Source organism: Lissotriton helveticus, chromosome 1_2 (genome assembly GCF_964261635.1).
Source record: "Lissotriton helveticus chromosome 1_2, aLisHel1.1, whole genome shotgun sequence".
NCBI lineage: Eukaryota > Metazoa > Chordata > Amphibia > Caudata > Salamandridae > Lissotriton > Lissotriton helveticus.
Genome location: NC_136058.1, coordinates 424,045,606 through 424,117,694, shown reverse-complemented (window position 1 = coordinate 424,117,694; position 72,089 = coordinate 424,045,606).

Here is a 72,089-nt window from a genome sequence, read left to right as displayed (position 1 = left end):
GGACGGAAACAGGATACGGAATCCCGACCCTCCAGGACTCCCTGACCTGCCTCATGGTTGCCAAGGCAATATTTCTAAAAATATTGTTGTGCTACCGTAAGGCAGGTCATGGAGTCCTCGAGAGGCGGTATCCAGAGCAGACAAATCTGCTAAACAGGAGCTTTTTCCAATGGCAGGCCTCCGTTTCGAGAGGCCTGCCAATGGAAGAAAGGGCATGGCTTCACGCCATACTGATTTCCCTGCTCACAATATCTCTTCGCCTGCAGCAGCGCATGCGCTGCAATGCAGGCTTCGACCTAAAAACGCCAGGAACGGAGGGAATCTGATGAACGTACCGATCCAAACAGTGGCTCAGTGCAGGGGTCAGAATGGAAGAAAGACTGCAGTCTATGTATTGGGTTGCGAACACGAGATAGAATATCCCTGTGTGTACACTTGTAGTCTGAATACGGTTTGGTTGTGTGGCTAGTGGAAACATAGTAGCCATGAACACGTAATATTATAAAAAATAATAAAATGCACAAACAGAAGGGGGATGCTAACTAACCGATCGTAAAAAGAAAATCGTAGGCAATGTACATATGAGCAATCCCGTGTAGGGTAGAGTGAGCTTGAATCTCGAAGCTGAAGATATAAATATAAATACACCTGTGAAACATGCAAATGTGTAGAAATTGCCTGATTGGATATTAATAATATCTGGATGTCTAGTCCCTGACATACTCCACATAATGTGTAAACATTGTATCGACAACATGTCCAGCATTGTATCATAGTCCAGATGCTTGGGGTAAACTGTCACTATATCACCAGACATGGGGATTCCTAATACATATTGAGCATGTAAGTATACAAATGTACATGTACAATCAATGGCATTCGTGAATACAATTAAAACCTGTATGTATACATTTCACAAGGCATGATGAAATGGAACAAGATGAAATAATCCATTATGCATATCTGAACAAATATTAAACTTAGAAGGATGGCAGGTTCCATGTTACATGAAATCGTGCAATAACGAACAAAACCATACATCTGTTTACAAAATCATCTAGATGCAAACAATACCCCTTCTAAAAAACCCTTACAGCATTTGCATGAGTGGTGTAACCAAGGCATATTATGCGCAATCAAAGGTGTAAATCGTTAAACATGTACTACATATCGGCTTTAAAGAAAACAGCTATAGTCAACTCGTTCATTTAATCCTTTCGGGAATGTTGTACCCAAGCATTCTATCCAGTAAATCTCTCTCTGTAACAATCTGTTGTGGTTGTCTACACCCTCTAGACGTTGTACTACCTCAATAACCTGGCTGTGTATTTGCGAAATGCTGTGTTTAGCCTCATGCCAATGTATGGCTACACTGGAAATTGTGCTGTGTGTACGGATTGTACTTTTGTGTTCCGTTAGTCTTAGTTTGAATTTACGTTCTCTTCTGCCAACATACATTAAGCCGCAGGGGTATTTCAGGCAATATACAACATTAGTTGTGTTACAATCCGCCGAGTGACGCAGTTTTATTTGTTTACCTGAGTGAGGATGTGTTAGGTGTTGGCCGACAATCATGTTACTACAATGAATGCAATTGTGGCGTCGTCCCATGCCTTTGTGTTGTTCTTGAGATGTGAGTTTGGGTGGCGAGATAAGTTCTTGCACATTTTTGTCACGAGTATACCCAAAAGTTGGTTTGTCAAGAAACAGTCCCTTAAAATCCGGTTCTGCCTCCAATAGTTTCCATCTTTTTCTGATAATCTGTTGAGTTTGTTTGGAACTTGTGGAATATTTGGATACATATGTAGGGGTTTTAGATTTTGATGGTATACGTTTGACGAATAGTGATGAGCGAGTTCTCGCCACCACTCTGTCCAAATTCTCTTGTACAATTTTCTCTGGGTAACCCCTGTCAATAAACTATTGTTTGAATTCAAGTGATTTATTTGTCGTGGTCTCGGGGTTTGAACAGATCCTTTTTATTCTAATGAATTGAGAATATGGCAAATTGTGGATTAAACTTCGGAGATGAAAACTGGTGAAGTGTAGCAAACTGTTCCTGTCAGTGGGTTTAGTGTAAACTTCTGTTTGAAAACCCCTTTGATCCATGTCTCTTCTAACTAAAACGTCCAAGTAATTGATTTGAGTTTGACTTATTGTGTGGGTGAACTTGATACGGGGATCCCGAGAATTAAGTTGACTGATCAATGTTTCCAGCTTCTGCTGTGGCTCAGTCCTTAACACAAAAATGTTGTCTATGTATCGTGCGTTTTGTGCAATTTCAGCAGTCTAATCTGGATTGTGGAGTATATGGTCATTTTCATTTGATAACTTTATTTCGGTCACAGACCATAAAAGTGCAGATAAAATACATACAAGCACATAATATTAAGACAATAAATATTAAGCAAATCGTTGTTTTAAAAAGAGAATTAAACTATTAAGTTATCAGAAAACAGCAGTATAAAATATCATAATTTTTACAAATGGGTTATAAAACTTTGTCTTCTGCGCCACATGCTAAATAGATATCGAGATACGGCAAACACAATGGGGGATGGGTATCATATGTCAAAATCCGACATGCCTGAGTAAAATGTTGAAGCTTAAGACTCCTGCAAATTGGGATCAACCAACAATTCCTAATTGCTGAATATGCAGGGCAAAAAAACATTACATGAGCTACATTTTCACTTTTATAGTCGCATGCCGGACAGGCTTCTTTATTTGACTTTGACCATTTGCATATAAGTGACCTAATTGGTAGGGTGCCATGCCTTAACTGGAGATACAGCTTTTTTGCAAGCAGAGGTTGTATTACATCCATGAATTCCTCAAATTTAGATTCCACTTTTACTAGGAGGAACTCTGCCGACAGCCTACCTATGGTTGCAGACCTCTGTAACGCAAAAAAGTTCTGCCTTCGGATCTGAGTTTGCAGTTCCTTTTTTGATATCCCAGGACAATGCATCTCAGGTGTTTCCCAGAGTTACGGGAGACCTATCCGGGTACTTACAGCCCTAATGTGTTGCAGCCATGGGATCTTTCTGCTTTTGAGGGGGTTCCAAACCTCAGAGAATTCAGCTCTATAGGGGGCCAGTTCTGGGACTGACCATAACCTCTTCCAATATCTAATAGGTCTTGCAATTGTGATCTCCTCTATTGGCTCCAACCGAAGGTCTACTCTAAGAGGAATCAGTGGAGTGCTTGTTGGCAGTCCGACTAAGTTCCTCATAAAGCTTTGTTCCACCCTTCTGAGGTTAGGTATCTGTTTGTGCCCCCAAAGTTCGGCGCCATATATTGCCGCTGTTCTAGCCTGAAGACAATATATTTCCAAGGCCGGAGATGCCAGTTTGAAGGCTGACCCCTTGAGAACTTTACTAATGCCCCCCGCTACCTGCGATAGTTTGAGCGCCGACTTGGCAGTTTGGGTATTCCAATCAAAGCTCTCCGTCAGGGTAATACCCAGATATACAAAGGTCTTAACCCTCTCTAGGGGGTGCCATTTAAAACCGGGTTTTGGCGTGTCTGCTTCGGGGTGTTGAAAATCATGAACTTGGTTTTTTCCAAGTTTATTTCCAATCCCCGCAAAGCACAGAATGCTGCAAATCCATTGAGAGTTCTTTGAATGCCCGATGATGTTTTCGACAGCAACAGAGTGTCGTCTGCAAACATCAGAGCGGGCACTCTCCCAGTCACCAGTTTTGGGGCATCGCTGTCCACCACACCATTCAAATGGTCTACAAGACCATTGATATAGAGACTGAATAGTGTAGGGGCCAGGACGCACCCTTGGCGCACTCTTTTCTGGACAGGAAAGCGTTCCGTAAGGTCACCATGCCTCCCACACCTAACCTGTGCATAGTTGTCTGTGTGGAGTCTGGATAGTAAAGCCAATAGGTAGGGCGGGAGACCCAAGTCTGACAGCACCTTTCACAGCTTCTCCCGAGAGACCAAATCAAATGCGGCCCGCAGGTCCACAAAAACAAGGTAGAGGCTGCCACCCTCCACACTTGCTGTTTTCCAGTATAGGACCTGTAAGCGAAATATTTGGTCTAGGGTGGAGGTGCCGGCCCTAAAGCTGGTCTGAAATGTGGTCAGTATTTCGTTTTCTTCTATCCACCCAAGGATCCTATCAAGAACGATCCTCCCCATTGGCTTTTGTGATGTATCTATAAGACTAATGGGTCTGTAATTTTGATGGGGTAAGCGGGCAACCTTTTTTAAAAATAGTCACGATCTCGGCTCCCAACCAAGTTGCTGGCAATTCTGCTCCGAACAAAATCTCGTTAAATAAGACAGCCAAATAGGGTGCCCAAATTTTGGGCTGCTTACGAAACTAATCGCCAGGTAGTGTAGTGTAGTTCCTAGTTTCCCACTAGGCCCTGCGCATTGGAATAACATAAACAGTAGTATCGACGTGGAACTGCTTATATTCCAGGCCTCCACTGACTATGCTAAACTTAATTGGGTTGTGTTACCAACTAGCTCAGAGGTCACTGGAAACTTTCTTCTCTGCATAGGAAGTGATCAGCTTCCTTGGCACAGACAAGAAGGGATTCAGTTTTCCAACAACCGTGCAACATGACAACTTTGCTCCTCAGATCAAGAGTCGATCTCTAGGGTCGTGTGAAACAATAGACATGTATTTCACTCAGTCAGTCTAGTGCAGTTTACTTTCACAGATGTAGAGAATAGAGAGACGGGCGTGTATCAATAAAGGGTTAACATTTATTGAACAGCCTTTCTTCTCGTACAAGAGAAATGTATTGCCACAATTGCAATAATTGTTATTATAAAAAGTACGTACAGTAAGATAAGTATTGCGAAATAGAACTGTAAAAGCATTGATATGGTTTCTTAGCCATACAATGGTTTAAGAGTAATAAAACATATATACAGTCATATATACATTAGGCTAACATACTCAACTGGTGCTTCTAACTAAGCCTACCCCAGTGTGCCTGACCTAAGCCTAACACGTGAAATGGGGAGTAAGTAAGTAGCTTTAAGTTAAGTTGGTTTTGCCAAGGTTTGTTTCAAGAATTCTCATCTAAGGGTTTAGTCAACACCATACCTCTGAATAGAATGATGGAGGATTGGTATCTCCTTCAGGGGTCTCTCTCGATATCCCAGTCACCCGCGAGGGTAAACCGGAAGCGCCGGGACTGGATTTCTCTGCACGAGAAAGGCAGCGGCTCTCTTCAGCGCGTCGAGGAAGGAGGGGGGACAGCGTCCGCGGGCAGCTGGAATCTGCTGGATGTCTTCGCAGAGGACGGCTGTTCAGCTCCTTAAGCGTACTGCACCATAGGTCGCGCTTTAGCGGCGATAATGGTAATCAGCAGCTTCACCACCACAGGATAGCAGGCTGCAGCGACAGAGTGCTAGAGTTACCAACACAGGGTCATGCAGGCTGCTGGCATCAGCAACAGGCAACAAACTCACATTGCTTAAGGCAGCGTTGGTAATATTTATACCTGACAGGTGCCGGGTTTGACGCAAGTTTGCTGGACATAAGACGTCAATTAAAGATGTCACTAGGAAGTGACAGTTATCAGTTGCTCATTAGATTTCCATTACTAATCAAAACATAGCAAGCGGGGATTTCCAGGTTTGCTAAGTTTTTATCTTGTTGAAGAACTCGGAGTGTTATCTAGGAATATCAGATAGTGACTGCTGCTCTGTCATTGCACTAATTGGTCGCAAAGGAAGTAGCAGAGAGTCATGCTGGAATGTGGCTCTGTTCGTGTGAGGCCAGAGATGACTTTTCAGAAAATCGCACTTGAACGGTTATGCCAATATAGGGAATAAATGGATTTATAGCCGAATAGGGGCATAAGGTCATAGTATCGATCAGGAACCTAGATAAGCACGCAACACCCACTCCACGTTTTCATGTCCATCAAAATTACTAAAACTAAGCAATTAGATGCATGTGTAACATTGCCCACCCCAAAATACATAAATGCATTCGAAATAGGCGTACTTGTAATACATGGAATTTAGGTACTGTACGTTTTTTTAAAGCATAGTAATCATTCAAAAAGTTATTGCATATGAAATCAATGAACGATTATGCAAAAGGAATTACACATGAAGTATCTCTGACAGAAGAAATGCGAGATAAATCATCACATAAAAATGCATTGTAATAACATGTGTGCTAGAGGCTGGTGTTATGTTGTTATGTCTCTAGATGTGTTTAGAAATAGAAGTGTGAAGCTTCTGTTCTCTAAGAATAGTTTTTACGTTAAGCAAAGAATTGTTCGTGCCAAAAAAGGTCAATATTAGAAAAAATTGTCCAATTCAAAAAAAATAGATTTCCAAAGCTCCTGGCAGTTTTTGTTGATCAAAACTGAAGGCCGAATTCAGAGTTCATGGGAACACTGTGTGTCGGAAAAGCTTCTCAAAAGTTATTGTTTCTCTGTGGGTGAGAACATCGTATCAGACAGGCTCGCAAAGAATTGGTCTACAAATTCAGGTGATAGTTCAACCAAATTAGATAGCGCTGTAACTTGGCAGGTGTGAGAATGATTGCTGTCATCGAAGGCAGGACAAGCAATGCTCACAGAACGTTGTACCTGGATGATGTTGCTTTTGTCACTCGCTCCACTGTTACCACTTGGCTGTAGTACAGGAGTCTCCACGAATGCCGTCATCAGGATTGGTAGCCGCTGGGGACAACACAATGCGTGAGCCGTTATTGGACTGAGCAAAGTATCGACGTCCATTGGTACTGCTGATGGAACTGAAAGACAGATGTCCAACACGCATTCATCGCCGCAAAGCATACACCGTAGCACAGGTAAAATGCAATTTTGCCATATCGGTCTGAATGAAAGGAACCAGGTCATGTTTAGATCTCTCAGCCTGGCCAATCCGAGGACGTTAGTTATCCTGTCCCGGTAGCGCATTGCTAGGATTGTCTCTTCCATTCCCATGGGAGCTATGTCTGAGCCGAGGCTTGCCATAACGTAGCAGGAGGGTCAAAAATAGAATCCCTGCGACGAGTCCCAAAAATAGTGGTATGCCGCCAAAAATGGAGTGCACAAAATTAGGAAAGATTCCCAAAATTGCCTGGAAGGGTGTTAGCAGTCCCGTAAAGACTGTCTTAAATATGCCTGGGATGCTTGTTGCACTAGACATGTTAAGGAGTTGGCTGAACATTTCTACGAAATGCACGGGGCAATTTGTTGATAAAAGGTCATGGACTTCAGTAGCCGTCCTTGCGACTAGAAGATCATACGTCTCTTTAGATGACGTTATAGGCACTGTTGTCTGTAAAAGCACAGATTTCATTTTGCTTAATGTATCAATTCGTATAGAATAGAGATTCAGACGAGGCCAGAGGGGAGTCACTATGTCTGGAGGCCCGCTCGGGAACAATGCTTGCATACAACATTTGACCATGGACGTTACTTGTACTAGATAACTTTTCCCTGGCGCGAGGCCACAACACCTGTGATCCGTTCTAAGAATGTAACTCCCGTTCGCGAGTTGCATAAAGAAGGGCTCTATCTGAGTTGCAGGTGTGACTAGCTGGTGGCATGAAAGGTTGTTTGAATTTCCATCACATGCTCCGTGTAAATTAATACCCTGACACAAAAGTATACCGCTTAGTGAGTGTTTACAGTTGTCACCACTAAGAAATACATTTTTGTCGCTGTCACTATAGCAAGAATGAGTGTATGGTAATTTCCATATAGATTTAACATATCCTTTACCCAATTGTTCATATTGGCCAGCAGGTATGTATTCAAGGCATTTATGAAATCGGAAAGTTGTTATCGGAATTGTGATAATTCCGTGTATTATCCATTCAATGACAGGACTCTCTGACATTGTCAATGATAATCTCTCGAGTTTTTCGATGCTCAGGATTGTATAGTCTGCTCCTTTCTGTGCCAAACTGATCTGTTTATCAGTAAGGTTAAAACTGGAAAATAATGACGTTGTGTTGATTAAACGCCAAGGCACATAGCCTGAACGAAGATTTTGCAGCGTCTAGCCTAATTCTATAATAGAGCGTAATTGAGACTGGCCATGTTGTAACATTAGCAAATCTCTGTCTATCACATCAAAGGCAGAGGATACAATATTGTCCAACGAATATATTCTGGAAGACAGAGTCATTAACCCATTGTCTACCACAGAAAGTGATTTCTCCAAATTAATACGATCAATTTCTCGTATTTTTTCAGCAGTTTCAATTTGCTTTACTTTCCAAGCCTCGTTGTAAGCAGCATAGATGCTGGTCGCTATGAAACGCTTTTGACGCTGTTTGCGTGGTCCAAGAATGAAATCGCGCAAATCAGCACCATCTTTTAATAAAGACAAGTGTTGCTTAATTTCAGCCAGTGTGGATGTAGTTAGCCATTCTAGGCAGAGTTTCCCTACACTGTATGTTGTTATAATCCCTGGATGTTGTCTCTGGGAGTATCTTGAGTCTAATCTGGTCATTTTTAAACCCTGTGTTTTATTCAGGAACCTATCTTGACAGCTATTTGTGTCTGTAGGCCAGATTAACCACTTTTTCCAATCAGGATGTGTTCTGTTGAAATGTAAAATTTGTGACACGTCTAACTCAATATCTGCGGTTGTATTTTCAGCTATTGGCTTTGGTATAGACGGTGTTTTAAGGTCTTTGATCTTAGCTAGGCCAAGACAAGATGTTTGGTGTACAGTGTCATTTAAAAATAACATTTGTTCTGGTATCATGCAGGTTCTAAATAGTGCTTCAATGCCTTGCACCTGCCAATCTTTTGTACCCCAAATTGTTTTCGTTTCAATATTATTTTTCCAATAATCAAAACCAAATGTCATCATTTTGTCATAAAATGCTTCTGAATATATCAATTTAGAATTTGTCAGCATTGTTTTCATACCTGTTTTATCTAACAGTTTGTAATAAAACGTTTCTGCATCACTGGTGTTAAACCCTGAGAAGTATTTGAATTTCTCAAAAAATGCTTTAGAACTGCTTTTAGGTGGTGTAGAACAATGTTCCCATTGATTATACATAAAAACATTTCTAGGCTGTGCAGATTTATGCAAGTAATGATCCCCATAATGGGTGTAACAGAATAACTGCTCATAACTAGATGAACCTTGTAAATAATCATGATCTGTGAATCTAGCTGACATTACTAAATCAGACATCATGTCATTAATACTGTTAAAGTCCCAATCATCAGAGAATGTACTTGGTGTCACAAAGTCACTTAAGGAAACCTTTAGTTGATGAGGATACTTCAGGATTTCGACCGGACCATAGATCTCATAGTCTGTTTTCTCCCATACTACCCCACCAGGTATTGGAATTGCTGTGACATTTACTGTTGACAGTTCTCTTTTCTTCACGTGGGATGATCTGTGTGGTTTCAGGACTAGGTTGATGTTCTGACTTGCTGTGTCCATTCAATTGTAATGAACTTCCCTAAAATTAAAACTAAAATTAGGCAGAGTAGGAGTATGAATACCCCTGAAATAATCCAATGCTCAATCAACGGTGAATCCAGATATAATTCTTTGATTTGTTGAAGGAGTCCTGTAGTATTTTCTTTAGAATACTTTTTTGTTTCTGGCATCACTTCGGGGTCATTTAAATCTTCAGAGAAGTTGTCGAAGTTGATGAAATAACCAGAGGCAGTTCTGTCAATTGATGGGATTGTTCTTTCAATCTGTCCCTCGGTAGCACTTTCTGATGCCACATCAGTGTAGACTGGTGTTGTTTCTTGACGAACTGTTTCAATCTGTGTTTCAAGAGGCACGAGTTCCATGGCATTATTGCATGGTCCTTCATTGTGCACTGCAGGCTGATCGAATGTGATGAGTCTTTCAGTTTGAACCTCTTGGATTGTTGCAAGTTTGGGTATTCTGTTGTTTCTTGGGAGTCCACTGGGCCTACTGTTGATTATAGGCCACATGCTTGTGGTTTTACCAGATCGATAGACACGACTCTGTTCTCCTTTTTACCAGCAAGGGGCGGTAGCACAACTGATCTTGTTCCGGTGACTGCCAAGACAGGTACTGCTTTTCTGTAAGAAGGCCCAAATTCCTTCTTATCCGCGATCTTTTCTCTGACTAGATCCCCAATCTTTGGAATCCAGACAGGCCTTGCTGGGGCTGTTGCGGGTGGTGCCTCGTCAGTGGTACTTGGCTGTTGCTTTAACTTTATGTTGCTTAATGATTTTCTTGTTTCATTCAGTTCCTGTAAAACAGCCAAACGGTCTTTTACATCAAACTGCGTTGTTTCTTCTTGTACCACTGACATCTGACTATCGAGGTCCTGAACGCGCATTCTAATTCCGAACAATAGTTCGTATGGGCTGAAACCTTTTAGAGAATTTCTTGGCATGTTGTTAAGACTAGTCTGGACACTTATTAAATGTTTGACCCACCCAGCGCCTGAACCTAATACCTTCGCTGTTATAGATTGCTTTATGCCCCTGTTTTTTCTTTCTATCACACTATTCCCTTCCGGGGTATGACGGACAAGAATACCGCAACCCAATTCCCATGCTAGCCATGGCCTCCTTATAAGCTCGAGAGCTAAAAGCAGGACCCTGGTCAGAATGGAACGTGGTAATTGCGTATGTGCCGATAAAGACTCACAAATCTTTTATAACCGTTCTAGCGTCAGCCGAGCGCTGGAGGCCTCATTTTTTTAAGTGCTTTTCGTCTTAACTGTGTACACTGGGGCGCGCTTCTCATCTTTGAGTGCGCAGATAGATCGCGTTATGCAGTCTATCAGGATTTCTGAAACTATACTTGCCGGTTCTTCACTGCGATCTCTGTTGCAATCCGGACAGTTCTTTGCGAAGTCATGAATTCCTTCACTCATGTCCGGCCACCAGTACTCTGATTGCAATTCTTTCAGAGAGGCTTTGATTGTTTGGTGTCTCAGACCCAACCCCATGTGTGCTTCCAGTAAGAGGAAGCCCCTCCTGCTCCTGTTTGGAATTACTCTATCCCCCACTCCAGGGATTCGAGCAAAAGGAACGGAGTTTGCATCGATTATGTATGCATAATTGAGTGGATAGTTTACGGGTAGTGCTGCACAGTCGCCTTTTACGGTCGTTTTTACAGCCAACATGGTTTCCCCGTCTATATACTTATCTGTACGCTTTTTTGTGGCTACGGAAGCCGGTTTAGTTACTTCTGCTGTGGCTGTATTAGCCAATGAATTCCCTGCAACGTGAACGCCATCACGTTGAAGACTCTGTGCGTGAATCACGTGAGTCTTTTGTAGTTCTTTGTGTAAAAGAGCTACCTCGTTCCAGAGCAATTTATGCTTTATTGTGGCACCTGTGTCATCTTTGTAGTCGTTTTCGATCCAATTCTGCAGTTTATTGTTGTAAGAATTGACGCAAAAATGAGAATCGCACACTATAAGTGTGGGGAATTCGCGTTCTGCATTTTCGAGCGCCATCTTTAAACATCTGATTTCAGTTCTTTGAGCCGAACAGTACTTTACTGATTCAGTTTTTGTTATTTTCGGTCTGAATTTACCGCACAGCCAACGACCTTTAATGATCGCACATGCTGCATCGTAGGATTTTCTCTCTACGTTGAAATGCTGTACAAAGCTATCTGTATAGATTATACATGCGTATTGTGGGAGAGGCAGGATTTCGATTGGCAGAGGATATTCTTCTTCATATTCTAAATCATTCAGTTCTTCAAATTGCGGAGCGAAATAGTATTTCACGTCTTCCGCTCCTAGAGAATCTATGCATTGTATCCATTTCGGATCCAGGGAAACTGTAGGCAGGTTTACTGGGCTGAATAGCGCCTCGAAGGCGGATTCCGCTGTAAGGATATTAATCCGTTTGCCGTGTGCTAGTTCTCTTTCATTTGCTAATGCGATTTGCACTGCGTTCACAATTTTTTCTGTGGGACTGAATGTTTTTTCTGCTTGTGTGTACAAGTGAGATTTAATTGAAATAGGTACCTTTTCTCCCTCATTAGAGGTCAGGTACGTGAATCCGCATCTTCCTGGGATGACTCGGATTACAAGATCGATCGTGTTGTCACGTGTATCTAATTTTGTTTTTGCTAACATGTCTGTTTGCAGTGATCTCAAAATTTCTGTGTGTTTTTGAGTCCAATTGATTTGTTTTAAATCAGGTTTAATTAGTTCGTAGAGAGGTTTAACCCTCTCTGCGTAATTTAGTATGTAAGTTCTTCCGAAATTCAGAAAACCTAGTATGGATTGTAAATTCTTCAGCGTTTTTGGAGCTTGGAGTACAGCGCACTTCTCTAAGAAGTTGTCCGCTAGGCTTTTCCCTTCACTTGATAATTCGTACCCTAAGAATAGTACTGTCAGATGGGCAATTCGGGACTTTTTAAAGTTGAATTTGTAACCCTCTGCTGCGAACCCAAGTATAATGGTGTTCACTCTTTTCAAGTGAGTATCCAAGTCGTCGTCTGTGAGATAAATATCATCTACGTAAGACAATGCTTCATCATCATAGATTTGTAGTAACTCTGTTACCCTAGCTGAGAATAGTCCTGGGCTGTTCTTGAACCCCTGTGGGAGTCGACAGAATTTTTTCTGCGACCCAAATGCGGAGAAAGCGGTCAAATATCTGCTTTCTGGTGCAATGTTTTGACAAAAGAAACCATTAGAAATGTCTAATGTCGTTTTATATTTTTTCCTAACTATGTTATTCATTAGGGCTGCACTATGCGAGTTTTGTACTGCAAAAGTTTTGCAACATGTATTAAGATGTCTGTAGTCCAAAACTAGACGATATGAATTGTCTGGCTTGGAGACAGGAAACAAAGGATTGTTCATTTGAGAGGTGCATGTTTCAATCACCCCCTGGTACTCAAGTTGATCTAAGATCTCCCTGACCTGTTTTTTAGCTTCTTGCTTTATGGGATACTGCCGTTGGGCAGTTGGTTCACATTTCAATTGGATTTTGTGAGGCGTTGAATCCTCATCCCATCCTACATGATTTTTATACAATGCAGGTGCCTGGGCCACTGCCCATTTCCTTGCATAGGTATATTTTTTGTGAATCGGTATGTGATTCGAGAAGGCAGGCATAATCACTTCTTCGCCACGAGGGCACTCCCTGACAAACTCTGGGGCCAATCTTTTTCAGCTAACAGAATATCATAGCCTTTTGAGAACTTATCCCAAAATAGACCCTTAATTTTCCTAGTCTTATCACCCTCTATACGCAATGTTATTTCGTATATTTTATGGGGCTCGCTAAGTCTGGCGTCGGCAGTTTCAACCTGAATGTATTCATTCGTGTCCACTGTCTCCAGATGACTCATCAAGATCTTGCGCGCTATACTGATTTCTGCTGCACTGTCCAACATTGTCAATGCCCACTCCCCGTTTTTCAACTGTGTCCTCAGTATTCTCGGCATGGTTGATTACTCTAATACTGGCTACCTTCTTTTTCTGAAATTGAGATTTCTTATTTTGAGCAGGTTCCTTGTCTTTGGACTTGGTGTGCTCTCCTGGGTCTGACCGTCCTCTTCTTTCCGAATTCTGTGGAAAAGATCGAGAGGGACGTGTATCAATACTTTGATATCTATCAGGTTTTTCAGATTATCCCTATTTCTAAGGTTATATCTTTTCTCAGAGGGCTCCCGCTGGGGAGACTGGCGTTCTCGAGTCGGAGTTCTTTCCCTCCGTCGAGGAGACCTTCCTCTGGACTGGAAAACTTTTTCCTTGGGAGTGGATTGTTTATTTCCATCCCAGCTCTTTTTAGGAGTGTTTAAATTATTTTTAATAAATAATTTTTCAGGATTTTCGAGCAGTTGGGGCTTTACTGGTTTTCCACCCAAGCTGTCTCTACCTAATTCTTCATATTATTTTTCTATGATTTTTGCTAGCTCAACAGGATCTTTTATATCTGTTTCCCTCAAATTCTGGCGGATCGCCACAGATGCTGCTTCTCCTCTAATATTGGCTAATAATATAGCCGTGACCTGCTTGAAATCTTTCAGTAATTTCATACCTAGATTTAAAGCGGGCTCTGGACCGAATTCATTTTGAATCTGTTTTAGCACTTCTGGTATTACCGCCATAGACGGAACACCGTGTGTTTTTGTGTAAATGGAAGCAAAGACTGTACCCCAAGTGTCACAGTCCTCCACGTGTGGTGCGATTCCCATAGGAAGGCAGATGGTCAAGATTCTGTGTTTCTCAATAGGGGTAGTATCAGGAAATACTGCCTCTATTTGAGTGATTTTCTGGGCTAACCAGAAAGGAATTTGTTCCCGTTTTACGGGTGTTTTACCAAGACATGACTGTATGTTCTGTGGTGTAATTTTATTTGTGTTCCCCTGGTGAGGGGTCAGCTGGTGTGAATTAACAGCTGGCTGGACTGTTGCACTCCGCATTACATATTGGACTAATTGCCTATGTATTTTAATTAGTGTTTTGAGCTGTGCTAACAGCTCTTCCTTAGACATGTTTGCAATGTCAGGATGTGGTGTGTAGCTGGCTAGAACCGGCCACGTGGCTCCTGGTCTACCTAGTGGACCGAGCCTAGTTATGTGATCATTATGTTTTAGGGCGCCATTAAACCAGAGCAGGTGCTCTTGAAATTTAAGTGGAATTTCAATCTCCTCGAAAGGAGCGTACTCTTCCGGAGGTTTCTCTATTTTGTAATAGTGAAACTCTTGTGCTGTAGCGTTTACCGCTGGAAAGTTTATCCATGAATAGAATACCTCTGTCTGCCGATATTCGTGAGCCTCTATCACGAAAATTACTGTACCACCTTGAGGTGTCAGTCCGTGTTCTATAAGTTTTAAAGTTATAGATCTTCTTAACTGGACCGGGATGATAATAGCATCCGGGTCTGTGTCTAGGAGACTCGTGTCTTCCTCTATTAGTTGGGCTTCCAGTCTATCTGCTTCCCTTTCTTCTTCACTGTCTGTCATTTTAAAAATGCAGGCTTTGCAGAGTAGGTCTCCAAGGAGACAAAGATTAGGTGCACAATATTTTGGAACACTGTATCCTTCAACGTTGAATAAACCAGAGCTTTACATAGGAATCTCTTCCTACTAAGGTCGGGCGGATTTTAACCTTTCACCCACTCCAGACGTCTATTGGAGTATTTACGGGAGAAAGGGTGTGAAATATGCACGACTGAGTTACTCTATAAGTCTTGCGTTAGTTTATCGCCTTACCAAACGTTAGGGCGCCATGTAGTGTAGTTCCTAGTTTCCTACTAGGCCCTGCGCATTGGAATAACATAAACAGTAGTATCGACGTGGAACTGCTTATATTCCAGGCCTCCACTGACTATGCTAAACTTAATTGGGTTGTGTTACCAACTAGCTCAGAGGTCACTGGAAACTTTCTTCTCTGCATAGGAAGTGATCAGCTTCCTTGGCACAGACAAGAAGGGATTCAGTTTTCCAACAACCGTGCAACATGACAACTTTGCTCCTCAGATCAAGAGTCGATCTCTAGGGTCGTGTGAAACAATAGACATGTATTTCACTCAGTCAGTCTAGTGCAGTTTACTTTCACAGATGTAGAGAATAGAGAGACGGGCGTGTATCAATAAAGGGTTAACATTTATTGAACAGTCTTTCTTCTCGTACAAGAGAAATGTATTGCCATAATTTCAATAATTGTTATTATAAAAAGTACGTACAGTAAGATAAGTATTGCGAAATAGAACTGTAAAAGCATTGATATGGTTTCTTAGCCATACAATGGTTTAAGAGTAATAAAACATATATACAGTCATATATACATTAGGCTAACATACTCAACTGGTGCTTCTAACTAAGCCTACCCCAGTGTGCCTGACCTAAGCCTAACACGTGAAAGGGGGAGTAAGTAAGTAGCTTTAAGTTAAGTTGGTTTTGCCAAGGTTTGTTTCAAGAATTCTCATCTAAGGGTTTAGTCAACACCATACCTCTGAATAGAATGATGGAGGATTGGTATCTCCTTCAGGGGTCTCTCTCGATATCCCAGTCACCCGCGAGGGTAAACCGGAAGCGCCGGGACTGGATTTCTCTGCACGAGAAAGGCAGCGGCTCTCTTCAGCGCGTCGAGGAAGGAGGGGGGACAGCGTCCGCGGGCAGCTGGAATCTGCTGGATGTCTTCGCAGAGGACGGCTGTTCAGCTCCTTAAGCGTACTGCACCATAGGTCGCGCTTTAGCGGCGATAATGGTAATCAGCAGCTTCACCACCACAGGATAGCAGGCTGCAGCGACAGAGTGCTAGAGTTACCAACACAGGGTCATGCAGGCTGCTGGCATCAGCAACAGGCAACGAACTCACATTGCTTAAGGCAGCGTTGGTAATATTTATACCTGACAGGTGCCGGGTTTGACGCAAGTTTGCTGGACATAAGACGTCAATTAAAGATGTCACTAGGAAGTGACAGTTATCAGTTGCTCATTAGAGTTCCATTACTAATCAAAACATAGCAAGCGGGGATTTCCAGGTTTGCTAAGTTTTTATCTTGTTGAAGAACTCGGAGTGTTATCTAGGAATATCAGATAGTGACTGCTGCTCTGTCATTGCACTAATTGGTCGCAAAGGAAGTAGCAGAGAGTCATGCTGGAATGTGGCTCTGTTCGTGTGAGGCCAGAGATGACTTTTCAGAAAATCGCACTTGAACGGTTATGCCAATATAGGGAATAAATGGATTTATAGCCGAATAGGGGCATAAGGTCATAGTATCGATCAGGAACCTAGATAAGCACGCAACAGTAGTTTATCCAAACCGGGGGCCTTATTGGGAAGTAATTTTCCTATTGCTACCTCAACCTCCCTCAGCGTGATAATTTCGCACTGAGGGAGATGGGGCTCACTTCCCGCTACCAGTTAATCCCACCGTGAAGTGTCACCCAAGGCCCCCACCAGTCGATACTCGTGATGGGGGCCTGAGGTGGACACTAATTCCCCCTGTTCATAATCTACATCCCCTGAGGCTCCTCGGTCTTGCAGGGGTTCAGCGGTTTCGCAGATTATAGTGTCGGACTCAGTAACACCATAGAGTGCACCAAAGTACATTTCCCACATCGCAGGTGCGATATTCGGGGCGGGCGCAGGGGTAAGCCCATTCAGGCCTGTAGCAACAATAGACCAAAATGATTTGGGATCCCTGCACTTTAATGCGGTTCCAAGCTCCTCCCACATCTTCACCTCCCATTCCTTCCTACCCTCATTGATTGCCTTTTTGTAGAGTGAGCGTTTGTCCCTAATAACTCCTGTGTCCTTGGTTTTTATTGCGAACGTCAGGTCTTTTTTTGCCTTTCGACAGGAGGCGTTATACCACGGATGTGCCTTAATCTGTGGGAGGTTTGCCCTTCCTGCAGGACAGAAGACATGCCCTATCTTGACAGCAGTTTGCAGCCCAGAACCCCAGAGGTCGGACAACAGACGGCGTGCTTTAACGCGTGCAAGAACTGAGAACAGCAGGACGTATGCCTGAAGAAACTTAACAATTCCTGTAAGGAACAGTTTCCAAATTCTCTAGGAGCACTACTCGGCCCATCCCTTGACGGCACAGATTTCTACCGTCTTCCGATGCTCTCATATCACACAGTCCTGATGAAGACCCCAACATGAGGCAGCAATTACCCTTTCAGCGTATTTCGGGGGTCGAAACGTAGACTACGCCACCCAAGCACATCATAGGATACAAAGAAATTGATTAATTTAAACCTATGTCAGATGCATTTCTGGAACCTTGTACATACTGATTGTAAAGGCATCTTGATTTTAACGTGATGTTCCTAACCAGTCACACCACCTTTACCCGGTCCCTCACAACCTGCACACTTTCCCTTCCCTTTCTTCTGAGAGCACATTGAAATGTAATGATTATACAATTGCATTCTAATATTTATGTGTTATTCACTATATTTGATACAAGCTAAAAGCTCGCAAAAATACTATTGCGTCAATATGGATTATGCATTAATAAATGCATAAAAAAAACGTTTACTTGGTTTAATTTGTATATATTAATGTGATTTGACATATGGTAAATGACTTTGCGGTGAGTGCTAGTTTGATGTGATAGACACTTGTCACAGCACATGAGTCATATTTGAACCAGGACCATTGTTTTGTGTATTGACTATCTTGACAGCCAGCCGCTTTTGTATGTCTGGAGCCCTTCCCCTGGAACCAGATCCCCCCATATCAGAAATGAATGGGATAGCAATCCTATATATTTCAGCGAGTTTTGTTGGAGAGTCCTGAAAGTATGGCTATTTTACCCTTCACCTATTACTAGCTATTATTAAAGGTTGGGGAACACTTGTTTGGGCAGGCGGTGGGTTTGTCAACCCGAAGCTCCCAGGTTTAAGTGATAGGACAAGAGCATTGTGGTTGCTATCATGCCTTGTGTGAACCCTAAATTCAAGCAACCTAGCCCAATACCTAGCTTCAATCAATATATAGTCAATGACCGAGGTTTGGTATGGTCTATTGAACGTATGTGTCCCAGGTCTATCAGGCTCCACCCTCCTGTTACATGCTCTCAGGGATGTCATTAGCGCGAGTGATTGTATTTGCAAGACAAGTGGGGTCCATACCTTGACCTGGGATATCTGCGGATCGGGGATGTGCCAAAGCTGATCTACTTCATCCTGTTCATCCAATTCTGGGCTCACAAGGGGCTCAAACTGGCAGTTGAAGTCTCCACCCAGAACTAAAACGGTGGAAGAATCGACCAGCTGAATAAAGTTTTTTAGTGCGTCAATTGCCTCAGACTCAAGTCCCTACTTAACTGGTCTTGAGGATACATTTATAGCTACCTGTGGCCTATTTTGCGGGGAAAGTAATACACACTGGACGTCGGGCGAGTTGGTTGGAATTTGCACAGCCCGAATGCCCAGATGTGTACCCACCCAGATTGACAGTCCACCCGATGGCCTTCCTCTACCCCCTGTTGTCGCCAGGATATCAAAGGTAGCAAAGCCCGGCATTGTACTCTCTTCTAGTGCCCAGGTTTCCTGCATTATACAAATATCGTGTGATGCCATAAAGGCACCCCATTCAGGAATGGGAAGTTTTTTTTTTAGTCCCGCCACATTCCAGGACAAGATCTTTATTTGCGCATCGACTGCCCCTGGCTTGGTTGGTGCATCTTCTAGAGGGCCAAAAACCCTGGAAGTAGAATTTAGATTCCTAGTCTCGTGCGCCCTTTCCCCTATCTCACCGCTTAATATTTCTCTGGTTTGGATAGTGTCCCCAGTTATGATCCCATCTATTGCTATCAATTGCTGTCCTACTTTTACATTTTCAGTGGCAGTTATATGATCATTACCCTCCGTTATATTTGTGATCCTACCCGTGTTGCTACCCTGTACTAGCGGAGAACTCTGCACCACAGGGCGTCAGTCCTCCATTACCAATGGACCAACCCGGTTTCTTTGGGGAAATAGCAAGAATAGGGGAGTGTGCGGGTAAAACCCTTCCCAAGATGGAGTCTCCAATTTGTTTTTAGGCCTACAGTGCTGGAGTCTTCCACTCTGACCAGTTCTATTTAGGGTTGTAGGGTAAAAGTATGATAGGTCTAAAGGGAAAATTTGGGTGTTCGACCAAATAGGCAACCCATTACAGATGTGCTTTACCACACGGGGTTGCCTAAAATTAATGGCCACACAATCACCCGCCAAGCTTTTAGGGCCAGAACCAATCCAATCCACTCTTCTGACACACATAATTTCACCTAAGGCGTTGGGAGGGGAGGGCCTGTGGGAGTTGAGCCATTGAATTCATTTATTCTTAAGATCGCTTTGGCTCTCAGTTTTTCCATGTGCTAAAGGAGGGACACCAGCAAGAACCACTACATATTCCGGGGGCAAATCGATAGAAGGTAGCTTCTTCGGTTGGTCACTGCTTAAACTTTTTTTGCTGACAGGACGCTGTCGATCCAGAACACTTGTTCCCCGACGCCCTCCCCAATCACTGCGCTATTCCTACCATCAGCTTTTTTCTCACCAGTGTGCAGGGGTGCAGCCATGCCTATGCTTGGGTCCACTGCTGGGTGTAGGATTTCAGTGGGGCTATTGTTGCTAACCGGCCTATCCCTGGTCTGCAGTAATACATTTTCATTATAGGGAGCTTGCCTGGTGGCAGGGTTTCCACCAGCCCATTGACTTGCTGTACGGTTTCAGGGCAGGATGCAATCTCAAAGTCACTAGGGTCCGCTCTATTATCACTTTTCCCCGGTGCAAGCACAGGTCTAGCCTTCCCTAGTCCAATGTTATTTAGTGTGGAAACTAATCTGTCCAACTTAGATGCAATTGGTCTGATGTGAGTACCAATGATCTGTTCAATTTGTGCCTGGAAGTCGAGTAGTAAGTGTGTAACCCAAAGAGGAGTTCCTACAGGGGAGGGCAGGGAGCTGGTTAGAATCGCTGCCGCATCAAGCGGTCGCATACTCTTTGTAGCTGGTTTTTTTTGGTATTTGATTCTTCTCCTTCTGGGACGTGGGTTCTTATTTTTCCCCATCATATTTTGCGCAGGGCATGTGGGAGCTATGGGGCTAGAATCATCATTAGCGGCCACCTGGGCACATGGTAGCTCCGCAAAAGATGATGTCAGAAAGAAGCTAGAGTCAGGAGCGTTGACAGTATCTATGGAAAAATCCCCTGTCTGTTGCTGCAGGGGAACGACTGGAGTGATTGACAACCGCCTCTCCGTATTCTCTATTGCTGTAGCAACAACCCCGATAGTTTTTTGAAGCATCTTATCGATGGCTGTTAAGCTAGGGAGGGGTTGTGCTGTAGCTGTCTGATGCCTTGTCATCGGACGAGACACACAGGGTTGCTTTTTATTCCCCTTTTCAGGCATTATAGTAGAATTTACTTAGCCTCGCTGTACCCAAAAGGATAGAAATGAACAACATACAAGGAGACAAAAGATATAGCAAAGTGTGAAAAGGGGCCCCTTATCCCTGATACCTTATGTGACATTCAATGTCCAAGGTCCAATGTCAAATGAATGGATGTTAGGGGATTGGCCCGTCCCCGGACGGCCACAGACGGCCTGCCCTCTGCCCGGGCTGATCCCGGCTGGTCCCGCGCGCGTCCCGCGAGGCGGGAGGTAATATCCCTTTTTAAAGCGCATCCGGGCGCGTTTAGGGGCGTGGGCTTCGTGCGGGCTTCTGTGTGTTGTGGTCCTCTGTTCCCCCCACTCTGGGGCTGCGCCTGATGTTCTGCGGCGCCGCCGGCGGGGGGGAACTGCTACAGGACGAGAAGATGGCAGGCAGGAGTCCCAGCGAAAAACAGCACTACAGGAACCTCCACAAGTGTGGGAAACAACAATGACAGGCCATGAAGATATTGGCATAAGCAGGTGCCCCCGAAAATCCCATCGATGTATCAGTTAATTGGGAGTAATACTCTGATTGCCACCGAAAATAGCTGTGATGTAAACAAAAATGTAGAAGTTGTAGCAAAAAAACTTTATCCACAATAATGTCCTGCATTGTCAGAAGAGCCCATTCTACAGCTTCCATGCCAGCTTCATGCGGAATCGAAGTATATAAAGCAGTTACATCGATGGTACACATACACCAGTGTTTCTGCGCATAAGGTTCGATGAGATCCAACTTTTGGAGAAAATCTGTTGTGTCTATGACATAGGTGCCTAGTAATCAAAGGAGAATGGACACTGGTATCCGCAAAAAAACCAATAGTTTTTTGTATCGTAGACCCTCATAGACTTCCTGGGAAGTGTCAAAGCGGTATATCTTTTCTCCGCCCCATCAGGAGTCTGGGCATAGTCATCGGATCTACGATTGACGTGCAAATGCCTGCCTCACCCGAGGCTACTTCTGGTATTCTGCAGAAGTGTCCAGAGATGAAAAATGTGTCTTTTAAAAAAGGAACTGGCTAGATCAGAAAATGAAAAATTTTAATAAATACAAAGAAATAGCCACTCTTAGTAAAAATTCAGTGTTGATATGTAAGTAGCTGAGTTATGAGGCTACTATATCTTTCCAGAGATGTCGACATGTTTCAGCTCTACAAGGCCCACAGGGGTCAGGGGAGCTTTCGTCAGGACAGAAAACAAACACGAAACAAAAAAGGGGGGATCGCTATGTCTAACACACACTCCTTATGTGTGGGTTACATTTACAGAAAAGCTGGAATTTCCAAACTTTCGTAGTCCGAAGTCGGACTTCAGCGGGGAGTCAGGGTCGCGGCAGGAAATTATACCATGCGGCCAGTCTCTGAAGCCTTGTGCTGACTCTGCCCCCGGTAACCGGGCAGCACAAGGCTTCAGAGACTGGCCGCATGGTATAATTTCCTGCCGCGACCCTGACTCCCCGCTGAAGTCCGACTTCGGACTACGAAAGTTTGGAAATTCCAGCTTTTCTGTAAATGTAACCCACACATAAGGAGTGTGTGTTAGACATAGCGATCCCCCCTTTTTTGTTTCGTGTTTGTTTTCTGTCCTGACGAAAGCTCCCCTGACCCCTGTGGGCCTTGTAGAGCTGAAACATGTCGACATCTCCGGAAAGATATAGTAGCCTCATAACTCAGCTACTTACATATCAACACTGAATTTTTACTAAGAGTGGCTATTTCTTTGTATTTATTAAAATTTTTCATTTTCTGATCTAGCCAGTTCCTTTTTTAAAAGACACATTTTTCATCTCTGGACACTTCTGCAGAATACCAGAAGTAGCCTCGGGTGAGGCAGGCATTTGCACGTCAATCGTAGATCCGATGACTATGCCCAGACTCCTGATGGGGCGGAGAAAAGATATACCGCTTTGACACTTCCCAGGAAGTCTATGAGGGTCTACGATACAAAAAACTATTGGTTTTTTTGCGGATACCAGTGTCCATTCTCCTTTGATTACTAGTTACTTAGATAGGGGAAATGAATGGACCCTATTCTTCCTCTTCCCTCCATTTTCTCAATATGACATAGGTGCACCAGTTTTGGACGAACTTTTGAAGATAGTGATCCAAAAATCTGCCCACTGGGTCAAACAGTGACCCGCATCCCGATACTATCGGCCTGAACGGAGGATCAAGCGGATCTTTATGAATCTTTGGGATCATGTAGATATGAGGTCTTCTAGGGTTGTTAGTTGTCAAAAATTGTTTGCATGATAAGTCCATGTGCCCCATTTGTTCTGCCTCTTGCAACATAGTTTGTAACTGGATGGTAGGATCGTGGGACAATTTGAGGTATGTCGCGTCATCTGTGACATGTTGTTCCATCTTGGATATGTAGTATGTGGTGTCCATCATGATAAGGGCCCCGCCCTTGTCAGCTGGTTTTAATGTTAGTGCTGTGTTGTTGGCTATGGATCTAATTAACCTTCTGCAAACAATTTTTGACGACTAACACTTCAAATGGGCACTTCCAGTTCAGTTTAAAGAATGCCCATGGCAACTTTTAGAGATTGACGAATAAAGTCCTTGCTGGATTGGAATCCAGTAGTGTGGACAGTGACAATTACAATGAAGGGGCCAAATATGTTCCACAATGTGATGAGGAAACTGATATGAAGAACTCCAAGATGCCAGTGGTCTGGGGTCTCCCCCTGGTCCTGCTATGGAGGAAAACGCCTCCTTCGCAGTTGTAATGCAAAGGGCGGCAGAAGCTCTAGACTTGCAGCTCTACATTGTGGAGGTGAAGTATAATGTTTTCACTGAGGTACTTCATTCAGGTCACGCCACTACAGAGCCTCTATTACCATTTAATGCGGCCACCATGGGTTCCATTTGGGGACTGGGTCAAAATCCATTTTTAGGTTCGCCTGTTAATAGGTAAGTCACTGGTCTCCATCGTTGTGCACCAAATGCCCCAACCTTCCAGCTTCTGATGCCAGAGAGCTTGGTGGTACAGGCAAACACCAGCAAGGTATCATGTACACAAAGGAACAGATGTCTGGAAAACAGATGTTCTCCTCCACTAGTCTTGCCCTGACGTAAGTGAACACCAGCTCCCTTCGAGGCCATTACTCTCATGCCCTTTATGACATGGTCGATTTACAAAAGGGGGTGGTGATGAACAGAGTGTCTGAATTGAGCAGACCACTCTTACCCAGTCCAAAGATCAGGGCTTGATCCATCACCGTTATTTATCTCACTGCCCCATCCCAGCTCAGAACCTGGCTATATGCAAATCAGTCTGTCCCTGGCCCAGTGCATCATGGGAACAGGGCAGACTAAACTACCAAGCCAATTCTTTACCAGAAAGGAGACAAGCTACCGGGGACCGGTTTCTGGCATTTCAGCCTCTTCGGCCCGGCTTGCTTGAATCCTGATGGAGCAGTGAGAAAGGGACTCATGTCTGAGTATACCCTGCCACACCTATAGTGGCCAAAATCGATTTACAAAAGGGGGTGGTGATGAACAGAGTGTCTGAATTGAGCAGACCACTCTTACCCAGTCCAAAGATCAGGGCTTGATCCATCACCGTTATTTATCTCACTGCCCCATCCCAGCTCAGAACCTGGCTATATGCAAATCAGTCTGTCCCTGGCCCAGTGCATCATGGGAACAGGGCAGACTAAACTACCAAGCCAATTCTTTACCAGAAAGGAGACAAGCTACCGGGGACCGGTTTCTGGCATTTAAGCCTCTTCGGCCCGGCTTGCTTGAATCCTGATGGAGCAGTGAGAAAGGGACTCATGTCTGAGTATACCCTGCCACACCTATAGTGGCCAAAATCGATTTACAAAAGGGGGTGGTGATGAACAGAGTGTCTAAATTGAGCAGACCACTCTTACCCAGTCCAAAGATCAGGGCTTGATCCATCACCGTTATTTATCTCACTGCCCCATCCCAGCTCAGAACCTGGCTATATGCAAATCAGTCTGTCCCTGGCCCAGTGCATCATGGGAACAGGGCAGACTAAACTACCAAGTTTATGACATGGTAGCACAGGTTTTACTAGCTGAGCCAGATGAGCTTCAGATGAGTAGTGCCACAGGAGGTTCCTTGGGTCTTTCTTCGCCAACCAGACAATATCTGTAGCAATTTCTCCCTCTACTTGCCTGCGGTTGGGGTTTCGAGTTTCACCTTCTTCAACCCAGAAGACCTTTCAATCTTTATGTGTCAGAGGCCTCGTTTCTCAGAGACAATGCCAAGGACAGCAGGGACCATGTACAATTCAGTATCCTCCCCTCCAGCATTGGCAGCTGCAAAATAGTTTTAGTGTGTCCTTGCCGGCGCACAGCCACCCTGTCAGTGTTTCCTCTGAGTGTGGCAGGCCATCACTTCAGACAAGCGGGCCTCCAAATTATCCATCAGATCTACACCCATCCATTACTTTCCCTGAACATTTCATCGTCACCGGGGCAGGTGACCACCGTCACGAGGGCAGAGGACCATCTGTTCATCTTAGTACGCACTTTTCTGATGTGAACCCCTTTTGAAATCCTACACAGGTGTCCATTGAGACTTCAGACATTGAAGACAGTCGTTTTCATTGCCATAACATCTGCTAGACATGTGAGCCAGCTGTCGGCTCTCTCTGTCAACCCACTTCATACATCATCCTTTCTAGAGAAGCTGGTTCCGAAGACCCGAGCTTCCTTTCTACAAAAAATGGTCCCTCCTTTCCATGTCAGACTGGCTATCACCCTTCTGGCAGTCTTTGCTCCCTCTAAGGGAGAAGAGAGACTCCATTGTTTGAAGCCTAAGCAGGCACTAGACTGTTATATTGACCGCACCAGAGAACATCGGGTGAACAATTAGCTCTTTGTTGCATTCTCTGGAGCATAGACGGGCATGACTGCAAAACGTGACCCTTTCTCGATGGGTCAGTCAGTCAGTCAGTCAGTCAAAAGTACTTTATTCGATTATTTAAAATCATAAAAGCAAATGTGTGACAGTTCGTTCATTTGTGCATATAAATACATCACATATCCACATTTAAAAAACAGTTAAAAAGGTTCACCAGTTAAAAAATACCCAAAGACTTCGAGTTCTTCCTGTTTCGGACTACAGAAAAACAGAGTCTTCTTGGTGAAGTCAAAGATCGTATTTATTGGCTGCAACCAGTAACAGGTATCCTAGAAGAACAACGGCATGTATGTTCTCAGGAGACTGCTCAAACTTACAAAATCGGCTTTCTCTTTTATACACGGTTTTGCGCTCAGGGCAAACATTCCTTATTTTACAGTTGACCATTCACATATTTTCAATACAATGAAAAAGCAGAGTCATGATGACAAGCCAATATTTTCAGTTTGTCCAGCCCGTAATAAAATACCCGGCCAGGCCCAGTATTTTCATCAGATATCGACAGACCCCAATAAAACCGGGCACCTCCTCCTCGTAAAGCAAGTCATAAAGAAGGGAACAAAGACAGGTGTGTGTAAGATCTAAACATGGTATGTGTGCGATGGAAGGTCTCTGATTGTTGCGCCTTGATACTAATCTTGCTCGGCCACTGGGAAAGGAACTGCCCGGACAGGTTTGGCTTTAGGCAGTGGAGTCAGCTTGCCCAGGTCATGGCGGAGTCAGCAAAGGTGTACGTGTCCCTCGGACTCGTCCTGGCTTTAGTCATTGCCTTATGTGAGGGCAATCACAAAATGGCTGCCGCTCACAAAATGGAACCCGAGGGTTCCGGACGGAAATGCTGATTTCGGGGTGACTTCGTCACTCGATCACGACGAAAATGCTTGTGTGTGTTGCACTCGCCATTTGCGGTTCGCTGATACCAAAATCGTCATGAATCGACGATGTTTATAACTCGGGTCCAGGATTCGCAGTACCACAGACCCTCCTTTGGCCCTTACATAGGGAATAACCTATTCTCAATTTTATCTGAGTCCAGGTCTATATTCCTTAAGTCATTGAGATGTTGCTGTAGCATCATCCTATTGCTTAGCTCGTTTCTTGATACAGGCTTCCTTACACACGATGTAGCACAGAGGCCACATATTGCAGGAGCACACTGTATACACAGACAGAACAGGAAAAGAATGGCTAAGACTATCCCAATGACTATCAGAATCTTCCATCCCCAGGCGGATACCAGTCCCCAGAACCACCCCATCCATGACCAATCTCCTTTCTCCAAGTGGATGGATTCAGAGATCTTATGCAGTTTGGAAATGGCCTCGTAGATTGACGGGCGTTATCTGGGATGAAGATGCAGCAACTTAATTGGATCACTTTACATACCCCACCTCGGTCTGCAAGTATGACGTCTAGGGCGACCTTGTTTTGAAGAGTCATAAGGCGATCAGACTGGAGCTCGGCAGTCAAATTGCTAAGGGCACCTGCTGTTTCAATGACAGTGGATTCAACCTCTCTTGTCAATTGCCTTATGTTCCTTCTGTTCACCATAGGCCCCCAAAAAGGCAGAAAACCCCTTAAGAAATCTCCAAATTCCTGTCCGGCAGTGTCATCTTTACTCATGACACCCCTAACTATCCTTGTCCTATGGTAATATGCCGTGGCTGTGTAGGTGGGAGGCAACAGGAACGAAACAAAACATGTGCCCGAGAAGTCATGGGGCAACCATGTATATGCTCTATCATGAGTTGCCAGGAACGAAGGGGAAGTCTGAGAGTCTGAGAGTCTGAGAGTCTGAGATTCAAAAACATATGTCTCAGTGCAGACACTTCTTCCTAACTGAGCTCTGTGATTTCTACCATTACCTTGCAGACACAGGTGACCTTGATGGGGTACGAGGATCTCTTTGCTCGCTGGGCCTTACTCAGGCTAATTCCATATCCTGTTTTCTTCCATCTATCATAAGCCTGCAACTCATCCCTGGGAATTGTTCTATATGAATCAAAGTTTCTGCTCATATTCGTTATTCCCACCACCAGTGCTTTGTTGCTCGAGTTACTCTTTGTGGAACGTGGGGAATATGGTTCGATGGCGTATATGAACATTGTTTGAAATGCCCACAAAGAACCATTGTAACTAAACGGTAAGACCAAGTACGGGATACCCTTATCTGTTGTATGTGGCATAAGGCCACACACCCAACAATTTGTTGTGTTAACTACTAACTGGTGTTGGTGCAGAAGTTGAACAAAGGAATTATTGGTAAATTCGGATTTTCTAGCGGACTCGTGTTCAGGCAGGAGGTGGAAAGAATGTGAGGAGGCAGTAGAAGGAGGTGTGGGTTGCACAGTAGGCATAAACGTTACTTGAAAAGAGAATGTTACATAACCAATTAAGAACATCATTAAGCTCAAAAGCAAAAACAAGCATAATATTAAAAAACGTTTCATCGTAGTCAATTTGCATAATTTCTGTCTGAAAGTTATTGTCCGTGCAGGTCTCTCCAACTCAAGGAAATCCATCCTCTCTGATTGCTGCCCGCGATGGTAGGTTGATTCTGCTAAAGAATGCTTCTATCAGTCCAGGGCAACTCCCTTAGACCAACCAGAACCGTCGACCTTATGTCTCAGGCTGCACTCAAAAGACTTTAAGCAACCGCGGCCTTAGCAGCTGAACCTGGATGGCGGTTCAAAAAACAAAAATAAGTAGATCCTTGGTGAAGAGTTAACCTGCAAGCTGAAAAATCAAACAAAACATTTTTGCTTTTATTTGTCCATGGCTCTTGGTCTCAAATTATAGCGGTTTCTTTCAGGGAGTTCTTGGTTTTTGAATAATAGTTCAGGCTCTGTAGTGTTCAATCGAATTGACGGTGACACAGCTTCTTGCAACACTCCATCGTTTTCCAGTTCAGAAGTTGTTCCTTTTACCCGTGCGTCGCTGAAGGGTAGAATATGTGGTACAGTCTCTGCTTCAGAGTGGGCAATCCCCTCCTGGACCCACCGGTCGTATGGCAGGGGCAACGGGACCCGTTTGCAGTGGTTCCCGTGCACCCAATTTTTCTTGCCCTGCACACGTACAGCAGAGCGGGTTGCCAGTATCACCAGGAAAGGTCGTGTCCAGCGGGGTTGCTCGTTCTTGGTTCGCTGGAAGTTGCGCACCAGGACCCAGGTGCCAGGTTCAATAGCGTGGCCTGGATCGTCAGAAGCTGGCGGTAGGGAGCTTTGGACCTGTTGGTGTAAAACACGCAATTTAGCCGTCAATTCATCCAAATAATCAAGCAGTACAGGATGTTCTACCTCGCTAAACTTGGTGGGCCTTGGCACTCCCCAAATGTTGGCCGGGTGGCCGAACACTATTTCATACGGACTAAGTCCCAGTCGCGAATGTGCAGTCATTCTGGTTGATAGGCGTGCTAGGGGCAGGGCGTCAGGCCATTTAAGGCCAGAGCTTGCTTGAATCTTGGCCAATTTGAGTTTTAATGTGCCATTGTAGCTTTCTACTAATCCAGTTGATTGGGGGTGATTTGCAGCGTGGAACTTTTGCTGAATGCCTAGCCCTTCGCATACTTTCTTCATCACTTGACCCACAAACTCACTTCTGTTATCACTCAAAACCATTCTCGGCATTCCAAACCTAGGGAAAAATTCTTTGACGAGGGCTTTAGCTGTGGACAAGGCAGTATTGTCCTTTAACGGATATGCTTCTACCCATCTTGAAAAGGCACAAACAACAACGAGTACGTATTTCAGATTGTTGCACCTCTCCATGTGGATGAAATCTAGCTGCAAGACCTCGAACGGATACGTTGGAGGTACAAAATGACCAGCTGGAGTTGGGGTTCCCCTACCAGGATTGTGTTTCAAGCACACCATGCAATTCTTGACCACATTCTCCGCACATTTAGGTATGCCTGCATTTTGCCATACTGGAGCCAACAACTTGCAAATCCCTTTCATACTGATATGAGCCACACCATGGGCCATTGTCACTACTGCAAGCATGTACGCATCGGGCAACAACCATCGCTGATGTTCTGACAATTCGACCCAACAACCGTTCGCATCCAATCTGCCCTTGCTTTCTCTTCATTCATTCAACTCCTTCTCTGAAGCTTCAGCTTGAATGGACTTCACACTCTCAATCGTGTCTTCACACATTCCAACATCGCCAATCCATTGTGTAGGGCCTGCGACATACATTCGGCTCATTACATTCCCTGCAGTTTCTTTCGCAACTTCGTCCGCAAACGCATTGCCACGACCAACATCATCCGTGACCTTTTTGTGTGTACTGCACTTCACAATCGCAACTTGTGACGGCAGGGTCAGTGACTCAAGAAGCTCATTCACCAACTGACCATGCTGGATCTTAGCACCATGTGAAGTCAGGAAACCACGCTCACGCCACAAACGTCCAAAACTATGAGCCACTCCAAATGCATACTGACTGTCAGTGTACGCATTCACTCGTTTTCCTTTCGCCAATACGCACGCTCTCGTAAGTGCAATCAACTCTGCAGCTTGTGCTGAGGTATGTGGGATTCGTGCAGATTCGACAATCGTATGCAAAGTCGTGACAGCATATGCCGCAGTCGTATCACCATTCGGAAGCTTGAAGCACGAACCGTCAACCCACAAAGTACCGTCACATTCAGTAAGAGGAGTGTCCCCAAGATCTATTCTTCCTTTCGTTTCTTCCTCTGTCCTAAAGAAACAGTCATGCTGCTTTTCAGCATTCCCTGTCTCAACTGAAATCGGCAACAACGTGGCTGGGTTTAATACGTTGCATCTTTTGATGTGAACATGACTCGCTAACAAGGTTAACTCATAACCTGACAATCGAGCTCTAGTTAAGTGCTGTGTCTTGGTTCTATTCAGCAGAGTGTCCACTGCATGTGGAACCATCACTATCAGCACGTTGTTCATTACTAACCCAGCGGACTGTCGAATAGAAACAGCTGCTGCGGCTGTGGCCCTCAAACAACTCGGCAACGCTCTAGCTACCGGATCTAAAGTCGACGAAAAATATGCGCATGGATGTTGCTTGTCCCCAAAAGACTGTGTCAACACTGACAATGCGCATCCTTCCTTCTCATGGACATACAGTGTAAAGGGCTTACTGTAGTCGGGGGTACCCAACACAGGAGCCGAACACAACGCATCACGTAGCTCGGAAAAACTCTTCTGACACTCTTCAGACCACGGAATGGGATTTGGTGTATCTTTACAAGTTAATGCCACTAAAGGTTTGGCCAACAGGGAGAAATTCGGTATCCATTGCCTACAATATGATGTGATGCCTAAGAAAGCATGCACTTCTCTCTGTGTCCTTGGCACACTCGATTTTGCAATTGCCTGAATTCTTTCTGGAGTTAGTTTCCTTCCCTCCTTCGATAAGAGGTGACCTAAGTAGGTCACTTCTTGTTGACAATATTGTAATTTTGATAAGGACACTTTGTGATGCAAATCCGACAAATAACGTAACACCTACAATGTGGCTGCTTTACAAATCTCCTCAGTATCTGCAGCGACTAGTAAATCGTCGAGGTACTGGATAAGCGTAGCGCCATCAGGGAAAACAATCGCGTCAAGCTGTGTCTTTAAAGCTTGGCTGTATATCAATGGGCTTTCACAGTAGCCCTGAGGGGCGCGCTTAAAGCGGAAACTTCGACCTCCTAGACTGAAGCCAAAAATGTCCCTGCTCTCCTCGGCAATCGGGATGCTGAAGAAAGCATTTTTCAAGTCAATCACCGAAAACCAAGTTGCGGAAGCTGGAATCATAGTCAATAGTGCAGTGATATCAGGCACAACCGGGAACTGTGGAACAACAACTTTATTCACCTCTCTAAGATCAATCACAAACCTGTAAACAGGTGGTTGGGAAGGATCAGTACGCTTCAAAACAGGCAGAACAGGACTATTACAAACGTTGCCTCTTGTCTCTTCAATCACATCCTTTTTGATCAAATCATAAATGATCGCTAGCAACGCCTTTTCACCTTCGCTAGAGATCTTGTATTGGGGAATGCCCGGCATTCTAACATTGGTTTTTAACATCACAACATATGGCGGTATTTCCAAAAGACCCACATCATTAGGACCTTTCGCCCAAAGAATATACGGCAGAGAAGCCAATTCTGTCGGGAGCGTGTCTTTTGACAAATACATCGGAGAAACCACTTTCTTACCTAGTGTAAGTTGCCCTCCCGAAGGAGAACAGTACAAAGTCGCATATAATCTTTTCAATAGATCCAATACTAACAAGTTTTCGCCACAACCTGTATTAAGAATAAGGGTACTTCGAGTTCACAAGGTCCAACAGAAAGAGACATAGGACTAGAAAACGGGTTTCTAACCGGGGCGCCAGAAAAACCTACTGAAACATTCATTTTGCCAGACAAAGGTGCGCCAGGGAGTTTTGAGCGCATGATAGAACTCTTTGTAGCACCAGTATCCAACAGAAAAGGTTCTGACACACCAGATGTAATTACCTCAACATAGGGTCCACTCTGATCTACTGGAACTGAAACAACTCCCTCTCTTTGTCCATGGCTGTCCTAGCAATCACTACCGTTCATATTCTCATCTTCTGCGTAGTAGTCGTCGGCATAGTACTGAGCCATCCTACCAGATGCGTTATTCTGCTGATCAAAGCTATTCATGAATTCTGAGGCCGAAAGGAACGTGCATTTTGCGGGAACGAACCGCGTCCCTTCCCCCTAGGAGCCTGTTGAATACCTCGACCTCTTGCGCCAGAAGCACCATTCGTGCGTTGTAACAAAACCGGACAACTACTCTTAAAGTGACCCTCTTCCTTGCAATACGCGCACTGATTGGGTCCTGAGGAAACTCTTTTCTTTGAGAGTTCCTTGAATACTGCTGAGGTTGTTGATAATCGTGCTGACTATTAGTACGGGGTGGATAAGCTTGCTGTAGGAGAACCTTAGTCTTCAGTTCTTTGGTCTTCTTATCCGCTTTCTCTAACTCATCTTTGCGCCTATTTTCATAGTACTGGGCCATAGCTAAAATCTGTGCTGACGTGGAGACAGCCCACGCACTCTCAGAATCCTTCAACTTATTGCACAATTCGGGAAGTAAATTATGCACAAATTTGTCGACGAACAATCTCTGGCCACCCTCGGTAGCCATATCCTGACCACTATGGTCTACAAAAGTCTCTTCAAACCGCGTGAAAAAGTCAGACACAGTCTCATCATTCTTCTGCTTACATGCAGACAACTTGTCCCAATTAACACGCAATTCGGGCATTAGAGTTTTCATATACGTAATTATTCTACCAGAGAGTTCAGCAATTAAAGGCTCGGGTTTCGCACCACCAACTTGTCTGTTATCCACAGCAGCAATATTAGCCCATGTATCACCTAACTCCTGATCGTGATCCGTATGACGATTCTTTCCCCATAAAGCCTGTGGAACCACATTTCCAAACAACATGTCTATATCAGCTAAGTTCAAAATGCATGAGTTTATAGTTTGTGATAATTCCTTATAATACCTTGCAGGATTTTTACGGGGGTCAGGTAATGTCTGTTTCAGAGCCAAATCTTCAGATTTCTTCCAAGGAACATGCACCCATACACGTTGGAAATGCGGCGGAACGGCTGGATTAGCATTTGCGTCCCCTTCCCTCCAAACCGGCGGAACCTCTCTCATAGGATACTGTTGCGCCTTTTTCCTACCGGATGTGTCACCTTCAAATAGCGATCGAGAAGTGCCCCCCTTACTCCGATACGACAGCAATGTCACAACTGCCCTCTCAACGTCGGGACCTACGATCATGCCCTCCGCCAACTCGAACCGCACACGCCATAATTCATGCAGGTCGTGTTCCGGATCGTTTCCCCCAAAATCTTCACGAAGGAATACGCACATTTGCTCGAAAACGTACCTCTGTTTCGACGCTTCCCATTGACGGAATACTTCCATGATGGACTCTACATCATATCTCGCAGTATCAACAATCCATTTACGCGCTAACCTATTCAGTAACTCCCTCTCTTGATAGTCAGGCAGTTGGCTCCGCAACTGTCTCCGTTCTGCGATAGGGGTCGTTCTAGGCGACCCAAAGAAAGGCGAGAGAAAACCACTAACAGTGTTGGCCATTCTCTGCCGAACAGAAGGAGAAACTGATGGAGGGACAGAAACACCAGGAAAGGCATGTGGATGTAAAGCTGAGGTGGAGGCAGTAGCAGAGGGAGTATCAGGATAGACAGTCGGAGCGGTAGGCGAAGTCGTAGAGAACACAGATGGAGTAGTTAGAAAAAGCGGCGGCCCTTGAGGGAGCTGCGCCGGAGGAGTGGGAACCAGCTGAAGAGGAGCTGGTTGTTGTGTTAGAACCTGTGGTCCAACGATCGGAGGTTGCACAACCAAAGGTTGATGAGGTGCTGTAGCGCTCTGAGCATAAGGAGGTGGCGAACTCGGTAAATGAGACATTAAAGGATCTTTATCAAGTTTTCCTTTTGATTCTTGTTCTTTATGCGGCAAAACTGGGTAACATTTATCTACCGCTAATTTCTTAATTCTATGCATTTGTTCGTTGTCCTGCTCTTCTTCATTGTCCCTAAATGCGACAGCAGCTTGTACCATTGACATACCTCGTTTATTTTTCTTTGCTAGTTTTATTTCTTTTTGTTTGGCTTCCTTGCGCCATAGGCGAAAAGAGTCAAATATTGCCGGCCGGGCTTTCTTCTTGAAAAGTTTAACCTCGAGGTTATCAAAAATTTCTGTGTCAAAACTACCATATTGCGGCCATTTTAAAACACCATCTTTTCTGGTGTAACGGATCCATACTTCGTTATATGCAATGGGGCCTACGCCGCGCTTCACATCTAACTCGTAAGTTGGAGTTCCAATCGGAGGAACCGGACACGAGTCCTCCAATCGGGAGTCCCTATTACAACCAAGACAAAACACATTTCCAAGTCTGCTAAAACCAGGCATCTTCGCTCTCTAGTCTAGCTTCAAACTTCAAAGGATTATCGAATACGATAGTCTCGTGAAAACACGAGTCCTTTGGTTTTGGCACTTGCAAGTTCCAATACAAAGAAAACCCAAAACTAAAAATCAAACTAAGGACTGGGAGACGCTCCACTTATACTTAACTGAGGTATCGATGACATCACCAGAAGACTCGTCTATCGTTTCGCTCTACCAAGGATCAAGGGTCCAAAACAGGGCGATAGTCAGTGCAGCAGTCCTTCGTAGCCGTCGGGACGCGGGGAACCTCGCAGCAAAGACTTTCGGACCACGTCGACATACAGGGGTCGATGAAGTGGATGGCCTTCCTCCAGAATTTTCACACAAAGCTCCTCACGAACCTCTGGCTTGGACCGGTACCACTGATACTGCCCCACGTTGGGCGCCAATTGAAGTACCGGGTTTTTAAGGACCCGGCGGTGCCAGGGAGAACACCCAAAGACTTTGAGTTCTTCCTGTTTTGGACTACAGAAACACAGAGTCTTCTTGGTGAAGTGAAAGATCGTATTTATTGGCTGCAACCAGTAACTGGTATCCTAGAAGTACAATGGCATGTATGTTCTCAGGAGACTGCTCAAACTTACAAAATCGGCTTTCTCTTTTATACACGGTTTTGCGCTTAGGGCAAACATTCCTTATTTTACAGTTGACCATTCACATATTTTCAATACAATGAAAAAGCAAAGTCATGATGACAAGCCCATATTTTCAGTTTGTCCAGCCCGTAATAAAATACCCGGCCAGGCCCAGTATTTTCATCAGATATCGACAGACCCCAATAAAACTGGCACCTCCTCCTCGTAAAGCAAGTCATAAAGAAGGGAACAAAGACAGGTGTGTGTAAGATCTAAACATGGTATGTGTGCGATGGAAGGTCTCTGATTGTTGCGCCTTGATACTAATCTTGCTCGGCCACTGGGAAAGGAACTGCCCGGACAGGTTTGGCTTTAGGCAATGGAGTCAGCTTGCCCAGGTCATGGCGGAGTCAGCAAAGGTGTACGTGTTCCTCGGACTCGTCCTGGCTTTTGTCATTGCCTTATGTGAGGGCAATCACAAAATGGCTGCCGCTCACAAAATGGAACCCGAGGGTTCCGGACGGAAATGCTGATTTCGGGGTGACTTCGTCACTCGATCACGACGAAAATGCTTGTGTGTGTTGCACTCGCCATTTGCGGTTCGCTGATACCAAAATCGTCATGAATCGACGATGTTTATAACTCGGGTCCAGGATTCTCAGTACCACAACACCAAACATTACTCGAGAGCTACTTAAAAGTTGCAAATATGTCAATGCGGGTCTGACTTGTATAAACCCAACCTCCCTCAGTAACGGCTTTAAAAAAAATTTCCTCGGTTCAGCATAATGATCACAAAACATGATAAAATGCAACGTGTTTTGGGAAGAAAAATTATCACAACTACATGGGGAGGAGGAATCCGGTTTACCCCACACTGGAAAATGAACTAAGGAGTAATGAATCAAATTAAACCTAAACCTAATTAAGAGTTGCAGGTGGAATGGGATTGTGAAAATGTTTAAATATGGTTCTAATGACATTGTTGTCAACAGAGCATAATTTGCTCTGACACAGGGTTTTAACAATTCCCGTTCCTCTCGTTCTGAGACTAGCATACCCAAGGCATTCTTCTTTGTCCAGGCTATATCTTCCTTTTTAATTAGCTCCGGAGAACAATAAAGCTCAGGGCGTCCAAGTTTCAGAAACATTACTTTTATATATACTAGCCAAGGTACCCTGTCTATCCTCTCTAGGGCCATACAATCTCTCAATATTAGGTGGCTCAGTGTGATCTCCTGGTTCAGCCAGGTCTTAATCCAGGTAATCAACGGGGCCACCTTCAGTAGATCACTCACATAATCCAACCCCAGTTCAGAATGAATAGAGAAAGTGGGAGTTGAATTGGGGACTGCCAGGAGGGATCTTAGAAATGTATTCTCGGCCACCTGTATCTTTTCTTGGGGTATACTGCCCCATAATGAGGCACCATACGAGGCTATGGCCAGGCATTTTGACTTATATATATTTAAAAGTGCCTCCATAGGCCTCGCTCCCAGCCGTTTTGCGAAGGCCATAAGGGCACATGTTGACCTCACCACCACATTAGCCTTTAGCTTCTGCTGAGGGCCCCATGTGCCTCTATCATCAAATAAAACCCCAAGATATGTAAAAACAGATACCCCGGAAATTTCTATACCATTACAAAAAAAGCGTTTAGGTTTATGTCCCCTCCGGCGTCTAAACACAATCATAACATGTGACTTTGAATTATTGACCCTGAGATCCAGGGAACCCATGAATGTTCCAAACGAATCTAGTAACCTCTGGAGCCCAAGGCCTGTCCTAGCCAACAGTACTGCATCATCCGCGTACAGGAGAACCGGTATTGCCGATCCCCCTATACGCGGAACATCCAGTGAGGCGCCCTCCAAATTTTTATCTAGGGCATTAATATATAGAATAAAAAGGAGGGGCGCCAGGATGCAGCCCTGCCTTGAGCTAAAGTGACTAGTGCGACCCCCCTCCCCAGTAACCCTGACCGATGCTAAAAGCCCTTGGTGAGGAGCAGCTAAAAAGTTTACTAACGCTGGGTCAATCCCTATGTTCAATAAAATAGCCCAAAGTTTTGACCTGTTCACCAGGTCAAAGGCCGAAGAAAGGTCCATAAAACCTAAATAAAGCAATCCTTCCTTAGCCTGTGTATATTTGCTTATCAACAGGTGGAGGTTTAAGCACTGATCTAAAGTGCTTCTGTGCTCCCTGAACCCGTATTCCAGATTGGATAAGACCCCTCTTTCCTCCAGCCAATCCCTAAGTTGGTACAAAATGACTCTGCCTAAGATTTTCACGGCAGAGTCAATCAGCGAGATCGGTCTGTAGCAAGAGGGATCACCCCTTCGGCCCTTTTTAAAAGCTGGTACTATTACAGAGGTTGACCAGGATGCTGGGAACCCATTAGCAGTTGACGCATTAAAAACATTGGTTAAAATGTTTGCCCAAAATTTGGGTAAAGTGCTATACAGATCCGCTGGGACCCCATCAGGACCTGGGGCTTTGTGTTTGGACATTTCCAATATTGCTTTGTGGACGTCCTCTTCTTTGAAGAGGAGAGGGGACACAGACTGTATGGGCTCGTACTCAATCTCTTCAGTATCGCTACTCTCACTAGCATAGATCCCTCTAAAATGAGACAGCCATTTTTCATCGGGTATCACACAATCTAAAATAGACATCTCTTGCCCAGAGAAGAAGGGATGGTTTATTATAGCCCAGAATTTACTGCTATCCCTTAAAACTTCTACCGATAAAAGGTTATTTCTCGATGGGTCATTCTCTGCATAAAGATCTACTATGAACTGGATAAGAAGCAGCCCCCAGGAAGGTTACAGGCTCATTCCAGGAGGGCCAAAGGTGCCCGCAGAGTGCCTGTCCTGGACATTTTTCAGGTGACATGTTCACAAAGCACCACTGCCTCCAAAGTGAGGGCCATTTTTCCTGCTCAGTCCTGCAGGACTTTTTGGTGTACCCTTGGGAAGTGCTGTTATGGTGTCTATTCACAAGGTGCAGAATATGCAGTTAGAATTTTCCATCAGTAGAAAAAGTTACTTACCTTCAAAAACAATCTTTCTGGTGGATACTCTACCTATCTACAGTTTGCTCACCGAATTTCCCATCTCCACGTTCTATGAATTGGACCCTCTTCTATCTAAAAAGGCCCCAATTTAGAGACCTGCCAATGGGCTCTGAGGGTGTGGGCAGCCTAAGAAGTTAACTGATGTCAGTGTGCATGGGTGGTGCTTATATGCGGCTCTGCTCGTCACTTCTGATGCCACTAAGCAGTACAGTTTTTAAAGTTTCCAGGTCCAGGCCTTGAGAATATTCAGAAGGTGAGGATTCTGCTGTTAGAGTATTTACCATAAAGATTGTTACAGAAGATAAGTAACTTATTCATCTGTTGTTAGGAAAGAAACTTGATTAATGGCAAAACCTACTGAGTACAATTCAACACAGCAATATCACAAAATAAAAGACTTAGGGTCAGATGTACGACTCGTTTTTGCATGTGCAAACGGGTTTGCGAACAATTTTGCGCATGCGAAAACATATTGGGCCATGTTCATAGCCCATTTAGCGAGTGGCAATTTTTTTGAGACTCGCTAAATATGTTTTGAGGCTGAATTTGGAAGGGGCATTCCCTTTCAAATTGCATGTCTCAAAACAATGTAATAATGTTTTGCGACCTACTTCAAGTAGGTGGTAATGCACTTGCAAAGGGGGCCCCTTCTTATTTGCAAATGTATGCAAAATACTTTTGTATTTTCAGGGACCACTGCCTGCCCTTGAAAAATGAAACGAAAACGTTTCATTATTTTTTTTCAAAATTCACCTCATTTTCCTTTAAGGAAAACGGGCTGCATTTTAAAAAAAAGCTGCTTTAGTAAAAAGCAGTCCCTGACATGGTGGTCTACTGAGCCCAGCAGGCCACCATCCCTGGGAGGGCTGGCATTCACAATGGGCGTGCAAATTTGCTAGAGGGTCATTAATATTAATGAGCCTCGCATTTAGCAACCCCATTGGGAATCACAAAACAGTGTAAACACATTGTTGTACATTTCATTTAGCGCCTCGCAATATGCGACTTGCAGTGTGTCTCAAATTGCGAGGCGCTAAATGATAGGTCGTACAGCTGGTCCTTATAGAGCACATCTGCTCGAGCAGTAAAGAGGAAGCGCTCCCTCATACAGGTATACGTGTACTGGACTGTGACGTCATCAGTGTGTTATGATGTAACGTGTCTCTAAGGCATAGAATGTTAACCTTGTTTTCTGTGGACTTGACAAGCCACAATGTTAGTAATAATATTGAACTTAAAAGGGCTCATGGTATTTTACTCAGAAGAATAAAAAACTGATCTGAAGTAAAATGACTTCACTTAGCAGCCCAAATCACTCCCTACTCTCTGTGGTTTTCCCAATGTTAAGATGGAGATGTAAATGTATAAGAAACAAAACGAAAGATTACCTTCAGTCTCTCTTGAAAGGCACTTGGGCCATCTTAATCAATGAAAATGCACAGGGAAATCAGGACGCTCATGTTGATAGCACTCGGTGTGAAACTATAGGTGGTGGCTACCACTAGTGTGTCCTGTGCCTCTAAGGCCACAGGATGTGGTAGCCAAGTGCTGTGAAACAGGTATGCCTTAGCATCCATTGTGCTTTAACATCATTGATTAAAGAGGATCAGACTGCAAGGCAACGACATTGGAGTTCTGGACTTTTTTTCAATAATTCCCTGGACTAAAGCTTTGTTGGCAGAGTTATATTTAGTGGAGCGTGGTGGACGTGGAGGATAGGTTTCAAGGGCATAAGCAAAGATGGTTTGCAGGGCCTGAAATGATCCATTGTAGCTGAAAGGCAAAACCAGATAGGGAATACCTTTATCCATAGTGTGGGGTATCAAGCCACACACCCAGCAGTCTGTAGTGTTAACTACCAGTTGGTGTTGATGCAAGAGCTGTACAAAAGTGTTATTAATGAATTCTGAGCGTCGAGCTTGCTCATGTTCAGGAAACGAGTGAAAAGAGTGTATAGAAGAAACAGTAGAAGTAGCGGGATCAAGGGGAGGTACTGTAGTTACTGGCACAAAAATTAAACTCATTCCGAAGACGATTCCACCCACCAATGTTATCAAAACAATCAAAAATGTAATGGCACATTGTATCAAAAAGCATTTGCTGTGAAGAATTCTGTAAAGTCTGTTTCTGCGAACATAAATCACATTTTCTCGTTGCAGCGCAGGAAGCTCCATCTTCTACAATCCGCTCGCGACCACTGATGATGTGTACGTAGATGAAAATGCCTCTATCAGCCCTGGGAGTTCCCAGAACCAACAGAAAGATCGACCTTGTGTCAGACCCCCGCAGATTCAACTAGGCACACAGCCACGACCCTACGGCTACCCAGACAGCAAGGCAATTTTAAAAACAATAAAACAATAGCAAACTTCCTGGCTGAAGGCAAAAGTTCAAAAATTTCAAAATATCACAATGGGCAGTTGCCTGCTTTATTTGTCCATATTACGAGGTCGTAAATTGTATCTTTGCTTTGCAGGAACTGTTTGATCAGAAAATAGTGTATCACTGGTAGCTGTTGCAGTGTTTAAGTTCGCAGATGACAGAGTTTTTTCTGATGCAGAGGACAAATGTTCAGAGTTCAAAGGAGTCTTTTCAGGAAGAGAGTCAGAGTTTGGAGTGTCGGTAATCAATTCGGCATCGCTGAAAGGGATGAACTTTGGCGTACGTTCAAATTCGGAGTCACCAATTCCCTTCTTCACCCAGTCGTCGTAAGGAAGTGGCAAAGGTACACGCTTGACATGAGATGCGTGCACCCAATGCTTGCGACCAGCTACACGAACTGCTGTTCTCGTTGCAAGCAGGACCTGGAAGGGGCCGACGTATCTGGGCTGAAGGTTCTTTGTCCTCGCGAAGTTTCTGATCACGACTTGATCGCCGGGTTTCAGCTGATGCCCTGGACTCTCCGGAGGCTTTGGCAATGCATCAAAAACCTGTTGGTGAATAAGACTCAATTTAGCAGTCAAGTCGTAAAGGTAGTCTATCAACATAGGATATTCTAGAGAACAAAACTCCTTAGGCCTTGGCACACCCCAAATATTTGCCGGGCGGCCAAAGACTAGCTCATAGGGGCTAAGCCCCACTCTAGAATGTACAGTTGCTCTCGTTGATAGCAAAGCCAAAGGAAGTGCATCTGGCCAGGGTAAACCCGCGGATGCTTGTATTTTAGCTAGTTTCAGCTTGAGGGTGCCATTGTAACCCTCCACTAAACCAGCAGACTGGGGATGGTTCGCACTGTGGAACTTCTGTTTTATGCCTAGGCCGGCACACACACTCTGCATAACTTTCCCTATAAACTCACTTTCGTTATCTGACCATACAATCCGTGGCATACCATATCTAGGGAAATATTCTTTGAGAAGAATTTTGGCAGTTGATAGGGCAGTATTGTCCTTTAGTGGATATGCTTCGATCCATCTGGAAAAAGCACAGACTACCACCAGGACGTATTTCAGATTATTACACCGATCCATGTGAATGAAGTCTAACTGAATCACTTCAAAGGGGCAGGAAGGAGGAGCGAAGTGACCAGCAGGAGTTGGAGTTCCCTTGCCAGGATTATGCATCAGGCATACCATACAATTTTTCACCACTCTCTCTGCACATTTACTGATCCCATCATTCTTCCAGACTGGAGCCAACATCTTACAGATTCCCTTAGAACTTATATGCGCTACTCCATGCGCCATCGTCACCACTGCAAGCACATACGCATCAGGCAACATCCAACGCTGCTGTTCTGTCAAATCAATCCAACACCCATTCGAATCCAACTTGCCCGTACTTTCTCTCCATACACGTTTTTCTTCCTCAGTTGCCTCTTTCTGAATCTCTTTCACACTTTCCATTGTATCCTCACACATTCCAGACTCAGCAATCCATCTTGCAGACGTAGCAACATACATTCTGCTCATCATGTCTCTAGCTGTTTGTTTAGCAGTCTCATCAGCAAAAGCATTCCCACGACCAACATCATCCGTGATTGCTTTATGAGCATTGCACTTCACAATCGCAACTTCAGTCGGCAAGGTTAGAGATTCCAACAAGTCGTTAACTAGCTGACCATGTTGAATCTTAGTCCCATGGGACGTAATGAAACCTCTTTCTTTCCACAAACGGACAAAACTATGGGCCACGCCAAATACTGTCCATTTCGTTGATCAAAGTGATTGGAAGGACGATCATTCGTCTGTGGAGGCATAGTTCCTCGCCCTCGACCTCTAGAATGTTGTACAAAACCACCACGACCTCTCTGAGCTGCTGCTGCATTATTTTGCGCTAAGATCGGACACTCATTCTTGTAGTGACCCTCTTTCTTACAGTACGCACACTGATTCCACTGATATTGAGGCCTCGGTGAACTATAATCTGTTCTTTGATATGAACCCTGTTGTGTATTAGTCTGATTCGTGCGAGGCGGATACGCCTGTTGCAAAAGAACTTTAGTTTTTAAATCTTTCGTTTTCTTGTCTGATTTCTCTTTTTCCTCTTTATCTCTATTTTCATAATACTGTGCAGTTGCAAGAATTTGCGCAGTTGTAGAAACAGCCCACGCACTCTCGGAATCTTTTAATTTGTTGCATAACTCAGGTAACAAATTATGCACAAATTTATCGACAAACAGTCTCTGTCCTCCTTCTGTGCTCATATCCTGACAACTGTGATCTACAAAAGTCTCTTCGAACCTCGTGAAGAAGTCGGAGACACTTTCGTCTTTCTTTTGCCTGCATGCGGACAACTTGTCCCAATTAACACGCAATGCGGGCATCAGAGTCTTCATTAAGTCGATTATCCTACCTGGAAGGTCAGCAATTAGAGGTTCGGGTTTTGCACCACCTACTTGCTGACCATCCGCTGCAACAATAGCTGCCCAATCACCACCTAGGGCAACTGGATGATTCTCTTTACGAATTTTAGCCCAAATTGGTTGAGGAACTACATTACCAAATAACATATCGATGTCCGCTAAGTTCATTATACAAGCTTCAACTGTCTGTGATAATTCCTTATAGTATCCAGCAGGATTCTTACGCGGGTCTGGTAAGGCCTGCTTCACTGCTAGCACTTTAGCTCGCTTCCACGGAATGTGTATCCACACTCTTTGGAATTGCGCCGGAGCGGCTACAATACCACGGACATTATCAGCTTGTACAGCATCGCGCCAAATTGGAGGAACCTCCCTCATTGGATATTGGCGACTTAGCTTCGTTTTACTTTTCTCTAAATCTCTTGGTGAACGAAATGATGGGTCATTTCTATAACTTAAAATCAGTTCCATCGCTTCCTCTATATTTTCACCTACTAAACTCTTTCTGAACCTTAATTAAGTCTTCTAGATTTGATTCAACATCATCTTCTTCTATTTCCTCACGTAACAGCGAGCACATCTCATCAAAGAGATACCATTGCGTTGGTTCTTTCCACTGCATAAAGGTGTCTAGCACATCTCTCGTACTATATCTCCTACTCTTCGAAATCCATCTGAGAGCAGTGGAATCTAAAATTCCCCGTTCCTCAGTACTCGGAAGCTGACTACGTCTCTGAACAGAGTCAGAAGTAGGAGTCTTGATTAAAGTTTTATATAAAGGAGACAGAATGTTAGATACAGAATCAGTGATTCTTCGACGAACAGAAAGTGGAGTCAACACACTCGCAGACGCAGAGAACACAGTAGAGGTAGGAACAGATAGCGGGACAGTAGAAGTATCGAGAAAGATAGTTTGTGGAACAGTAGGTGTAAGCGAGACAGATACAGGTATAGAAGTCGGCAATCCAGGAGGAGGAGGAGCCGTAGGAACATTCACATTGACCACAGGAGGTACAGGAGCTTGATTCTGAGGGGCAGGAGCAGGAATACCAAGTTGTCCAGCAACCGGCAATTGTACATTCGGTAAAGGTGGAGCCGTAGCACCTTGTGCATACGGTGGAGGTGACCGTAACAAATAAGACAACAGAGGATCGTTTTCGGGGTCCTCTAGTATCTTAGCTGTTTTCGATGGCAAGGCAGGATAGCACTTGTCAATCGCTAAGTTATGCTCTCTAATGGCCACCTCTATGGCCTTCTCTGACTCGTTAACTTGCAGCTGCTTAGCCGCTTGTTCTAGAGTCAACTCTTCTTGCTCTTTCTGTTCTTTCTTTAACCTTTTCATTTCTCTCTGTTTAGATTCTTTTCGCCAATAACGGAAAGAATCAAACATTGCCGGCCGGGCTTTCTTCCTAAACAATTTCGCTTCTAAATTGTCAAGGATTTCGGGTTCAAAACTACCATGCAATGGCCAACTAAGGACACCATCTTTCTCAGTGTATCGGACCCACACCTCATTATAAGATATTGGACCCACACCATGTTTACAATATAAGTCATATAGGGGAGTCCCAATCGGAGGAACTAGACATGAGTCCTCCAATCGTGAGTCACTGTTGCAACCAAAACAAGACAACATACAATTTCTCCGACTTACCATTTTGCAATCCGGAACACAAAACAAACAAAAACAAGAAACGAATATGTGCACCTGAACCAAGGACTTAGGCCTACCAAAACGAACTGATGTATCGATACCCAAACTAAACCAAATAGATTATCGTAACCAGAACAACCAGTGATAATCTTACGAAACCAAACCAAACCAAGAACCAAAAAGGATTTTAACAACCCTTACGAAGTAACCAGCTAGCTATCACTAAATACTTAACTGAGGCACTGAAGACGTCACCAAGGAGAAACCCGTCACGTTTCGCCGTACTAAGGACTGCACCTCGGGTCCAAGACAGGGCGACGGTCAAGGCAACGGCCCACTGCAGCCGTCCTGAACGGGAACCCTCGTGGAAGAGAACTTCGGGCCACTTTTGCGATATGCCGGGATCGATGAAGTGGGGCGCCTCCCTCAGGAATCTTCACACGAAGCTTCTCGAACTCTTCAGGCTTTTGGACCGGTACCGAATGACGTCGCCCCACGTGGGGCGCCAATTGGAGTTCTGGACTTTTTGGTTCCGTCCAGAGGTGTCAGGGAACAACACCCAAAGACCCCGGAGTTCCACCTGCCTTGGTGCGCAAATGAACAGAAACACGGGCTTCTCGATGGTGGCGTCAAAGACCAAAGGTTTATTACTGCAGGGACACAGAAGTCACAGAAACCACACATGGGCAGTGTCTAGGAGCCTGTTCCATTTGTACAAAGAGGGTTGCTCCTTATATACTGAATTTTAAGCTGGGGGCAAATTCTTTACATGTAATACATTCCCAAAACCTTTGTGTCTAAAACAATAAATATTTGGCGTTACACAGGAACCGTCGATAATATCTGATGCCAAACATTACGAAGAGGGGTTCCCACTAGTTCATCACAATCCCTTGTCAATATTGCATTCAAGAGCCGGACCGCCTCATCATAAATTTCGTTACCTCCCCCTAATAAAGATTCAGAAAGAAAGGAACGGAGCCAGGTGTGGAAGATAGAAAAGTGGGATAAGGGATGCTTGTGGGTTGTAAATGGGCAAGGCTACCGGCTTCGGCCGCCTAATCATGATCGGGACAATGGACACGAGAACCAGTTCGGTGGGGCTGGCCTCGGGCAGAGGAGGCAGCCTTTGTCGAGTCATGCAGCTACAGCGTGTTCTGTTCCAAGGTGCACGTGTCACTAGAGAGGTGAATCTCCGGCTAAGGCTACGTGCCCTTAATCGGAATGAAGTGATCAGAGGTTATTGCTTATGTGAGGGCAAGAAACACAAAATGGCTGCCATGATCTAAGATGGATGCCATGGGTAGATCAGAAATGTGTCTGTTACAGGAGTACTCTTGCTCGTAGCGTAGCGAAAACACTAGGATATGCTAAATGGATCATTTGCGGTTCGCTGATACCAATATTATGTATTTCCGACAATATTGAAAACACGGGTTCAAATCGTCACGGAACCTCAACAGGCCGAACATGTGCATGCGAGCAAAGGTGCCTATGTCCTGAGTCAGCTATAGCCATGGTGAATGGTTCACACTTGTGCTCAATGCAGGTAGTTACAACAATGCTGAAATGTGGTGTTACAGATACAGTACAAGCGCTTCTTACAGTGTAATCAAGTCTAGCAACATGCCTAGCGAGACCCCAAAGAGTATGTAACTCTAGTGCACAAGTAATGTAACTCTGCTCCATCCCTCTTTGGAGTTGGAACTAGTTGAAAGGAGAGGCAGGTCCTAGTGCTAGAGCTGGACAGTGTGGGCAGCTGCCCAGGGCCCCACTCCTGCTCACAGCCACAGGGCCCCGCACCAGTGCATTTCCTATTAAATTACTCCATTGTTGCAAGCCTGAGGGGGCACAGGTGGCAGCTGGCCCTCCCTAGACCCCACAGACATGGGCTGAAAGGCCTTCCTATATCTATAACTGTGATCTGCACATTGTTTGGATAATGTAAACTAGGGACTTGGTACCAAGACTCATTCCGGACACCCCGTTGGGATGTGTTGGCCTAAGACCACCTAGCTCACAGCTCCCATAAGCCCCTCTAACCTCAGCAGGAAGCGAATGGTTTCTGACAACCACTGAACATGACAACTCTGATCACTCGGGTACCGTGGAACCAGTACAGAACCTTTTGCTCAGCCACTCGTGCTCACTTGTTCTTAGAGAAATATACAGAGAACACACTGTGGGACGTTTTCAATGTGTTTATTGAACCAACGTTATTCTGGTATAAAATACGTGTGCTGCAATAATCAATAGACAGAACAGATAAACGTGATTACGGGCACCAAGAGCACAAATACTAGATATAGTTCTAGCGTGATGCTAAAGCAGTGTATGTATGCAGGCTTATAAAGCCGATATAGCAATTGAAGAGCAGGGTTGAGGGACATGGAGCATGAGCACCAAGGGGCAGGCGGGCGGGGCTGGAGGGGAAAGAATGGGTAAAATGGCCTCCAAAGATAAATATTGTAACTCCCTATTGAAAATAAAATAAAACAGTTTCAATACAACATACACTATGCAGTGCAAGAATAAGCGATGGATTTAGTCCTTGTATGTTGTATTGAAACTGTTTTATTTTATTTTCAATAGGGAGTTACAATATTTATCTGTATTGTCCTGATGATGGTCTCAGCGAGTTAACCATAGAGACCGAAACGTCGACCCACAGCTTTATCCGAAAAGAAAAATTTGTCTTACATCTGTATTTCGGATAAGCTTCACACAGATTATACAGGGAGTCTGATTAATTTTCTGATACCTGCCCTGTATCTCTGCCCTGTATCTCTGTGCTGCACATATTTGTTCATTGTATTTTTCCCTTCAAAATCCAACTTTGATAAAATCTACTCTTTTGCTTATACACATGTCTACTGGTTATTGTTTTTATGTCAAGTTTTGTCTTAATGTGAAGTATTGTCGTGTTTTGATTAATCTCTATGTAATTTGATTTGATTCATTGCAACTAATTTTATTCAGGACAATTAAGTTACCTGTACTAGATCCATTTATACAATCAAATATACTCTTGAAAACAAACTCCTTTGGAGGCCATTTTACCCATTCTATTACTTTTTACCCAGCCCCCAAAGGTTTACTGGGTTGCTCACTTTACTTACTATGGAGGGGAAAGAGGCACAAGAGAGAGAGAGCATTAGATGGACCTATATTATATGTTATTTAGAGCCTCTACTATGAAACACTTAAAAAGTGAAGCACTGTGAGCCCCCTACTTAGCGGGAATGGGAAGTTACGTATGTACATATATGTACATTAGGGACTAATGATAGAAAGCAAGTGTTTACCATTTGTATCCCATATACAAGTTTTACGGAAAGGTCAGACACAACCCTCAGAATCCATGCTGCCTAGAGGAGGTGGACTGGATCACCCTTCACATGCGTCCTACAAAATACACAGACTTCAGAGAAGTTGTGTCAGTTTATGATGGAATGACTGGCAAACTTTACATGGACGTCTCTTCTAAGGAGCTGAGATCTAGATTGGAAGTAAAACTGCACGATGAGGTAAGAACAGTGAGCCTTGATGCCACCACAGGGTGGAGGGATCCTGAAAGATAGCACTGTATGTACTTATTCCATCAGGATCAAATACTGCTGAGCATATGTTACACAAGTACTCATCACCTTCCTACACAAATGCAGCACTTAACAATGACTGCACTTCATGAAATATAGAGACAGGCGTAATGTGTGTTCAGGAGCTGCCCATATTTGTAGCTGCAGATATGTGCATATCACTCACTCAAATGCAATTTACATTACTGATTAAATAATTGTGATCACCTTTAATGTTTCTTAGCCCCTCCCACCAAGGGAGATGTATGACTGAGTTCCTGCTTCCATCCTTCACTCACAGCTCTCACACATGGCAATCTTGGGCAGTCACAGTTTGTGGAATTTGAAACTACAACTTTATTCACCCACACACAGGACTTTATGCTGACAGCAATGTGCACAGACATGCATGATGAGATAGAACTGGGCTCACAGGGTTGGGCCTTTTATTTCCTTTGTGTTTCCAGCAGTGCTGTTAGCCATGTGCTGTTTGAAGCTCTGGGACAAGAAACCATCTCAGCATCAAAGCGCATGAGAGACTTCAGGGCGCTTCTGCGTCATCCTTGGCTGAACCCCAAGACTTCTGTATGTAGATACTCGTCTCATCCATCTCACTGCAGCATCACTGCTCACAAGCAGGCACTGTGCCAGAGTGGACATTGACTGAATGTTCCCCTTTCCAGGAGGGGTCTCCCCAGCACAGGTCAAATATCCTCATGTCCTGCTGTTCACGTTGTATCTTCTGTCACAGAAAGATATCAAGGATGCCTTAACCCAGACGACCTGTTACTGAGTCTAAATTAGCATCTTGTTCTAGAACACAGGGGGTGGCCTGTTCAGTGTTAGTTAAAATATTACTCAAATGTGAAACCATAAGATCCTCTCTCTGGAGTGACCCCTTCACCCCCTTGAGACCTCTGACTCGTGCACAGAATAAGAATCAATCTGGCATTAGCAATACGATTAAAAATCCCTGTGTTGTCATCAGTAGTGGGTGGGCCTGTCTGTGGCTCACCCTGCCCTGGTGCCGTCCCCTCAACCCCACATCTCTCTACTTCATGGAAAGACTAAATAGGGCTGTAATGAGGGGCGCAGAACAGACCCCCCAGGAAAAGAAGACCAGCAGGCACCTCATTTCAGAAGAAGAAGTTACTAGCAGGCTTTGCCTTCCTTTTCCTCATCTGAATATTCAGCAGTGTTTGCAGTGCTGGAGGCGGCTCCTTGAACCGACTCCATGAGGATGACCCTCTGCAAGGCCCGGTACAGCCAGGAAGCGTCGGCCATCTTTGGATTGGGAAGGACCCTTTCTAGGAGTGGGAAAGAGACAAATCCTGCATATCTAAGGGCACCGAGTTCACAAGGACACTCAGGGAAGTTCATGTAGTGATACCCTTTAGGCGTTGTTTGTTATTATGTGTGTCTCTGGGTGGGCTGCCCTCTGAGACCCAGTACTATAATACCAAGCATCCGTACTGTATCTGGGTGGGCTGCCCTCTGAGACCCAGTACTATAACACCAAGCATCCGTACTCTACCTGGGTGGGCTGCCCTGTGAGACCCAGTACTATAACACCAAGCATCCGTACTGTACATGGGTGGGCTGCCCTGTGAGACCCAGTACTATAACACCAAGCATCCGTACTGTACCTGGGTGGGCTGCACTGTGAGACCCAGTACTATAACACCAAGCATCCGTACTGTACCTGGGTGGGTGCCCTCTGAGACCCAGTACTATAACACCAAGCATCCGTACTCTACCTGGGTGAGCTTGACTCTGAGACCCAGTACAATAACACCAAGCATGCACACTGTACCTGGAAGGGCTGCACTCTGTGACTCAGTACTATAACAGCAAGCATCCGTACTGTACCTGGGTGGGTGTCCTGTGAGACCCAGTACTATAACACCAAGCATCCGTACTCCACCTGGGTCGGCTGCCCTCTATGAGACCCAGTACTATAACACCAAGCATCCGTACTCTATCTGAGTGGGCTGCCCTGTGAGACCCAGTACTATAACACCAAGCATCCGTACTGTACCTGGGTGGGTGCCCTCTGAGACACAGTACTATAACACCAAGCATCCATACTGTTCATGGGTGGGCTGTCCTCTGAGACCCAGTACTATAACACCAAGCATACATACTGTACCTGGATGGGCTGCACTCTGTGAGTCAGTACTATAACAGCAAACATCCGTACTGTACCTGGGTGGCTGCCCTGTGAGATCCAGTACTATAACACCAAGCATCCGTACTCCACCTGGGTTGGCTGCCCTTTCTGAGACCCAGTACTATAACACCAAGCATCCGTACTCTACCTGGGTGGGCTGCCCTGTGAGACCCAGTACTATAACACCAAGCATCCGTACTGTACATGGGTAGTCTGTCCTCTGAGACACAGTACTATAACACCAAGCATCCTGACTGTACCTGGGTGGGCTGCACTCTGTGACTCAGTGCTATAACACAAGGCATCTGTACTGTACCTGGGTGGGCTGCCCTCTGTGACCCAGTACTATAACACCAAGCATCTGTACTGTGCCTGGGTGGGCTGCCCTCTGAGACCTAGTACTATAACACCAGGCATCTGTACTGTGCCTGGGTGGGCTGCCCTCTGAGACTCAGTACTATAACACTAAGCATCTCTACTGTGCCTGGGTGGGCTGCCCTCTGAGACCCAGTACTATAACACCAAGCATCCGTGCTGTACCTGGGTGGGTGCCCTGTGAGATCCAGTACTATAACACCAAGCATCTGTATTGTACCTGTGTGGGCTGCCCTTTATGAGACCCAGTACTATAGTACCAAGCATCCGTACTGTACCTGGGTGGGCTGCACTCTGTGACTCAGTACTATAACACCAAGAATCCATACTGTACCCGGGTGGGTGCCCTGTGAGACCCAGTACTATAACGCCAAGCATCTGTACTGTACCTGGATGGGCTGCCCTCCATGAGACCCAGTACTATAACACCAAGCATCCGTACTGTACCAGGGTGGTCTGCCCTGTGATACCCTGTACTATAACAACAAGCATCCGTACTGTACCAGGGTGGGCTGCCCACTGTGAGACCCAGTACTATAACTACAAGCATCCGTACTAAACCTGGGTGGGCTGCACTCTCTGACCCAGTACTATAGCACCAAGCATCCGTACTGTACCTGGGTGGGCTGCCCTCTATGAGAGCCAGTACTATAACACCAAGCATCCGTACTGTACCTGGGTGGGCTTCCCTCTGTGACCCAGTACTATAACACCAAGCATCCGTACTGTACCTGGGTGGGCTGCACTCTCTGACCCAGGACTATAACACCAAGCATCAGTACTGTACCTGGGTGGGCTGCACTCTGTGACCCAGTACTATAACAACAAGCATCCATACTGTACCTGTGTGGGCTGCACTTTGTGACCCAGTACTATAACAACAAGCATCCATACTGTACCTGGGTGGGCTGCACTCTGTGACCCAGTACTATAACACCAAGCGTCTGTACTGTACCTGTGTGGGCTGGCTGCCCTCTGTGACCCAGTACTATTACACCAAGCATCTGTTCTGTACCTGGGTGGGCTGCCCTGTGTGACCCAGTACTATAACACCAAGTATCCGTACTCTACCTGGGTGGGCTGCCCTGTGAGACCCAGTACTATAACACCAAGCATCCATACTCTACCTGGGTGGGCTGCCCTGTGAGACCCAGTACTATAACACCAAGCATCCGTACTGTACCTGGGTGGGCTGCCCTGTGAGACCCAGTACTATAACACCAAGCAGCCGTACCGTACCTGGGTGGGTCGCACTCTGAGACCGAGTACTATAACACCAAGCATCCGTACTCTACCTGGGTGGGCTGTCCTGTGAGACCCAGTACTATAACACCAAGCATCCATACTGTACCTGGGTAAACTGCACTCTGTGACTCAGTACTATAACACCAAGCAGCCGTACCGTACCTGGGTGGGCATCACTCTGAGACCCAGTACTATAACACAAAGCATCCGTACTCTACCTGGGTGGTTTGTCCTGTGAGACCCAGTACCATAACAACAAGCATCCATACTCTACCTGGGTGGGCTGCCCTGTGAGTCCCAGTACTATAACACCAAGCACCCATACAGTACCTGGGTGGGCTGCCTTCTGTGAGACCCAGTACTATAACACCAAGCATCCGTACTGTACCTGGGTGGGTGTCCTGTGAGACCCAGTACTATAACACCAAGCATCCCTACTCCACCTGGGTCGGCTGCCCTCTATGAGATCCAGTACTATAACACCAAGCATCCATACTCTACCTGGGTGGGCTGCCCTGTGGGGCCCAGTACTATAACACCAAGCATCCGTACTGTACCTGGGTGGGTGCCCTCTGAGACCCAGTACTATAACACCAAGCATCCGTACTGTACATGGGTGGGCTGCCCTCTGAGACCCAGTAGTATAACACCAAGCATACATACTGTACCTGGATGGGCAGCACTCTGTGTCAGTACTATAACAGCAAGCATCCGTACTGTACCTGGGTGGCTGCCCTGTAAGACCCAGTACTATAATACCAAGCATCCGTACTCCACCTGGGTCGGCTGCCCTCTATGAGACCCAGTACTATAACACCAAGCATCCGTACTCTACCTGGGTGGGCTGCCCTGTGAGACCCAGTACTATAACACCAAGCATCCATACTGTACATGGGTGGTCTGTCCTCTGAGACCCAGTACTATAACACCAAGCATCCTGACTGTACCTGGGTGGGCTGCACTCTGTGACTCAGTACTATAACACAAAGCATCTGTACTGTACCTGGGTGGGCTGCCCTCTGTGACCCAGTACTATAACACCAAGCATCTGTACTGTGCCTGGGTGGGCTGCCCTCTGAGACCTAGTACTATAACACCAGGCATCTGTACTGTGCCTGGGTGGGCTGCCCTCTGAGACTCAGTACTATAACACTAAGCATCTCTACTGTGCCTGGGTGGGCTGCCCTCTGAGACCCAATACTATAACACCAAGCATCCGTGCTGTACCTGGGTGGGTGCCCTGTGAGATCCAGTACTATAACACCAAGCATCTGTATTGTACCTGTGTGGGCTGCCCTTTATGAGACCCAGTACTATAGTACCAAGCATCCGTACTGTACCTGGGTGGGCTGCACTCTGTGACTCAGTACTATAACACCAAGAATCCATACTGTACCTGGGTGGGTGCCCTGTGAGACCCAGTACTATAACACCAAGCATCTGTACTGTACCTGGATGGGCTGCCCTCCATGAGACCCAGTACTATAACACCAAGCATCCGTACTGTACCAGGGTGGTCTGCCCTGTGATACCCTGTACTATAACAACAAGCATCCGTACTGTACCAGGGTGGGCTGCCCTCTGTGAGACCCAGTACTATAACAACAAGCATCTGTACTAAACCTGGGTGGGCTGCACTCTCTGACCCAGTACTATAGCACCAAGCATCCGTACTGTACCTGGGTGGGCTGCCCTCTATGAGAGCCAGTACTATAACACCAAGCATCCGTACTGTACCTGGGTGGGCTTCACTCTGTGACCCAGTACTATAACACCAAGCATCCGTACTGTACCTGGGTGGGCTGCACTCTCTGACCCAGGACTATAACACCAAGCATCAGTACTGTACCTGGGTGGGCTGCACTTTGTGACCCTGTACTATAACAACAAGCATCCATACTTTACCTGGGTGGGCTGCACTCTGTGACCCAGTACTATAACACCAAGCGTCCGTTCTGTACCTGGATGGGCTACTCTGTGAGACCCAGTACTATAACACCAAGCATACGTATTGCACCTGGTGGGCTGCTCTCTGAGACCCAGTACTATTACACCAAGCATCCGTACTGTACCTGGGTGGGCTGCCCTCTGAGGCCAAGTACTATAACAACAAGCATCCGTACTGTACCTGGGTGGGCCGCCTTATGTAAGACCCAGTACTATGAAACACCAAGCATCCGTACTGTACCTGTGTGGGCTGCCCTGTGATACCCAGTACTATAACACCAAGCATCCGTACTGTACCTGGGTGGGCTGCCCTCTGAGGCCCAGTACTATAACAGCAAGCATCCGTACTGTACCTGGGTGGGCCGCCCTATGTAAGACCCAGTACTATAACACCAAGCATCCGTACTGTACCTGTGTGGGCTGCCCTTTGATACCCAGTACTATAACACCAAGCATCCATACTGTACAAGGGTGGGCTGCCCTCTGAGGCCCAGTACTATAACACTAAGCATCCGTACTGTACCTGTGTGGGCTGCCCTGTGATACCCAGTACTATAACACCAAGCATCCATACTGTACCTGGGTGGGCTGCCCTCTGAGGCCCAGTACTATAACACCAAGCATCCGTACTGTACCTGGGTGGGCCGCCCTATGTAAGACCCAGTACTATAACACCAATCATCCGTACTGTACCTGTGTGGGCTGCCCTGTGATACCCAGTACTATAACACAAAGCATCTGTACTGTACCTGGGTGGACTGCCCTCTGTGACCCAGTACTATAACACCAAGCATCCATACTGTACCAGGGTGGGCTGCCCTCTGAGACCCAGTACTATAACACCAAGCATCGGTATTGTACCCGGGGTGTAACATGGAGGATGTCTTTGCAATGGACCTGATTCACCTTCTATTCTCTCTACTAGAGGAGAAAGTTTGACAGCCCCTGACTGACCAGTCACGTGACATTGGGAGGAGTTAAAGTGTTTCTTGTGCACCGCAGATCTGAGAGCACTGGGCCATGACAGCTGCTGGTCTGATTATTTTTATCTTGTTTTGAATACTTTAAGTAATAAATCCTTAGAATTGTTAATGTTTTAATCATCTCTCTTTCTTTTTCTCGCACCTTCTTAGGCTCTGTGACTGTGGGATAACCGTTGCTTCCTGTGCAGCTCTGGCCGCCGCCCTTCGCTCCAACCGCTCTTTGCTGGATCTGGACTTGAGCTTCAATAAACTGGGTGACGCTGGTGCGACCCTGATCTGGGACGCCCTGAAGCACCCGGACACCCAGCTGCAGAAGATCCGGTAAGGAAGGGGGAGGAGAAGAGGGAGGGAGGGGCGTGGCTTTTCTCTATCAATAGGATTATTAATTCTAGCCCCTTCTTAGCCTCTTTAGATGTTCGTTAACCGGTGCTTCCTGTCCAGCTCTGGCCGCTTTCCTTCGCTCCAACCGCTCTTTGCTGGAACTGGTCTTGAATAGGAATGAACTGGGTGACGCTGGGGCAACCCTGCTCTGTGACGCCCTGAAGCACCGAGACACCCGGCTGCAGAGGATCCAGTAAGGAGCAGGGGGGAGTGGAGGGGGGCTTGTCTGTATTATCTGCATTTCTGTTCTTCTCTCTGCGTTTATGGACTTTGATTAAATCCCTTCCAGAGCAGAAGCAGTGTGTGGTCTTGAGGTGGTTTCAGCATCCCGAGTAGAAGATTGTCCCCCAAAGGATGCAGATTTTATGAAGTCTCGCCTCCTGCTCGCCTAAGTTTCATTTCTTGTAGATTATTCGATGCCTACCTTCAGCCGCATCTATTCATTGGTTGCAGTGGCAGCAGAGAGTGCGTGGGGGAGGGGGGTGTATATGTAGTCCAAGATACAATGTTACCTCGAATGAATGCTGGCCGTGCGTCCCAACAACATCAGAACTGAAAGTGGATGAACATTTAGTAAAACTCAGATTGTAGATTCTATCACCCTATACCCACATTGATTTTTTGTTGTATTTGCATTTTGATAATGCTGGCCAGGCTGCCTGGATGTCAGAGCACCTTTCAGAAGATTGTATGCCTCATCTGTTTACAGGAAGAGCTAGAATTCACACAAGATGGCTTGTGGTAGAGACATGGAAGGAATAAAGACAGCCAGCCTTCACACACGATGGAAAACAGAGTCAACAGTAAGAGAAATAAAAAGAGGACCTTTAGAATAATTAGAACATGTTTGGGCAGGCGGGAGGGTGAAAAAGCAATCCCCACAATGTAATGACTGGTGTTCATTTGATGAGTGATAAACTGAGCGTCAGGTAGAATGAATTAAACTCAAACAGATTCTATTCATCCATCCCTGAATGCTGAAGAGACCTCGCCCCCTCGCCCTGCCTTCATCTCTAGTGCTGGGGGTCATTAGCTCAGCTTTGAAGGTGAAGTCCTGGTTTAACCAAGGCTCTTGGAGGTATCTGTTGAAGAGAGTGGGGAGGGCGTGAGCCCTGTGACCGTCCACAAGTGAAGTCGGGGGGTTCTTCCCCAGAAGAAACACGTGTTGGCTGGGCAATTGTTCGGATTAAAGGAGACAAGATAATCACAACCGCACTTTTTGATCTCATTTGTATGATACATGTACCTTTTCATTCTGTGAAGAATTTGTACAAATGTGCTTTTGAACATTGGAATATTAGCGCGTGCCTAGGCTTGCTGGATTCATGTTTCGACCCTAGGGTCTACTTTGGAGGGCTTCGGGTGTTCTCCCTCACCTGTTTGCACCGATGCACTTGCATCAGACAGATTTTGCGCACACTTCATTGGCGCCATTTTCTGCCACACAAGAAACCCCCCTCTTTTGCGTTTGTCCACAAGTGATGTCCAGTGTCTTGGCCACACCTACCCTATCGATACCCTGGATCAGTGTCAGGCAGAAAGTAATGGACTCCATCAAATGAACTACCTGGTGTGAGAAGTTAGCCTGGCATATGATGTCCACTATTCAAGTGGGCACCTTGCACCAGTCTAATCGACCCTTATTGATGGTGGTTGTAAAGTCAACCTTATAGAGAGCTATCCTAGTGGTAGCATGGACCAGCAGTCATAGGCTAAGACTTCAGAGAGCATGTGAAGCAAGCTGTTTTACCAATTATAATCCCTTGAGTACCAAATGAAAGGACACCACACAAGGTGTATATCAAATATATATGTATTTATTTCTAACACAACCCCTCTGCACTCTTTATGAGGTCAGAGGTAAAAATACAATACAAGTCACATAAGTTACACAATACGTTGCACAGTATACGTTATGCCCTAGGGGCCTCACTAACCATATACTAAGAAAGTGGTATAAGAACCATGTGAGAGTTAGAAAGCAGGCCTAGGACCTGTAGAATCGCTGGGGCTATACTAAGCAACCAGTTGTTAGGAAGTTAGACTCTCACGGGAGCCGCATGCAGTGTCTAAACACAGGCGCAGGTTCCCATTGACTTTCTATGGTGTTCGTAAAAGTTACAAAGTTAAAGATTAAGGACACTTCCGGATGGACTTGAATGGAATCCTTTTAAACTAGGACACTTCAAGAGTCAATACCCACGGGAGCACCGGAGTACTCCACTTACCTCACCCAGGGAAGCCGGGTGCATAGGTATCTTTTTGTGTTGGGTTTCGTCGAAGTTTTCTATGGAGAGCTGCAAAGAAGTGCTGCAGCTGACCAGAGGAAAAGTGTCCTGGTGGATCCAAGGGTGGATCGAAGATCTGAAGAACCTGAAAGCAGAGGGGACAGAGTCTCGGTCACTAGCCAGTGACCAGGAAGGAACCAGGAAGGAACCAGGCGATGTTGGGTTCTTTGCAGGTGTAGATGGTAAGCTTTTTTCTTCAGCCACGAGGTCCAGGAGGCATCGACGATGACCAGGAGCTGGATTCGAGCTGTCCCACGGGTCTCAGCTTTGTTGTGGATGTGGGTCATGGTCAGAGAAGTCTGGAAGTCCAGTTCTTGAGTCGCAGAGTCGTCGGGTTCCAGCAGGAGCCTTGAAACTGCAGACCAGCAAAGTTGCTGTTGGTGCCTATTTGAACAGGGTGGTCAATCCTTGACCACAAGGGAGATGTCTTCCGTCTTCTAGTCGAAATTGAATTTCGAAGGTCCAAGAGTTCTGTATCAAAGTTTAGTTCCAGGATAATCTGAAGTCCAGAGAACACAGCTCCTATACTTATTCTAGGGATGGGGGCTGGATTACCTGCCTAGGTCCCTCCTATGGGTGGACCTGAGAAGGGGGTGGTTACACCCCTTTCCCTTTGTCCAGCTTCGCGCCAGAGCTGGGGCTGGAGTGCCCCAGCAACTCGTTGGAACCGGGCTATGCATGGAGCACCTTGTGTGCCCCAGGCAGGGTCTAGATGCATTCACTGAATGCAGCCCTCCCTGCCCCAATACACTAAACCCCTGTCTGGGGAGGTGCCAGCACCTTCTGGACGGGAAACCTATTGTCCGGGCCTCCCCTGCCGGAGTTTCCCCCAGCACCAGGAGGTCAGACTTGTGTCTGTGGCAGCAGCATCCATTTTGTGATGCTGGGGCTCTGTTTAACTTTAACCGGTTAAAGCAGTAACATACATGTCTTTTCTCTCTAGAAGGGTGGAATGCTACCCCCGCCCCAGAATTGGTCGGGAGGTAGTATTCCAAAGTGTTTAACACCTTACTCAACATGTTTTGATAAAGCCAAACCAAAGTTAGCATTAACCACGAGGATTATAATGCACTTATGAGCATATGGTATGGCTATTTCTTAAAACAGCTATAAGGAGATGGTTCTGAAAGCTGCAGAGGGGCTCAGCTCATGCCAGAGCACCCTATCACATAAAACCAAGCACTCAGCCTCCAGGATTGTCGAGGCCTAGCATAGGAGTGGCTTATAGGTGTATATGTGTCTATATGTAAAGGTAGACATAGGTATAGAATATCTAAATAAGGGGGGATTACACCGCCTTACCCAGGCTTTGTGAACAGACCTGTTGTGTCAGTTTGGAAGGCAAACCAGGGGTGGCACAATACATGCTGCAGCCCCTGGTAGGCCTAGGGTGCACCTATGCCCTGGGTACCTATGGTACATGTTCTAACTTGATTACCTCAGATGCATCCTCTCCTTAGCTACTCAGCCAGGATGAATGTGGTGTCTGCCTGGAATGTTGGAATGCCTGATGAGAGCGTGGTTGGAATGTTGGTGTGCCGCTTGTGTGGAGAATGACAGTTGGTGTGAGTGGGCTGAGTAGCAAAGATGCTCCTGGTGGGACTTCCCTTTGGACTTCCTTAAGACCTTCATGAGACCTTCTTGTAACCTGTAACTTCTTATGAATGAACCCTCTACATGAAAATATATCTCTTGGCTACCTCGGTCATTCCTACACGTTTACTTACAACATTTTGGCGACAGTCTTGAAGAAACCCTACGTGCTACAGCCACAAGAATATAGGAGGTGAGGAAACTTACAATTTTTCTGAACTTTATTCGCACAAGAAACTAAGCAAAGCAACTTTGAAAATAAGTACAAGGAAAAGAACGCCCCCCTGAGTCCCACCAGTGTCCTCCACCACCTGGACAGCCTGCCCAGGGCGATTCACGTTCCTTTTTTAAGCTAACATTATCCTGCTTGCCGTGAAAATTTTCATATCTGTTTGGTGCCAACCCAGCTATATTCTCTGCAATCAGGGCCGGCAAACCACTTATCTACCTTGACCTGGAATTCGCCTCAGAGACTTGATTCATTATGCACCATTTGTATTTATATTTGAAGTAGTGCCATAACGGAGCCTGTCTCTTACAAAGTGGTTATCTCTAGTACTTCAAGCTATTAACTACCTGATTTCTTTTTGGAGTACAGTTCGTAGAATGGGAAATAACGGCCTATTATGTGCTTTAATTAGTTTTGGCTAGCTGTGTGCACTTATTTGGTACCGATAGGCAAAGTTGTGTGAGACATTTTATTTTTATTCAAAATTAACTTTGCCTCAGTCCTTCGTGTCCAATTGTTGCTAACTGCCGTTTTTGAATTTCGAAACACTGCCACGAGCTCAAGCACGCACTTACCGTTCTGAAGCTGAGATATCCTTCAGCCTTCGCAGTCATTTCTTCACTGATGATGTTGTAGAATCTCCAACTGCTTCGGTGGAAGGTTCGGTGCGCTCGCAGCGCTGTGGCAGCAGCAGACAGCATCAGAGGCTTTCAACCTCTGACCTGAGGCGTCACTGCGCAATGGCACGCAGCGTAGGTCGGACATTTTGTCATTTAGTTTCCATAGTTATGGGAACACATCGCAACAACTCTGCTGTTTTATTTCAAGTTTTCTTCATCTTTGTGCGGCGCTTGGAGATTATTTACAGCAGTATTGCATAAGTATCTCAGAAGATTGGAACAGACTTAACCACACTGTGTCATGGTGAGAGCCTCATTGTCACGCAATTTCCTCTCTCGCTGTTGTGCTTGTCCCTGATCTCGTCATTAAGAAACAAGCATCAGTCCGGTAGGCGAGTGAGGAATTAAAGTGGTTTTCACAAATAAACGTTTTTTTGTTCTTCGAAGATTCTTTGCCTCTGTTTTGGATCGGGTGAGACACCGCTCACCAGCACCTTCTGGCTTTTGCGTGGAACTGCTACTTCAGACAGTTTTGACATGTGGAACAGATGATTTCGACATTAGTTATTATATTGTTGAAATACTATGTGTACTTATTTCTCATTTCAGCATCATTTAAATGCACCTATGTCTTTACTTTATGCATAATACTGATATTGATACCTTTCTAAACTATTTTTAATGGTTTGCATGCAGCTTACTTACTGTTTTGTTATTTGGCACCTGATTTACGTCTCATGTTACCTTGCAGTTATGAGTGTCATGCATAGTTCTTTAGGTACATTGTGTGTTACGTCAAGCGTACTGGGTCAGTTTTTTTATGCTATGATTTTTTCCAGGCTGTGGTGCCTTAGTGAGAGTTTAAGTCATGATTAGTTTGTTTTTATGGCAAGTATTTTCTTGGCGCTAGGAGTTCTACTTAGGGGATTTATTGTTTAGGAGCTGGTCTCCTTATATTTATTATATTCTTTCGGTGGGGGTAGTGCACACCCTTCTCACTGATTTCACTCCCCTTAGTTTTGTATGTCTAGCAGCTTAAGCCTTACTTACTCCTCACTCTCACATCACCATTTACATGTGCTCATGTAACAGTACGTCTTGTTTTATTTCTATTTACAGTTTCTTGTGTTCACTCACCAGTTTGTTGTACCCAATGGGCATTTTGCGCTGTGGGCAGTGTACCCACCTTTGTTTTTTTTTTAGCACTTTGGGCAGTGTACCCATCTTTGGATTTGTTGCGATATGGGCAGTGTACTCACCTTTGTTTTTTTTTTAGTGCTTTGGGCAGTGTACCCATCTTTGGATTTGTTGCGATATGGGCAGTGTACCCACCTTTGTTTTTTTTTTACGCTTTGGGCAGTGTACCCATCTTTGGATTTGTTGCAATATGGGCAGTGTACCCACCTTTGTTTTTTTTAGTGCTTTGGGCAGTGTACCCATCTTTGGATTTGTTGCGATATGGGCAGTGTACCCATCTTTGGTTTTCTTGCGCTATGGGCAGTGAACCCATCTTTGGCTTTGTTGCGCTATGGGCAGTATACCCATCTTTGGATTTGTTGCGCTATGGGCTGGGTACCCATCTTTGGATTTGTTTCGCTATGGGCTGGGTACCCATCTTTGGATTGTTGCGCCATGGGCTATTTACCCATCTTTTCTTATGTTGTGTAATGGGCTGCGTACCCATCTTTATGCGCAATGGCATTCATTTCATGCTTTATTTTAGAAATGCAATGTGCAATGAGCAACTTTATTTGTTCATGCGCTATTGGGTCTGTATCCTACACCTGTTTGGTTAAGTTAACCCCATATGTTCAAGTTTCTGTAGTGTTTACACTACTGTCTTGCTTCTTTCTCTTCATCATATTTTCCTCCTTTTTATTCTATTTTCTCTTTTCTCTGTATTTTAATTTTGCTTTATTCGAATGTTGTACTTGCAATGCTTTACATGCTACGTTTTACTTGCAATGTGTAATTATTTCTGTTAATTGTTTTCCCTAAGGGAAGGGGATGTGCTATCTTGAAGCTTTTTACACTGTAGCGTTTTGCTTTTTGCACTTTTTCACCCTCCCTTCTTTCCAGTCTCCTTGTTCTACTTATTCATTTCTTTCTTCCCTGTCACACTACTTTCATTTTTCTTTTCTTGCAGCGAAGTTGTAGATTATTGTTGTTTATTGTTCGCCAAGGGAAGGGGATGAGTTCGCCAAGGAAAGGGGATGTGTTGTAACTTGATTACCTCAGATGCATCCTCTCCTTAGCTACTCAGCCAGGATGAATGTGGTGTCTGCGGGGAATGTTGGAATGCCTGATGAGAGAGTGGTTGGAATGTTGGTGTGCCTGCTTGTGTGGAGAATGACAGTTGGTGTGAGTGGGCTGAGTAGCAAAGATGTTGCTCCTGGTGGGACTTCCCTTTGGACTTCCTTAAGACCTTCATGAGACCTTCTTGTAACCTGTAACTTCTTATGAATAAACCCTCTACATGAAAATATACCTCTTGGCTACCTCGGTCATTCCTACAAGTTTACTTACAACAGTACACTATACAGGGGTTCACAAGGGTGACCCAGTAACCAATCTAGTATGCACCTAAAGTGCGTAGTATACATTTAGAGAGAGAACAGCTGGGATGTGGGTATGATTAGCAGGACCACAGCCATACTTAAGTTGAAAAACCAGAGTATCACAGCAAAAAGTGGGAGTGACCATAGGAAGAAGACCCTACTCTCCTACACCTGGTACCGCAGCCCGGTGCTGAATACAGCTGAAAGGAGCAGCAGGACAACTTATGTCACTTATATTGAGGATGCAGCAGGGTAACCTCTGTCACTTATATTGAGGATGCAGCAGGACCACCTATGTCACTTATATTGAGGATGCAGCAGGGTAACCTCTGTCACTTATATTGAGGATGCAGCAGGACCACCTCTGTCACTTATATTGAGGATGCAGCAGGGTCACCTCTGTCACTTATATTGAGGATGCAGCAGGGTCACCTCTGCAACTTATATTGAGGATGCAGCAGGGTCACCTCTGTCACTTATATTGAGGATGCAGCAGGTCCACCTCTGACACTTATATTGAGGATGCAGCAGGACCACCTCTGTCATTTATATTGAGGATGCAGCAGGCTCACCTCTGACACTTATATTGAGGATGCAGCAGGGTCACCTCTGTCACTTATATTGAGGATGCAGCAGGGTCACCTCAGTCCCTTATATTGAGGATACAGCAGGACCACTCCTGTCACTTATATTGAGGATTCAGCAGGGTCACCTCTGTCACTTATATTGAGGATGCAGCAGGGTCACCTCTGTCACTTATATTGAGGATGCAGCAGGACCACCTCTGACACTTATATTGAGGATGCAGCAGGGTCACCTCTGACAGTTATATTGAGGATGCAGCCGGACCACCTCTGTCACTTATATTGAGAATGCAGGAGGGTCACCTCTGTCACTTATATTGAGGATGCTGCAGGACCACCTCTGTCACTGATATTGAGGATGCAGCAGGACATCATCTGTCACTTATATTAAGGATGCAGCAGGACCACCTCTGTCATTTATATTGAGGATGCTGCAGGACCACCTCTGTCACTGATATTGAGGATGCAGCAGGACCACCTCTGTCACTTATATTGAGGATGCAGCAGGGTCACCTATGTCACATATATTGAGGTTGCAGCAGGACCACCTCTGTCATTTATATTGAGGGTGCTGCAGGACCACCTCTGTCACTTATATTGAGGATGCAGCAGGACCACTTCTGTCACTTATATTGAGGATGCAGCAGGACCACCTCTGTCACTTATATTGAGGATGCAGGAGGGTCACCTCTGTCACTTATATTGAGGATGCAGCAGGACCACCTCTGACATTTATATTAAGGATGCAGCAGGACCACCTCTGTCATTTATATTGAGGATGCTGCGGGACCACCTCTGTCACTGATATTGAGGATGCAGCAGGACAACCTCTGCCACTTATATTGAGGATGCAGCAGGGTCACCTATGTCACATATATTGAGGTTGCAGCAGGACCACCTCTGACACTTATATTGAGGATGCAGCAGGACCACCTCTGTCATTTATATTGAGGATGCTGCAGGACCACCTCTGTCACTTATATTGAGGATGCAGCAGGACCACTTTTGTCACTTATATTGAGGATGCAGCAGGACCACCTCTGACACTTATAGTGAAGATGCAGCAGGGCCACCTCTGTCATTTATATTGAGGATGCTGCAGGACCACCTCTGTCACTTATATTGAGGATGCAGCAGGGTCACCTCTGTCACTTATATTGAGGATGCAGCAGGACCACCTCTGACACTTATATTGAGGATGCAGCAGGATCACCTCTGTCACTTATATTGAGGATGCAGCAGGACCACCTCTGACACTTATATTGCGGATGCAGCAGGACCACCTCTGCTACTTATATTTAGGATGCAGCAGGACCTCCTCTGTCCCTTATATTGAGGATGCAGCAGGGTCACCTCTGTCTCTTATATTGAGGATGCAGCAGGGTCACCTCTGCCACTGATATTGATGATGCAGCAGGGTCACCTCTGTCACATATATTGAGGATGCAGCAGGGTCACCTCTGCCACTTATATTGAGGAAGCAGCAGGACCACCTCTGTCACTTATATTGAGGAATGAGGATGCAGCAGGACCACCTCTGACACTTATATTGAGGATGCAGCAGGGTCACCTCTGTCACTTATATTGAGGATGCAGCAGGACCACCTCTGTCACTTATATTGAGGATGCTGAAGTGTCACCTCTGTCACTTACATTGAGGATGCAGCAGGACCACTTCTGTCATTTATATTGAGGATGCAGCAGGACCACTTCTGTCATTTATATTGAGGATGAAGCAGGGTCACCTCTGCCACTTATATTGAGGATGCAGCAGGACCACCTCTGTCACTTATATTGAGGATGCAGCAGGGTCACCTCTGTCACTTATATTGAGGATGCAGCAGGACCACCTCTGACACTTATATTGAGGATGCAGCAGAGTCACCTATGTCACTTATATTGAGGATGCAGCAGGACCACCTCTGTCACTTATATTGAGGATGCAGCAGGGTCACCTCTGTCACTTATATTGAGGATGCAGCAGGACCACCTCTGTCACTTATATTGAGGATGCAGCAGGACCACCTCTGACACTTATATTGAGGATGCAGCAGGACCACCTCTGTCACTTATATTGAGGATGCAGCAGGACCACCTCTGTCACTTATATTGAGGATGCAGCAGGACTACCTCTGTCACTTATATTAAGGATGCAGCAGGACCACCTCTGTCACTTATATTGAGGATGCAGCAGGACCACCTCTGTCATTTATATTGAGGATGCAGCAGGACCACCTCTGTCACTTATATTGAGGATGCAGCAGGATCACCTCTGTCACTTATATTGAGGATGCAGCAGGATCACCTCTGTCACTTATATTGAGGATGCAGCAGGACCACATCTGTCACTTATATTGAGGATGCAGCAGGACCACCTCTGACACTTATATTGAGGATGCAGCAGGACCACCTCTGTCACTTATATTGAGGCTGCAGCAGGGTCACCTCTGTCACTTATATTGAGGATGCAGCAGGACCACCTCTATCACTTATATTGAGGATGCAGCAGGACCACCTCTGACACTTATATTGAGGATGCAGCAGGACCACCTCTGTCACTTATATTGAGGATGCAGCAGGACTACCTCTGTCACTTATATTAAGGATGCAGCAGGACTGTCGTAATTGGCCCGTTCGCATTAGCGATTAGCTGAACCTACACGTTGTCCTCCTTAACTTGGCTATATATGATGAACACCATTTTGAATGTTACGGCGGCCATCTTAGATCATGAGCGGCCTCGTGGCCGACGTGCCCTTTAGTCCGTTGTTCGTTCCACTGACCACGCTTATCTGCCCAGCAACAGGCTATTTTTAGTACTGGTCAAGCCGCACATGCGCAGCTCCCACTGACCCGTAAACCTTCAGGAATGTGCACCAAACTGACCAGCGGAGTTGTGCCCCCTCCAATGAGCTGGCAGTATTCCAAAACATGACCATATATGTCTCGAAAATGTGTCTTAACTTGTGCCGCCTATCTTTTATTGCCCCGAAACTGTATATAAAATGAGGTCGCACCGATGTTCGGTGTGATACCTCTTGCATTACCGAAGGGTGCTGTTTGAGTGTACCACCACCCCATGGGGTCTTAATAAACTTGTTCTTTGCCTTTTACAGTTTCCGTGCCAACAGTTCTTGAGTGTGAGTGGGTTATCTCCGGAGCGTGTAGGCCTTGGGAACCCCGAAATACTTCAATTGGCGACCCAGGTGGGACTCATCGGCGACTCGGATGCCCGAAGGAGAGGTCGTGACGAAGGCTTGGAAACCCGCCATGGGCGCGCGCTGCCACGAGTGACCCGAGTCTTGGCTGCCACGGTGTTTTTTCCTTTCCTTCCGATCTGACCTTCCAGGTGGCGCCGGTCTCCGACTGAGTCTTCAAAGTGTCTGCATCATTGAGAAAGTGCCGTTTGGCTGATTTGGCTTACAAGACCTTGGCAGTTGGAATCTGGACAGTTGGGAATTTGGTAAGCTTTGTGTTTGGTAAGGTAGTCTTCGGACGCTTACTGAAGTTCTGCGATTTGTGTTCGGTAAGGTAGTCTTCGGACGCTTACTGAAAATCTGTGATTTGTGTGCGGTAAGGTAGTCTTCGGACGCTTACTGACAATCTGTGCTTTGTGATCGGTGAGGTAGTCTTCGGACGCTTGCCGAGTCCTATGAACTTTGATTTGAGTTAGCTAACATTGTGAATTTGTGATCTTTGAACTTATATGTGTAGTGCACTTCACATAGGCAGGCATGTAGAGATGTTTCTCTAACTTTGTTTTTTTCCCTTGAGCGGCACAATCGTGTGGAGAACTGTAAGTGCCATTTTGTCCGGTGTCACGCTTTCGTGATACTTTTTGAACATGCCTGTTTTCAGCACACTCCGAGGAATGTGTTGTCTAGGAGAAGGTACCTCAATTAGGTTAGCGGAATCACAGCCGGCTCCCCCAGAGGGAACTCCAAATAGGGACATGTACATAAAGCTTGGCCTTCCCCCTATTATGTACAGTAAATTATGGCATAAATACACCAAGGCCGATCCTGAATTGCAATGGCCTCTACACGGGTCATATGATTTGAGTAAAATACAATTTGTAGAGCAATGTATGTTTCAACGCAGGTCTAGACAAAACATGTTTGATTGCGTGCGAATGTGGGAGAAAGCGGCGCGTGAGCGAATGAAGCGTGAGGTTGCCTTGGCGGACAAAGAGCAGCGCAAGGCTGCTCGGGATAAGGCTTTACAGCTTGAGGAAAAAGAGGCTCAGGAGAAGAAAGAAAGGGAGGAACAGGAACGTAATTTGCAAACGACTGGTCAGTTTCCTATTCGCCGACCACTTTATCCTGTCCTTAATAATGAAATTGATGATTTTTCTTTGTTAGATCGGTCACCGCCTCCGTACGTTACGCCGACGGCTCCAGCTGTGGATTCCGATGATGGCGGACAGGATAAGTCGGGCAAGAAGGGGGTATCTGCTCTCAGGTTTACTGCGGAGAGGTCCTCTCATCTACGTAGTTGGGCTCGCAAAGTGAATAAGCGTAGTGTTACTCAGGATCAATTGATATCAGAAAAAACAGGGTGGACGGATCTTGAATTGATGTATTTTCTGTCTTCCTTGGCTGATGAGGTTGTAGGCGCATATCGTGATCTTTCTGATACGTTAGAGCCCAAAGTGTTGTCAGTGTATCGTGAAAATTTGACTAAAGGTGATTTTGATCTTTCAGATGTCGATGACCTGTTTGCGCAATTGATCAAGCTGCGGGATGAGACAACTCGATTGCGGGAGGAGCGGAAAAGGAAACAAAAGGAGTCTGAATTGGAGCATGATGGGCAGGCCAGAGAGTGTTCTCTCCGTGGTTCAGATAAGAATTCTGCGTTGCATGTTATGCCTATGCGTGAAGCCGCGCCTTTGTATGTTCCACCAAAAGGGGAAGGTACGGATGATGATAAATTGTCTAAGGATGCGAAAGGGTATTTTGTGTATAACTGGGTATATACGCCATGGAATAGAGCAGATGTCATGGCATTGAAAAATTCTTTACCGGATCTTCGAAAGAATCCGGCGGCATTTTATGAGGGGGTGGAGGGGGCTATATCGTCTTGTGTGATGACTCTTGTGGATATAGATTTGTTCTTTGGACTAATTTTACCACCTGATATGTGGAGACAAATTCGTAAAAATAATGATGAAACGATATTGGGGGGGACATGGAAAGAGATAAATGCTGCAGATTTGGATAGAGAACCAGCATGTAAGCCTTGTCAGTTAATTCTAGACCTTCTGGCAGCTATCTTGAATAAATTAAAAACGCTTGTTCCCTCCAAAAAGATTGATTGGACCATGTTAACGTCGTGCAAGCAGAAACCCGATGAAACGGTTTCAGATTTCTTTACGCGCTTCGAGGAGGCATTTCATGATTATAGTGGTCAATCTTTAACAGACGATACGGGTCGGCATTTGTTTGTAGATAAGTATGTAGCTAATCTCCTACCAGAGATTGCAAAGCGATTGAAGTCGAGTGAAAGTTCCTGGGCCACGGCGACCCCTGCGTCCTTGTTAACTATGGCTCAGTATTATGAGCGGCAGGAAGTGGAGGCTAAGGAAAGTGTAGAGAAAAAGGCGAAGGAATTGAAAACGAAGGTGATGTTGGCGCAGGTTCGGGGAACACAGGGTAGAGGGAATGATAGAGGTAGACGAGGTGGAGGAACGCATCGTATGGTCGTACGGACATTGCGGAGGATCAGTGCGCTTATTGTAAGGAGTTTGGGCATTGGGCCGAAGATTGTCCGGTACTTCGGGAGCAGCGTAGTCAGCGTGGTCGAGGAAGTGGAAGGTCCAGAGGAGGTTATACTGGAACGAGAGGTGGCGGAGGTGATCGTAGACAGGTTGAGGAGAGGGGCCGTGGCCAGGACGAACGAAATACGTTTGACAGACGGAATCAATATCAGATTTCGGAAGGAGAGAATGTGGAACATCAGGATTATGTGCATGCATAGGATTGCGTAGGATGGGGTAAGGAATCAGTTGAAGTGCCGGTAGATCAGCAAGGTCCATATGTAACAGCGGGTATTTTGGGTTCTACTGATCAGTTTCTAGTCGACACAGGAGCTACTCGTAGCGCTCTGTCGAAAAACTTGGTTCCGAGGGCTTCCCTGTCTGGCGAAATGATTACGTGTGTAGGGTTTGATGGCACACCCTCCCCCAGCCCATTGTCCAAGCCCCTTGCACTATGCATTGACAAATACTTTAGTTTTGGCCAATTTTTGTTATCACCCCATACCCCAGACAATATCCTGGGCATTGATTTGCTTAAATATTTTCGAGCAACAATACGCTGCGCTCCAGAGGGAGTGCGGGTTATTCTGAACGACAATTACCCTGACCCTGATGATTGCCCTGGCCCTGACAGATTTTATGCCATTTTAGACATCCCTGCTTTGGCTTCCTTGCCGCACACGTTGTGGGCGACCTCAGATACGGATGTGGGAGAGATGCGCATTCCACCAATACGCATTACTGTTAAGGAGGGGGCTCCTCTACCACGAGTGCCCCAGTATAAGATTTCGAAAGAAGGTGAAATTGCACTGACACATATTGTACAGGACTTAATTTCAGCAGGGGTGGTGGAGGAGGTCCCTTATAATGTTTGTAACAGCCCTATTCTACCGATTCTTAAGAGAGACTCAGACGGCAAGATCTATCGATTTATTATTGATTTGCGTGAGATAAATAAAATTGTCATTCCCCAATACCCGGTGGTGTCTGATATCACGACTTTGCTTACTTTGGTTCCACCGACGGCCACCACCTTTAGCGTTATTGACTTGAAGAATGCGTTCTTTTCCATCCCTGTGCACCCAGATAGCAGATATCTGTTTGGTTTTACGCTCAATAATAAATCGTATAGATTTTGTCGTGTTCCCCAAGGATATACCGAAAGCCCTAGCATTTATAGCCAGGCTTTGAAACGACAACTAGATTCCTTTAAATTGCAGTCTGGCGTTGCGCTCATCCAGTATGTGGATGACCTTTTGCTTGCCGCCGACTCCTATGCACAATGTGAACAAAGTACGCTTGCACTGCTTTCCTTTTTGGCACAAAACAATTACAAGGTTTCCAAGAAAAAGCTTCAATACTGTAGACCCCAGGTGACCTACCTCGGTCATCTGTTGTCTAAGGAGGGGCGGGCATTAACATCTGATCGAATTCAAGCAATTTTAGACACACCAGTCCCCCGCACGCAGAGAGATGTGCGTGCCTTCATAGGGTTGACGTCCTTTTGTAGGCAATGGATCATGGGTTTTTCACATATCATAAAACCTTTGCTAGCATTACTGTCCAAAGCTACACCGATGCCTCTTGAGTGGACAGATGAATGTCAGAAAGCTTTCGAACAGTTGAGACAGGCCCTTTGTTCCGCACCCGTGTTAGGAACACCAGACTACACAAAACTTTTCACATTGTACGTGCACGAGAATGATGGGTGCGCGTTGTCAGTGTTAGTGCAGTTGCACGGGGATAAGCAGAGACCATGTGCATACTTCTCTGCCATTTTGGATCCTGTAGCACGAGGGTTGCCTGGGTGTTTCCGAGCGGTAGCGGCAACAGCAGTAGCCATACGACAGAGTGAGGGCATAGTGTTATCACACAAATTGTTGGTGTTAGTCCCTCACGCAGTAGATGCCCTGTTAAATCAAACAAAGACCCAATACCTCACGAGTGCACGACTTACAGGATACGAGCTGACACTCTTAGCGCCACACATAACATTGAAAAGATGTGCTACTTTGAACCCTGCCACCTTATTGCCCTATCCGGCCGAGGAGGGTCAGGAAGAAAAACATCACGACTGTGTTTTCCTGACTGAGGAACAGACAAAGGGTCGTGTTGATTTACAGGATGTGCCACTTCCTGATGTGGATGGGGAACTGTGGGTTGATGGATCGTGTTTAAGGCTGCCAGATTGTACGACTTCCGCAGCATATGCGATCACGACTCTTAAGACGGTGGTAGAAACAGCTAGAATACCACAAAAATCGGCTCAGGCAGCAGAGCTGATAGCTTTAACAAGAGCCTGTGAATTGAGTGCTGGCTTATGTGTGAACATCTACACGGACAGCCGGTATGCCTTTGGAGTGGCCCATGACTTCGGGCTTCTTTGGAGGGAACGCGGGTTTCTGACATCACACGGGGAGCACATTATGCACGGAGAGCTAGTGCGTGATCTCCTAAATGCGTTGCTTAGCCCTAAAAAAGTAGCGATAGTGAAGTGCAGTGCCCATAAGAAGATTACGGATAAAGTGGGTCAAGGAAATGCCTTTGCAGACAGCATAGCAAGGCAAACGGCTATGTCCCGAACTAGCTCCCCTATGTACGTGGTACAATCACAGGCAGAGAGATGGAGTGATGCTAGAGCAGAGATACGGGATATTCAAAAATCAGCTACAGAATCTGAACTTGCGGCTTGGGCAGCAGATGGGGTACTAGATGACGAAGGTTGTTGGAGAAGCAAAGACATGGAGAAGTGGAAATTGCCTGCGGCTTACTTACAGGCGATGGTCCAGATGACTCATGGACTGGCCCATGTCGGAGCTCTTGCAATCACTCGGCTTTTAACACGAGTTTGGGAACATCCCGAGATTGCGAATACTGCAAAGAGAGTAGTGCAGACCTGCCTGGTATGCTTGCAACACAATCCTGGAAAGGGGACCCATACTCCGAAAGGAGG